Source organism: Xiphias gladius, chromosome 23, assembly GCF_016859285.1.
Source record: "Xiphias gladius isolate SHS-SW01 ecotype Sanya breed wild chromosome 23, ASM1685928v1, whole genome shotgun sequence".
NCBI classification, from domain to species: Eukaryota; Metazoa; Chordata; class Actinopteri; order Istiophoriformes; family Xiphiidae; genus Xiphias; species Xiphias gladius.
The window spans coordinates 2282964-2355052 of record NC_053422.1 but is presented as its reverse complement, the minus strand read 5'-3'; the positions used below and the strand labels follow the sequence as shown (position 1 = coordinate 2355052).

The 72089-nt window shown below is 42.4% G+C and overlaps 1 long non-coding RNA gene across 1 annotated transcript; it reads left to right on the top strand.

Annotated features, from left to right (window-relative positions):
* Positions 1-42466: 42466 nt before the first annotated feature.
* On the top strand, positions 42467-70332 carry LOC120785487. Its single transcript, XR_005706610.1, has 5 exons — positions 42467-42548; positions 42783-43139; positions 45148-45711; positions 55879-56021; positions 69169-70332. It is a non-coding gene; the product is annotated as an uncharacterized LOC120785487 (long non-coding RNA).
* The last annotated feature ends 1757 nt before the right edge of the window (positions 70333-72089 follow it).

Here is a 72089-nt window from a genome sequence, read left to right as displayed (position 1 = left end):
AGTTCTCACCGAACGTAACAGCATGAACCTGGAAGAGACTGAACATCGCAGCAGTGATTATTATTTTTTCTCCTCTTCTGGTGGAAAGGAATGGAAATTATAAATGAAAGTGCTGAACTTTTCCAGCACAAGTTCAGCCCATTAAAAGAGGGAGGAGAACGAGGTAAGAATACGTGTGTTGGATTGTTTGTTGTTCCCGGTTCCATATTAATTGTTCAAATTGACTGTTTCTTGAGTTTCTCTTATCTGGAAATGATTTTTTTAGCAACTGTTAACTACATTTGAGTAAAACAGCCTTCAGGCTGAAGAGAACAGCTGGATAAAGTGTTAGATCATAGTTAAAAACGCTGAGTTAAAAGTGTCACGGACTTCTTACGGAGAATCAAGCTCTGACGGGGCCTCTGTCCGCCTCCCTGTGTACCAGCAGTAAACTGGCGGCGGCTCTGTGACTCAGAAAGACAGTGAAACGCCGTCCCAGCCGTCGGTCGTCTCTCACAGTTCGCCCACTCTTTAATGACTTATTAATTAGCTCTGATCAATTCATCAAAGCTGAATTAGAGAAAATTACACATCAAACAATCATTTTTATTCAACAGCGCATTAACCAGATGACAGTTCAAAAAAAAAACAAAAAAAACAAAAATGTTGGTAAGTGGAAGTTAGTCTTAGGCCAGACAAGGCAGCCAAACCTATGTTATTATATTTGCGCTTAAGCTATTTTGCTGCCATAACATGTCTTCTTTCAGACTGGTGCATAGAAAACGTCCAACACACACATCCAGGTATTTCTTTTACCAAACCGTGCGTATTTGTTTTCAGTAAATTTCTCCTACAGTCACCAAGAGCTAGCGTTCTACCGCAGCATGGAGCACCGCGACCGTCGTCTGCGCCATGTTGTCAACACAGGTGGCGTTGTAGAGCTCTCTCTCTCTCTCTCTCCCTCTCTCTCTCTCTCTCCCTCTCTCTCTCTCTCTCTCTCTCTCCCTCTCTCTCTCTCTCTCTCTCTCTCTCTCATAGTGTTATCGGATCCAAACGTGGTCATTTCCTTTCTATCAGCAACTAATCCTGAAAGTCCAAAGGGGGGGATTTTACACCTTGGAACGAAACCTCATTGGCTTGTGTCAGTTTTCAACAACGCGATTCGCTCAGATGCGTCACGAGACGTGCTCTGACGCTTCCTGGTTACGCTTTCGGTGAGGCCTCAATAATTTGAAGATGTCGAAAGAAGTGCGTCTAAAAACTGTCACTTGCCAGAAGACGCAGGGGAAAACAAACTAATGAATCAAACCAACGAATTAGGTTGGCAGTTCTACTGGTGGCCGTGTGTGTGTGTGTGTGTGTGACTGTGTTACAGTGGTCCTGCTGTGTTATTCAGATATCGGTCTCGATGTGTTTTAGATGGTCTATATTGTTGTTGCTATGGATCTTGAACGTTCCTTGTCTGAAAGGGACTTGAGTCTCCCACTCTGAGCCAGAAAGCTCCGCTTCAGTGGCATTAACAAACACCAAACTTTTCCAGTTTAATTACTGTCTGTATCCTGAAGGCTTTTACAGAGGGGTGTGTTCATATATCATTCATAGCCTGGTTTATGTAACATTTAATTCCTAAAAACAAGGTGAAGATGGATTTTCTTTATGGCTGTTGACAGTATTCTCTGATTTATGGAGCGATGAAAAGAGATATCCAGAATTCCCTCTGTAAAACCCTAATGTGTCAACAAAATGAAACTGTCAGCGCCTCGGCCGTGACTCTGGGTTTTCCTGCTGTTTCCTGTGTTTCCCCGTTCCCTTGGATGTTCTGTGTGTGTGTGTCTCTCTCTCTCCCACTCTCTCTCAGCCACCTGCCACCGACCAGCCAACACACCTGCCTCCCATCTTCTCATCGAGACTGCAGCATATATATTCCCTGGTTCTGCAGCCGCTCTTTGCCAGAGCGCTGATCCCACCGGACCGGCAGACGTCTCAGGCCTTAGTCTTATCCGTCTAAGTTTCTTCCCGGCGCTCGTGTGATTAATGTGTTTCTTCCTGTGCTCAGGCTTACAGCTCGCCTCCCAGTACCGCTGCCAGTTTATCCGTTCCCAACTCTCCCTGGGTCACCTCCCGGTGTCTGCCTAACCGTCTCCGCCCACCACCTCCACTCTCTTCCCGGCCGTCTCGACCTCCGCCTTTGCCTGCTCCTCTCTCCGCACACCACCTGCCCACTGCCACCTTCCCTCAACTCCTCGGCCTAAAAGTCCCGCTCCACATTCAGTTGTCTGAATGAAGTCCCTGTTTTTTGTGGTGACTCTTAGCTTTCGGTGTTTTGCATTTGGGTTCCTCTGTTTCTCTTGACAGAAGCAAGAATTTTGAGCCTGGCTTCGTCCAATGTTCAGATTTCTGTTCTGGAAATGTTTGCAAATTATCACATCTTTTAATTAGAAATTGCATCATTTGCATAAAATAATTGTCTTAATGTAAGTAAGTCAGTGACTCACCATTAATATTATCTCGGATGTCCATCATGAGCAAATGTCCACAAATCTGCCTACACAACACGGAGGGAAAAAAGTTTTTTTTTCTTTTATAACTCCAGAACTTGCCTGAGAATCTTCACGTTTTTAAGTTTTCTTCAGTATCAGAGTTATCCAGTCATAGTTGTTGGGTACTTAGCCTAACGCACTGACTCCATGCCCGAATGATACTCCCTGTTTACCGCCCCCAAATTACTGGAACTGTAGGTAAGAGAGTAAAGAGATGAGTTACAAAACCCATTCATATTATACGTAAAAACACTGTAAGCACGGTGCCTTTCTTCATAATACACATCACACAGAGTCTTGCGTCCTGAACTGATTAATCTCGATAGTGCTGTTGATGTTGGAAAGCATTTTTTTTCTTTAACATGTCATATTCTCACTCGATATGTGTAAGTTGTGGACTGGTTTCACCTTGAAATGCACCTTTCAATTTTGAATTGAGCTGAAAACTTTGTGAAATCATATACATAAAACTTTATAAATTCCCCCTGTCATTGATTTGCAGCTCCGAGTGTCTGCAGAAGAGCTCCATATTTAAGATTTTGATAAATACTGTATAAACACAAGACATCCAGACGAGACGTATCGAGCTGACCATTGTTGGCGTTTTTCCCCTTTTGTTTTCCTCCTTTCTGAATTCTCACATTCGGCTGCAGCTGTTCGCCGGACGGGGGCTAAAACTGACGACTAGAGAAGAAAACAACTGATAAAATCTGAGCATCAGGGCATTTTATTGCACCAGCTTCCTCTAATATTCCTCCCAGCCGCAGAGTTCACATTCAAACACAACATTACCTCCGAGCATCCAGCAGTGTGATGTGTTGACCTTTGACCCCCCTCACTGTTTTTACTCCTACAGCATCTCTCTCTCCGTCCTCCCACTCATCACTCTTCCCTCTATCATCCAACCCACCAAGCAGCCCGTTATCATCTGGATGCCGTTTAATTTCACAGAGCGCTTCGATCAGCGGCCGGTGTCGTTCTGGATTCTGCGAGAGATCAGAGAAGGAAGAAACGCTTCCGGCCAATAGAAACCCTCTGCTAGAGTTAATACTGTTATTGTCGAGGGGTAACGAGGTAACAACAGAAAGTTTCAAATGTTAGATCACGGAATAACTTTCAGAGAGCAGACGGACACGATGTCTGAGCACGGAAGTTCATCCTCGACCCTGGGATCAGTATTTGTCATAAAGCCTCAATCCGAGGTCAGCTCAGCCTCTTCGTTGCTTATTAAGATGTGAGATGAGGTGGAAAGCTCCGAAGAAGCTACTAAGTGGACCTTTCGTTGATAAAAGACCCAATCACCGATTTTACAAGTCATGTTGCGGACGGCTCCTGGTGCTGAAGTACCATCGAATAAGCCAAAACAAACTCAGCAGATAAATAACGAAAAATAGACTGGCCTCTTGCAAACACCAGTTAGGTGGTTAGGAATAGTTGTTTTGCTGAAAAGACACAGCGGGCTGGCAGTGACGAATAATGGTAAGGTGCACACATCCAGTCATTACTCTGTCTATTCCGAGAAGTCCCATTTTCATTACTCATTCTTCTTTTTCACAACTGTGAGAGGCGTAAGCAGGACAGGAGAAGAAGACTTAAAGTTCTGCCGGATGTGATCAGACGTTACCTGTATGATCCACAGAACAATCCAACTTTCACCAAATTGACATTAAAGTCCGAGTTCACGTCGGGGTGTTCGGTAGGTCCGGATCTGCATCAGCAGTGCATCAGGTGCTACTGCTGCCCTAAACTACTGGTCCCTGATTAGCCAGCTAACCTCAACTGAGGCTCCTGTCAGTAGCTGCATCATGCCTTTATTAGGGTTTTTGTGTTTTCAGCTTAGGGGAAGGTCAGTTTGAAAACATGCTGAAATCGAGCAAATTCTCAGGCTGTTTTGTTGCACAAAGCTTTGGTTATTTTCCAATGCGGTTACGCAGCATATTATTCTTCCCCTTTCTGACTTGTCTAACTTTTTATGCGGCAATGTGTGCACTCTTCAGTGGACTGAAGTGGAAAGAGTCTAGCCAGTGCTTTGGATTAGGCTGCAAACGATCAGCAACAGATGCGTTTTTTTTAGTACAACAGAAAAAAAGAGAGCCTTGGACGTGGGTCCCGAGTTCGGCAGTGTCAGCCTGTAGCTGGAAAGCGTCTTGCGGACGCTGGCACGGGGCCGTCTGTCAAACTCCGGTGCAGAGGGACTTGGTCGGCTTTTGTTTATATAAAGTCAGTGTCGACACAAACTGGACCAGAACTAAAAAGCCAACAACTTTGTCCCGGTTTCCGTCCTTGTAGTCGGCCCCTCCTAGTATGAAAAGGCACAAAGGCGTTTACATTCAGGCTTTTCATTCTCTCCTTAAACCCCCTGCATACAGAGCCGATCAGGAGAGTCGACTGGCTCGTGTCGTGCAGGCCATGCAACGTTACTGTAAAGGTGTTGGCTAACTGCGGCTGGGAATTTAAAAATGTGAAAATTATTCACTCACACTCAGCCTGCAGACTTAGCAGTAAATGAATTATTGATAAAGGGTATCAATAATGCATCATCAATAGAAACCAGGAATCCTTCCTGAGGCCTCTCAAGCGAACACACACACACACATTTGAATACTTTATGTTCACACAATATTTCATAAACATAAATAATATGCACAGCAGTAATCACACTATTCAACACTGCATATTATCATGCAACTATGAGTAAATGTTACATACGACTACTGTGTCAGTCGCATGTTTACAGCGTGAACTTCGTCCTGACAGTCAGCTGTTGATGACACATGTCACCGACTGTCAGATGAAAGACCCCCACGGTCTCTAATCCATCACAGAGCAAACAAACACACGGATGAACAGAGACATAACGCATCTCCGTCGTCGTCATGTTGACTGATCTGACTGACGGGAGATAGATGCTAACGGTCAACGCGGGGCCGCTGCAGCGAGATCCTCCATGAGATCCTCACCTACACCAGATCCACCTGACCGTCCACGCCACAGTGTGAACTCGGTGCTAATCCCATGAACGGCGGATTTGTAAAGTGCTTTTCATTTTTTTTTTTTTTTACATAGAAAAAACAGACTCATAAAGACTTTCATCCATCAGGTCAAATTCAGAGCAAAACATTAACAAGTTCCTCTTCTCTACTTTAGTCCCTTTTTTGTCCTTTTCTCTTAATAAATATATATAATTTCTTTCTGCGAAACACACAATTTATTCATCAGACAAAATCTGTGAATTTTTTAAAAGCCATTGAATTTTTGTGTTTTGTGTCATTGGGTTTCCGTAGCTACGACTATTTGAATATTTGCCGAGTCCATTAATTTATTTAACGTAGCGTGATACATTACGCTTTATAAAAAATGTACCGTGGTTCAGTTTACCATAGCACATTAAACTGTATCATCTTTCAATAGAATTTCTGTTTGTTTTCTTTTCCTCCTTTTGTTTTCTTGTTGTTGCACCATTATCTTCTGTTTCAAAAAACTTCAGTTTTTCCCGGCTACAAGTCTAGCATTTAAAATATTTGTTTTTGTTTTTTCAAGCTTTCAGTGTTTTTTGCATTTCCAAGATTATTTTGGAAACATTTTCTGGAGAAACTGCAGTGAAAAATGACGTTAAAATAAAAATAAATAATAATCTCACAACGAGAGAGCCAGTTCTTCAGAGCTTTAAACGACGAAAAAAAAATAATTTAATCAGTCTTTATTTGTATAGCACCTTTCCTGCAGGTCAGTGCTTTAGAGATGACTGACAGACTGATTAATAAGGCAGTTCAAATGTAAATAATAAAACAATCTGAAAGTAATGCCCACGAGAAATAAAAATGGTAAAAAAGGTCCTGTTAAAAATATTTGTAGCAGTAGCAGTAGTACTAGTAGTAGTAGCAGTAGCAATAGTAGCAATAGCAGCATTAGCAGTAGTAGCAATAGCAGTAGCAATAGCAGTACCGGTGTTAGCAGTAGCAATAGCAGTAGTAGTAGTTAGCAGTAGCAGTAGTAGCGGTAGCAGCAGTAGTAGCAATAGCAGTAGTAGTAGTAGTAATAGCAGTAGCAGTAGCAGTAGTAGCGGTAGCAGCAGTAGTAGCAATAGCAGTAGTAGCAGCAGTAGCAGTAATAGTAACAGTAGTAATTGTATAAATAAAGTAAATGAAAGATAATGATAAAAATGGTAGGAAGGAATAGAACATACTTAAACATGAATACGATAAAATAAATGATTGTGTTTTAAAAATAGAAGCACTTTCAACGTTAAAGTATCCACACTAATGTTATGTTATGTTTTGATCTTAATGGAAGACACAACGGGTGGTCACAGGTTTTTGTAAAGGGGGGGGTTGCTGTGAATTAGGAGAACCAGGTTCATTTCAGAAGCCAGAAGCCTGTGAAGACTCTGATGATCCCCGAGGTTTTAAATAACGCAACGCAGACTGATGACTCCTGTCAGGAAGACCGCTGGGACTGAGCGACAACAAGGCACTGCTGGAAGGGAAGAAAACTCTTCTTTTAAAAACACGGCAGTCGCGACATCGTCCTTTCATCCAAAAAAATGAGATGTTTGGGCTAAACAGGAAGGAAATCAACACGAGGTTTTAAAAGGGAGGTTGAGAAGGACGTGTGGATAAAATGAAGCTGTGGTGGTTTGTTGTTCTGACGACATCGTGACAATAGAGACAACAGACGCTTTGTGACACCCGGTTATGAATTCACATGTAGCCACATAGGTGTCAAACATTCGCTTGCCTCTGAAAAATCCACAAAGGGAGGAGGAGTGTTTGTGTTAGCGAGAAGAGGGGGAAGAGAGAAGAGAGGAAGAAAGGTTGTTTTTGATCTTCTCCTTCAGGTTATTTCCCGTTTCATTTGCTTCTCCTTTGTTTCCTGTGTAACAGAAGTATGAAGCGCCATTGAAGTGAAAGAGCCGAGCGTAATTTTCAGGTAACTCTTTCTCTGGCTAACAAGGCTAATAAACGTTAGCTTCAGGAAACGCTGATGTCTTGGATGTTGGGCCTTACAAACTGTAGCTCAGCACTAAGACTGGAAGCAAGAGGAAACTGCTTGTGAGGCTCTCTTTAATAGGAAAAATATACCATCAAACAGCTCCATGTCTGTCTCATTTACATCTCCGCTCTTGTTTACTGAACAGGTGTAGAAATAGAAAGGTTTTTAGCTGCGGGTAGCGTTGGAGAGCCATTCCGCCGAATGGGCGCCATTTACGTGTTGTAACTCTTCCAAGTTAAACTTAATTTTCTTAAATCTTATTTTCAACACTGAATCTAATAACACACAAATTTAACTATTCCAAAATGTGTAGTGGCCTAATCTCTTTATTTCATTTTTTTTTTTAATGGTTTCTAAGCAGAAGATGGTTGATTTTTCTCAGTCATGTTACCAAAACTCACGTATCATTTGAAAAACATGTTTAAAAGCACTTCGATTATTTCCTTCGTTTCCCCAAGAAAGAGTTTATTTTAAAGAAATGGTCGGTTACATGTTCAAATAATTGATATCTGTGATTAAAAGAATCACTATTTATGCACGTAAGTTATATTTTTCTTTAAAATACAAAGCAATTTTTTTTTCCTTTTTGAAGGAGACCTAAACCTCATTTATCTTTTTTTTTTTTTTTTTATCATGTAATTTATCAAATGATGGACCAAACATATTTGAATTTTTTTAGATGGAAAAAAAAAAGCTACCAGATGCCTCCAGTCAGCTCATGAAACACTCCTCCTGCTCCCTCCATTTGGCTGACGCCCCAGCCGGCCCCCGGCGGCCAGGAGGTCAGTCACACCAAACGCCACGATGCCTTTGTGCTGCCGGTCTGCTCCGATTGGTGGAGAGAGAGGGCGGGGCCAGGTGACTGCTACACAGAGGTCACACGATTCTCTGTTATCTGACTACGATATAAACACGACTAACGAGGGTGTTTCCTCGGTGTGAAACCGTGTTCTCCTGGTGCTGAACTTTTGACTTCCAGGATGAACAACAGAGTCAGGAGGAAGTAAAAGTTTTTGTTTTTCACATTATACCGATTTAATTACTTCGTCAAGACAGTTTTCACTCGCACCTTAGGAACAACACTTGGACGGCAGCCAGTTTTTAAAAATTTAGTGCATTTAACCTTGTTGACGTTTGTTCCGGCAGGTTCACTCAATTCAGCTCTGCTGATCCAAAACAAGACAAATCAGAAAAAGAATGTGTGCAAAAAAAAAAAAAAAGGGCCTTTATCCTCTGCAGCAATTGCATAGAGGTGTGGGGCATCATGGGTAAATGGGTAGAGGGATTTCTTCAATTTTGTAATGACCTAAGACAGTGATGTCGATACCGTTGCCAAAAACTAATGGGAATTTTTTTTTTTTAAGTAGGTCACAAAAGAAAAGAATGTACAAAAGAGAAAAAGAAACAGAAAACTCATTAAAGAGAAAATTAAAAGAACAAAGTATTTTAATAATTAAGTCATTTTATTTTGCACTTTAAGACAAGTAAAAGAGACGTGACAGGATGAAGTCAAGAAGCTGCAGGCTTATACAGTCAACCTTCTCCTAAAGAATTAAAGCAAAACTAATACAAAAACCACACATTGGTACAGTAGAAATTCACAGAAGTGCAAACAAAATAAAGATAAATAAGGAAAAAGAAAAAGAACAAATTTAATTTTCCACATTTTAAACGATAGTACTTATGTAGGTTATCTGTATCTGTGAATTACAGAATCTCAGGGAATCCTGCTCATGTCTGGTTTAACAAGAAGGAAGGTGGAGATCAAGTCAACCTGTCAAGAATCACGAGAATGAATTTGAGAATTAAGTTTGAAGAAGTTTCTGAAAGATAAAGGGGGAGAAAATAGCAAGTAAATATTCATATATAAAAACTGACATCAGGTGAATATTTACATGTATTCATGCTGAAGGAATGGGAAGTTTTATTAACATTATATTACCACAAACTCCACCAATAAGAAAACCACAAAAGAACAAAAAAAGACAATCGCAGAGAAATGAAACCAAGAGAGAGAGAGAGAGAGAGAGCAACAGAGAGAAACAGGCAGAGAAAAAGAGAAACTGAGAGCTAATGAAGTTTAATCAAAGCCGGCAGGTTCTAACGAGATGTTTTCGTGTCCTCATTACGTCAAAGCGACTCGCTCCGATTGGACAAAAGCAGATCCGACCTCAGAAGAGCCCGACTTCCTGTTCACTGCTCTCTTTTCTACCAGAGCCCCGCCCACCGTCCCTTTGACTGACAGCGGGCTGGTCGAAGTTTCAGGGATCACCCTCAGGTTACGTCTATCCACGATCCTATCTCAGGCACATCTATCCTTCCCCAATTCACCCACGAAAACCACACACGTGCCCGTATGCACATACATGAGGTGCATGAAATGAAAGGAACATCTTAATACGAATGTGCAAAAAGGCCTTTTGTGGCTTGTCGCAGCATGAAGAGCAAAGAATCAATTTAATGATGACTGAATTCCATTTAACGGCCTCAGGTTCAGCGTCCTGGTGTTGTTCTTGCTGGCTCACGGTCATGCTGTCATGGCTAACTCAGACGCTTTAATACAACAGAGCCATTGGTAATTGTTATGAGTAACTTCTGTGTTTTTCCTACTGCTACTACTACTACTGTGAAAAGTCAACATGTCTGTTGGGGGGGGGGCTATGAACACATCAACACTGTTAAAGCCATGGACGTGTTATACAAGCTGGATACTGGACTCAAAGATGGTGCCCATTCACCTGAGAGAGAATTTCTGAGAGGCTTAGAGGCCAAAACAGTTTTCTAGCCCACTGGTTTGCCTCCGAGATTTGCAGCCCACACGGCACAAGTGCATTAGTGTTCCCCTCCCACGCTGTCCCACTCAGCCCATAGACTTAACGTTGGGATGACGCCACAAACATAAAAATCACTTCCCTTTCGGCTCTGGGAAAGTTTCAGAAATACAAAACCTTCATGCATTAAAAAATTATAATAGAGAGTGTGGTAACTGATCTTGTTTGCAGTTTGAGGAGTGTCCTGTCACAAGTTTACAGTAGAGTCAGTAGAGTATAATGGAGGTCTATGAGGTAAATGGTCTCTTGGCTGCAGGGTATTTTTTTTTCTTTTTAGCTGCTGAATTGCAAGTGACAACTGAGGCAAACCCAAATCAGAATCAACTTTATTGGCCAAGTTTGTGTGCACATACAAGGATCCAACTTTTGACGGCAAGCCTGACTGGCAGCGCCGAACCCAGCTTTCATAATACATCCGTGGTTACGCTTTAGCGCTCAAATCAATACAGTTCCTGGATAAGTTGGAGTGGTTGGTAGTTGGTTTTTGTCCCGACGGAAATATTTCAAGAACTGCTCAATGAATCACCATTGATACAGATATGAAGCCCACTGCCTGAGTCGAAGCTAAATGACTCAACATTTACCTAATGGATTGGCAGACATTTGTGGATGCCATGTTGACGATGAATGCTGATGACTTTTAGCACCAAAACAAGGCTGACATTTTTGGCTCAGAGGGAAATGTTTGGGTGACGATTGGAGCCATTTAATTTGGTGCAAAAATGAATGTTTGACATGAATGTCAAAGCAAAGCGTCAGTGATCCACAAATTGATGTAATACAGAAATAATAAAACATTATTCACAGTGTTAAGTGTCTGTCATTTTGATGCTTAATTAAGTTCCATACAGGTGCAGTTTTGAATGCAGCATTTCATTTTGCGAGATTTGTGGCGTTTTGAATTTAATGGTAGTGTTTTTGTCTTTTGCAGCAGTTTCAGAAACAAAAGTAAGCAATATTGAAAACCGCTAATAAGTGTCTCCCTCACAGACAAACAGAGGGGTCAGAAGCATGTTGTGCAGCAGTAAGTAATGCAGACTATTTTCTGTCTTAAATAGCAAGAGCCAGAGAAGCAGAAATAAAGAGTGAGAAAATACCAATTAAATATTTTGAAGGAGGTGTTGTGACCTCTCTGGTTCCCTTTTCCTGCAGCGTTTCATCACTCCAGCAGTTCTCTGAGTCTCAAACTGTTTTAATAAGACCACAACTCCCCCCTTATCGCTAATAAAGCCTCTCAGTCTGGAGCTGCCAGATCTGCTGAGAGGCTCTTTTTCTCACCACAGATATTAAAACGTCAACAGCGGCACGAAATTGACCGCTCGAGTCGTACCGACATCTGGACACCCTGCCGTTTGCTCAGAGTGCACAAATCCGGTTTAAAGAGAACCACGAAGACCCCAGCTTTCAGCTAAGCTGCAACATGCGCTGCAACCCCGAACTTGTATCGACATCCCCCAGAGGAGCTGTTCGTTAGAACGCAGACATTAAACAGACTTTACGCTGCCAGCTCCTCAGTACAACGTCTGTGTAATGTCTAACTGAGCAGATGTGTGAAAAGAGCAGGCCATTGTCCGGAGAATTCATAGCGAGCGAGGGCGAGCGTTGATGACGTTTCTATCCTGCCTCCTGCACGCTCCGCCCGGGCTGCACCCCTTGCCTAAACCAAACAGAGTATTTTCTAGTAGGTGAGAGCACGTTTGACACGGACAATCTCCTGTTGTGTGCTACTTGTGTGAAAGGGCATCTCCGGTCCTGATTCTCCGGACATTGTCCGGAATTCGTAAAATCTGAGGAGAGGAGAATCCATGTGGATTTTACTTGTACTTCCAGCACTGTTGGGGGCAGCAGCCTGCCAGAGTGCTCTCTGCATTTTAGCATCTTCAGAGCGCTTTTACTACTTTCTTTGCTAGTTTATGCTGTACAGTCCTTCAGATTAGAGTGTTGATTGGTTTCTGGTAGTTTATTCACTGAGACTCTCTGCTCTACTAACTTCGGGACTTGTTTTCTGCCATGTTTCCCCAGATTGGCCCAGACAACTGGAGGCTCCATTGTTCACACCGCGGAACAGCTGCGGAGAGTACGAACGCCTGGACGTGTCGGCGTATGGCATGGTATCCTGGGAGGAGATCATGAGGAAGCACCTGGGCTGCAGGGCCGGGAGGGGAAGATCGCTGAGGAGAAGGTTTTGACCGGCTCTTCCTTCATTATTAAGGGGGAACGTGAGGTCTGTGGTCATTAAGATGGATGACCTGACGTCGCTAACAAGGAGGGAGAAAGTTTTGCATAAAAGTAGTGTAATGTACATTCCGGACGCCATGGTAGATTTAGTCAGTTTTTCGCTGCATACGGGTGGACAGGATCTCCAGCGAGAGCAAGAAGAAATGGGGACGAGGACTCACTTTTTACGTCAACAAGCAATGGTGCAGCCCCAGCCACATTAAGTTGAGAAGGACTGAGTGTCCTAAACGCATTGGACTGTTGCCTGTTAGTCTTCATCTATGTCACTCGCCCAGAGAGTTTTCTACGGCTGTTCCCATCATTGTCCACATTTTACCTGATGCTAGAGTGTCACAGGCATATGACGTAATCAGCCTTGAGATAGTGGTCTATACGGACCCCCTATACAAACCTGCTGTCCGTAGGCTGCCTGTGGCTTTTCAAACTGTACGGAGATGGTCACAGGAGGCTGGGGAGACTCTGCAGGGATATTTTGAGGCAACAGACCGGGATGTGCTCTGCAGCCCCCATGGAAAAAATATGGACAACTTGCCAGACTGCACTAAGTCATGCATCAACTTCTGTGTGGATACTGAGATCCTTAACACTCTATAGTAAGATCGGTTCGCCAACAACAAACCATGTGTGACCAAGGGTATTGCCACACTAAACCGCAGAGGAGGGCTTTCAGGAGCGGTTGTCGGGAGGAGCTGAGATTTCTACAGAGGGAGCTTAAAATCGAGCTGGCAGAGGGAAAGGACTGCTACAGGAATAGGCTAGAGAGGAAACTGGAAAAGAACAACACCAGGGCGGTGAGGAACGGGATGAGGGCCATCACAGGCCACAAACAAAAGAGACACTCAATGACAGAGGGGGATGTGAACAGGGCCGACAGCCTGAACCGGTTTTCTTTTTTATAGGTTTGACACCTCTGCTCTTCCCCCCCCCTGTCTGCGACTAGACCCCGGCTCACCTGCGCCCTGCCTACCTTCCTTCTGGCCTCCACAGTGACCACGCGTGGCTCTACCTCCACCCAGCACTCCACTCTTAATCCAGACTTAACGAGCTCATTGAGAAGCTTGGTTGTGTTCTGGGAGAGTCGACCTAGAGACTCCGCTGGATGTGGCTGAGAGGAGGATGCTGCAGAAAACTTGTCAGCCCTCTGGACGATCCCTCTCACCCCCGCCGAACGCCTCCCTAGAAGGACATCAGAGGACACATAACAGGACACAAATAGCCCCTCGTTGCAGGACTGAACAGTACAGGAGATCCTTCCTGGTGGAGGCCAACAGATTCTATAACTCCTCTCTTTGCAGGGTGATCACCTAAAAAGGATAATAACATGTAACATTTCGTCATGTAACGTTCTTTGGGCTTGAATCGAACACGGGCAATAAGTAATTTACTATCAACATTGAGTGTAATACCTGTTGTATCTTCACTCCTTCCGTTTTGCCTCTGCCATCAGGAGTGTGGCCATCATTTCATCGTCATCATTTCAATATGAATATAAATTGTCACTTTCAACCAATCACTGACAACTACATTGTTCTATTGGTGCTGTCATATATATGTCTATAGCTGCACTGTGTAAATATTTTAGTTATTTTATTTTATTTTATTTATTGTACGTAGTAGTATTTAGATTTGACTAAGAAATGTCTTTGTCTACCCCGGTGTTTCTGTTTCATTGAGCATGTTGAGGGCACGAGAATTTACATCAGGATTAATGGAGTTCTTCCTATGTTATCTTATCTTCGGCGAGAGGTTTGGAAAGTAGTAAAACAGCCTCCCTTTATTTATTTTGTGCACGAAATACTGAAGTTAAGGTTCCGTTTTCAGTTTTCTTCAAAAAGTCAAAATGTCATGAAAACTGTCCATTAATACATTTGAATTGTACCAAAACACTGTATACTCTATGTAGCTGCCAGTTTTTAGATATGTAGATAAGAATGATGTGTATTACACAGCAGTACCTGTGTCCCTACAGTCTGCAGGACTGGATCATCGATCATTGCGTTATTTATTATAATAGTAGTTGATGGTGTGTGTGTGTGTCTGTGCAGTAGAAAACTCCGAAACCTTATTTCCTGAATATAATCAGTTTGTCAGCATCCTTCTCTTTCTTTCGTAGCAGACAGACTCCCACTTAGCCATTTTTTTTCTTTCTTTTCACCAGCGCCAAGGTGACGATGAAGAGCTGCCAGCGTTTCTCCTCCTCACCGTCTCTCACACACACACACACACACACACACACACACACCCGCAACACATACTTGTCTTACCTTAGTTGTGAAAGCGCTCATTGACAAAATGCTTTCCCTAGCCCCTTACCCTAACATTAACCGTCACAAACCCTGACCAAAACCTGATTCTAACCTGAATCCTAAAACCAAGTCTTTACCGTCAACCAGCCATTCGAAGATTCTGAATTTGTCAACGCAGCCATAGACAGACAAGTACACACACACAAACACACACATTCACACGCAAGCGCGCGCACGCACAGAAGAGAAAGGAAATAAGCGCTAGGCAGGGAAGTTTTTTCGCCCGCCACACCGGTCTCTGCGACTGCAGACAAATCAGATGTCAGCGCCAAACACTTTTAACCTTCATCCTTGCATATCAATGAGCACACTCAGATGGAGATTGAGACTGTGTGTGTGTGTGTGTGTGTGTGTGTGTGTGTGTGTGTGTGTGTTGTTTCCAACTTAGACTCCTTAAGATGATTTTTCTGGAAAGTTTTTTCTCTTTCTCCAGTGGCAGCTGATGAGTTGTTTGTCGGCCTGGTCACGAAGCCACGTTCAACTCTCTGTCTGACTTCAATCAGCAGTGTGTGATGGGGGTTGTAGTGCCCTGACCCCCCTGGACCCCGTGACCTCTGATCCTTGGCTTTATTGTTTTCCCGTGTTATGTTGATAAAGACTGCGGCTGCCTGTTGTTTGTCCTTTTCTTCTAATTGTGATGTTTAGGTTTTGTGGGCAGAGGCCTGCTGTCACACGCCGCAGGAAGCAGATCTGGAATATTCAGTGTGGCTGTGGTTAGTTTCTGCAGGACTGAAAAAGTGTGGTGGTGAGATCTTCACTATTTATTTTAAGACAAAATTTGTTTGTTACGCTGGATTTTTTTCCAGGAAGCACGAAGCTGAAAATTCTTTTTAACCTCTTCATCTCAGCTGAATCCACCAGAGGCTCCATCATCGCAGTGGTATGTTGTTTGGGAAAGAATTGTTCAAAACAAAATGACTTCATTTTAATTCTGGTAGAGACCACAAAGCCTCTAAAGACAGCAAATCTGTCAGGCTGATTTTTGGAGGAAATTTGTATAAAATTATGCACGAGACATGTAAAATATGTTCATTTTAAGGCTTTGGGGTTTGAATATTCAACCCAGTGTAGATATATTTGTACCACAGATTATTTGTCCCCTAGTGATCTCAATGGCCACTACTTGAAAAACAGTTACTTTTTTTTATTCGGTATTTCTAACAAGTCCTCCATACTAAACAAAATGCATCGTCACTGCCTTCTAAAACAAATCATAAAGTGCGTTTCCATACATCTGTTTTCTGCACATTTACAATCTGCACATAAAGAAACCTGAGTGGGGAAATTCTGCAAATAATAAAGTCAAAATAATGCAATAAAGGTTTTACGCTTGGCTGAAGTGGAAGAGTTGTGTATCAAAAAACAACGACAAACAAACAAAAAAATGTGACAACCAGTGCAACAAATAAAGACTCAGCGAATGAATCACTAAGTCCATGAAGCATATTTCAGGAAGCCCAGACCACCTCCCTCACTCTCAGCCAGCCGGCGGACACTGCGGGAGCAGAGTCTGCCCCCCACCACTGTGTATACTGTTTTACTTAAATTTACCTAATAAACCTCAATGTTGCTATCGTTTATCCAATGTTGACTACAGAAGCGTTTTTCTAATCTAACCTGACCCTAACCTTGATGGCTCACTTAAACTTGTCATGATGCACGATCTCTACCTTCTGAAAATAATGCAGTATATCAGACAGCTACTATGACTAATGCAGTGGGGTCCAGAACTCTGGGACCAAACACCACTGTACACTGTCAAATTAATTAATTAAGATGATTAAATTTAACTATGGAGTACCTTTTGTCGTTATGGGAATTTATCTTCCTTTTTGACTGAAGAGCATACCCTCACAGAACAGTCTCAGCCCCACCCTGCCTTTGAGTCCTCACTGTGGAGGCTGAGACGAAGGCTGTGAATGAGCAATCACGCCGCAGATGTTGTGGGATGGCCGATAAAACGCACCTCCTACCCTCGCTGCTGCGTGGAAACGTAAGTACAGTAGGTTTCAGATGGGATGCGGAGGGTTCGTTCTACGGCCCTCTCCCCTTCTACGGAGAGACGGCCTCTGGCCAACCAGCAGCTCCCCAGCCCCATTATCTGTTAGACAAAGGTGCTGCTGTTGCTGAAATCGATACCTGCAAAGGCAGCAATTTACAGCTGCTTGTCTGAGAGAAAAATTGTGAATAAAACACCCCATATGTATGTAAGGTTTTAAAGTATTCAGGTGGCTGTTTTTTTTTTCAGGAATTTCATCTATTTTGCATCAGAAAAGTGAATAAGTGGCTTTGAAAACAAGCAGTTTGACAGAAGGTCAAAGGCAGCACGAAGAGGATCCACCTGTGAAACCAGATTAGGATTAGGATTAGATTTGCTTTAAAGTCATTTCACACATAAAAGAGATTATGAAACTGATTGTGTCTGACCTCTGTTGTTACATCATGAAAAACACATCAGGATCACAGGTACAGACTAAATTCACAGGTTCTGCTTTTGTGATTTTAGGTTAAAGGATGATTCAATAAATCCTTTAAAAGTGGTTTTAAAGTAGGAAGTTTGAATGCGCTTGAAGTGAATTTTCCTTTACTTCGGATCAGACACGCTCTATGGTTTAGAAATCACAGGGAACTTTTTCTGTATTAAACCACACAACAATCTTTCTCAAAACTTAACCAAGTGCTGTGAGTGCGTAAACATTACCATTAAAAAGTTTAATAATGCTGTAGTGCACCCTGCACATTGAAAAACAACGCTAGAGGGTGTGTTAAAAAGTGAAACCAAAGCATTCTGACCAAGAGTACGTATGTGAAGAGTTGGGAGTGAGAACATGTAGAGGCAAACCTACACAGGTGTTTCTATGTGGCTCTTTTCTATGAGAAACTTTGCTATGACACTTGAAATTTAGCTCAGGTCCCCCCCATTTCTCTTGATCATCTTTGAGATGTTTCTACACGTTGACTGGAGTCCACCTGGGGTACATTCAATTGAATAAACATGGTTTGGAAAGGCACACACCCGTCTATATAAGGCCTCACAGCTGACAACGCAAAGCAGAGCAAAAACCAAGCCATGAGGTCTGAGGACCTGCCTGCAGAGCTCAGGGACAGGATTGTGTTGAGGAACAGATCTGGGGAAGGCTACAAAAATGTTCTAATGCATTGAAGGTTCCCAAGAGCACAGTGGCCTCCAAAATTCTTCAATGGAATAAGTTTGGAAAAACCAGGACTCTTCCTAGAGCTGGTCGCCTGGCCAAACTGAACAATCAGGGGAAAAGGGCCTTGGTAAGAGAGGTGACCAAGGACCTGAAGGCCTTTCTGGCTGAGCTCCAGAGATCCTGTGTGGAGATGGGAGAAACTTCCAGAAGGACAACCATCACTGCAGCACTCTGAGCTTGATGGCAGTGTGGCTAGACAGAAGGCTCATGAAAGTGCTTGTGAAAGACACATGAAAGTCCGCTTGGAGTTTGCAAAACAGCACCTAGTGGACTGTCAGACCGTGAGAAACAAGATTCTCTGGTCTGATGAAACCAATATTAATCTGCTTGGCCTCAATTCTAAGCATCATGTCTGGAGGAAACCGTGCACCACTCATCACCTGCCCAATACCATCCCAACTGTGAAGTATGGTGGTGGCAGCATCATGCTGCGGAGGTGTTATTCAGTGGCAGGGACAGGGAGACTGGTCAGGGTTAAGGGAAAGCTGTGGGGGGAAAGTACAGAGATGTCGTCAATGAAAACCTGGTCCAGAGCGCCCAGGACCTCAGACTGGGCGTGAAGGCTCACCTTCCAATAGGTCAATGACCCTAAGCAGACAGTGAAGACAACCTAGGAGTGGCTTAGGGATAACTCGGTGAATGTCCTTGAGTGGCCAGATCCCTGACTTGAACCCAATCCAACATTTTTTTAGAGACCTGAAAATGACTGTCCGCCGATTGTCCCCAGCCAAACCGACAGAGCCTGAGAGGATATGCAGAGAAGAATGGCAGAAAATCCCCAAATCCAGCTGTGTAAAGCTTGTCGAGTCATACTCAAGAAGACTCGAGGCTGTAATCGCTGCCAAAGGTGCTTCAAGTAAGCACTGAGTAAAGGGTCCGAATACTTATGCCAATGTGATATTTCAGTGTTTCCTTTTAAATACATTTTCAAAATTTTCAAAAATGCGTTGTTTTTTTTGTCATTATAGGGTATTGAGTGTATATTGATGAAGGAAAAAAATTAATTTAAACGATTTTAGCGTAAGGCTTCAACATAACAAAATATAAAGAAAGTGAAGGGCTCTGAATACTTTCTGAATGCACTGTATACATATATATCAGCCACAAAATTTAAAATGGTGTATATAAAGAATATATACAGTATATGTTGTATACACTGAATGTGGGATAAAACATAAGTTTTGTTGTAATAGGACTTAGTTTTGACCAAAGAGCATTATGCTCCTGGAACAGCCTGTGGAACTGGACTGGACACCTGCTGAAAAGAGAAACCTGGCTTCAGTCTGTAAAAGTTCCAGATCTATACAACCAACACTTTTGTCCAAAGCAATGTACAAATTAGGTACAATCCACGCCACAGTAGATCTACAGTTAATTAAGTGAGTTTAAACAGCGCACATCCGCGTGTGTTTTTTTATTGATCAAGTCTGTTTAGTTTGATTTTGTTAGTTTGATACGTAAAACTTCCCCTTTGAGTCAACACTTTGACTTTCAAAGTGAATTAAAATCTTCCCTGCGGACTTCCAAACTTTCCCCCCAGACATCTCATGAACTTCTTGGAACATCAGAAGGCTTCTGACGACTTTTTGAGGACATCTCTGGACATCTTTTGAGACGTCTCGTGACAGTTTGGGCCGGAGCGGATGTGCTGGTATGAAGATAAAGGAGTGCGTCCTGAGGGATCAGGCTGCTCTGTCTAGACTTCAGTGGGGGTTCATGGCAGCAGAACACAGACTGAGCTTGTCATTAATATGGATGTCCACCAGGCGCCTTGTCCTCTGCCTCCCTGCCTCTCTTTGTGTGCTGCCACAGTTCGCCGTGTGCCAGTGAATAGCATTAACAACATGGCAGCCAGCTCTGGCCATGCCAAGGTCATTAATAAACATCCTCAGATGGCTCATAATGATTCCCTACAGTCAGACGTAGGTATGGAGAGTGTCAAGATGAGTTTTACTGCGGACAGCTCTGTTTGCCTCACAGTTTGAAGTGCATACACTCACCAACTCCACTGACAGTAACAGTGGATAAAACCGACTTCTACCCCTGCCCCAACAGCCACTTAATGAAGTTTCAGGGTTCTCACTAACTTAACCTTCATTTTGAGGAGAAGAACCAGGTTCTCGCTTTGGTTTCTGGGCCTTAAAAAGTTTCTTCTCCTGAAGATGAACAATCATCCAGAGAGCTGCAGGAGTCAGGTTCCATATCCAGATCTCTGAATCAACGACAACATCTTATTATCATGTCTTCACTTATCAACATAGGTCTGGCGTTGTTATCAATGATCGCTGTTGAAAAACCAATCAACCAATCGAAGCTCTAAAGACGGGACTAATAAAGGCTCATCATCTTCCTACATAACTAGCTGGCTGAAAAATAATGAAAGAAAAGTTGCCACAAAAATGGCAACACGTGTGGAAGGACACAGCTGTACAGGTTGTTTAAGGTCAACTTACGAAAGCTTGGCGGGACGGAAATGTCACTTGCACTGACTGGTAAAGGCAAATCAAAACAAAATAGCAACACTCGAACATTAACACAGTGTCAGGCTGAGTAGTGACATGAGACAATATTCAGCGTGATTATCAGGCTAGTTTGCAGAGAATCGTACCCTTCACACACTAATTAAAACAACATAACTTTAAAGAGCATAGTAAACTGCTTGTTAAATTAAACCTATTAAACATGTTTAACAGCTATCAAATATACTACGTTAATTAATGAGTAAAATCCAAAGGAAATCCAGGTATATCCATCGCCGAGACGAAACGAAACACTTTTTTAAACTAGATTATGCTGTTTAGTGGCCTGACAGCTCTCATGTTCTAGATTGCCTTCATCAAGCCACGCAGTGGTATACGTGCTCCGGACAAACAGCCAGCGCTGGAGGAAGAATTGCGATCTTTTGCTCAAGTAGAGGTAACAACATCAAAATCCAAAGATACGGACATACGAGTAAAATGACTGAAATCAGATTGTACATGAAAGCATGAAAATGTTATCAGCAAAATGCACTTTTCCAAAGGTTTAAAAGTACTCATCATGCTAGCAGAATGGACCCTGTTAACATAATTATACTCTACATCATGTTGTTGGGTTTTTTATTTCTGATGCATTAATATAGAAGCAGCATTTTAATGTCGCTAGTAGAAGTGGAGCTAATTTCAAGTACTATATTTAATGTATAATTTACATCAATGCATAATAATTTAAAATGTCATTACAACTGATATACCTAGTATAACATTAGCTGTAAATAAGCGAAAGTAGAGTAAAAGGTATGACAAAAGTGTTGACTGTGATTTATTATCAGTCTTGAGTTTGAAGTCTATAGCCCCCTGCAGACAAACAGCCCCTTTACGTTAATCTGATGGCAGTTTAACATGTTGGTCTCATGTATGAATTAGCAATGTGTTCGCTTTTACCATCTCTTTCCCTAGATTTTTAATGTTTATTAATGCAAACTGCGTAGATGAATAATTTAATATCCAGCAAAAAGCTTGAGGTACAGCATGTGAGCCACCAGGAATCAAAAGAGAGTCCCAGCCTAACATCCTGTCACCATGTGCTCGCGCTATGTCAGGTTTCGTAACACAGGCAGCAGAACTGACAATCTAATAAAGCTGAATGACCAACGTGATGCAAACGTATCAGTTGATTCCCTGTGAGAGGAGGGGGCGAGCATCCAGCGCGCTCACGACGGCCATTAATTAAGGCTTGAACGGAAAAAAGTTTCGAAATCCATCAGTGTGCCGTCACGTCTGAATGAAAGTCACCTACGTCTGGATGAGGAACAAGCCATCACTCTAACACACCGCCGAAGCCGGGTGCGTTACGGGTTCCATGTGGAAAAGGGCTTATGGAAGATGATTCCGACAACGGCGGCTGCAAGTACTAACTGACTGCATATATGATTTATAGTAAACTGAAACAGATATGTAGCCTTATAGCACCATGAAGTGGATTCTGAAAGTCTGAAGATGGTTTCTGCATTTTAAAGTCAGATATTTTACTGTATTTTTTTTTCTCTGTTTGTTTTTTTGTTTTTTTCATATGGGGAAACCCTTTATAATCTCTCAATGGAAACAATCAGTCCTCCTCCTCCCTCCTGTGTGCATCCTCCATTCAAAGTGTTACTGAACAATGACTGTGATCAGACAGCAGACAAAAGACAATGTCCACCTCCACTCTCTACACTGTCTGTCTGTGTTTACCTCAGATAGGAGAATATTAACCCCCTCAGCATCAGATGTCATAACACCTGTGTCCGAGGGGAGAAAATCTATGCCATCGATCAGGAGGATGAGGGGCCACTGCTGCTGTCAGTCATGTTGAGTGATGGAGCTGTCGGCCGGTGGCGAAACAGGTTAGGGTGGGCGGGACCAGAGGAAGTGGGACTCCCCGGGTTGCTGATCGATCGGCTGTCTGCGGACGTCGGCGGCTCTCTCCATCCTCTGTCACTACAGAGGACAGTTTCTGTAAATTTCGATTGGTGGAAATGGAAGCAAAGGTCAGTACAGGAGGGAATCAAACCCTCAACCCTCTGTTACAGTGCTTTGCTTTATCCTGACAGTTATTTTATTATCATATCCAGTACAGATCCAATGAAAATGACAGTATTTTGTATTATATTTCATGAGGAAGTGACCACAACATAAGTTTAAATTTTCAGCAAGTAGCAACATGTTACCACATTTGTTTAGCGGGTTTATCCTTTATCAGTGTTTCAATAATTCAGTAATATTTTTGTTGAAATCCTTCCCATGTATGTGTCTATATATATCTATATAGATATGTACATAGATATATCCGATGCACTTTCTCACTTCATGGTGTCCTGGTATTGCTGAGTCTGCAACCTTCAAAAGCTGTTGTCAACGGTAGGTCGGAGACCACCATTGGATAGACCTACAGCCAATCAGAGCGACGAAACGTGCGACGCATTTGTTTTTTCAGAGCGACAGAACAATGTAAACAGATTACAGCTGTTTGTTGTGCTTTTAGAGAAAATATAGCATCCAGTTTGTTTAACACTGTCGTCAAAGCGGATTCAAAAAGCTTCTCCAAATCAGCGGCAGCCATCTTGGTTGTTAATGAAAATGCCCCATTTAAGATCAGTAGTTGTGATTGACCCAACCTGTCTCAGGACGGATGGAAATCTGTCCTTGAGCCAGTTTCTGGTTATTTCATGTTTTGTGTTTTTTTTTTTCCATAACTGATAAATTTTGATTTTAGATGTTACTGTTTTTATTTTAGTTTGTCTTTTTTTGCTGAGATCTCCTTCTCAGCCCTTTTTTAATCTCACCACCACAATCCTTTTTTTTTTTTTTTTATTCCTGTGAAGTACTACGTCTCTTTTATGACTTGTGCAAATGAAGTTTTGAAAAAAGGAAAGTAACTAAATGAAACTAAATTGAGCTGCTCTCTGACAGTATCTGAGATAATAAAGATTGATTGATCCAGTAACATAAGGAAAAGAAAAACACGCCTGTTAGTTCCCATCATCTTAGCTGATGGCCAGTGCTTGTTAAAATGTAATTAGATATTAGCTAATACTTAGTTCCTTGCTGTAAACAGATCTATATTTAAGTCATTTAATCATTGTGCCTAAATCAATCATACTTATGGTTGATTATACTTTTTTTTTTCTTCCCAATGCACGGACTAATTTTGCCTTGTAATTGTATTATAGTTTGGTTCTGTTGTTTGACGCTTTGTGGTTTAAAAACAGCCTCTGCCTCTTCACCATGTTAACACTGCTACATTGCTAAGTGGACATGTTCTTAGATAACCTAACTAGCGCTAAGTACGGCCTCTGTTGATACAGTAATCCAGAGATAAGACCCGAGGCCGGGTGCTCAACATTTTATCTGTGTTTTATTCATGTAAAAACTGACAAAAAGAGCTGGTTATTAAAGGAACAAAAAGTGAACCAGTTAAGTAGTGGTAAGCTGACATTTATCACACTGCACCGAGAAAAGAAAAAGCTTGTTTGACTAAAATTAGCAACATCAAAGGCTGTTTTCTTCTCCAACATACTACGGTACGTTTCAGCTTTGTTACCAAGAGAGAAATACTAGTCACTGTACCTGATAGCTTTGGCTCAGTATATTCTAATAAACAAAGCACACAAAAAAAATAAAGATTCCACCCACGTAATTCTATATTTTGACTGTAAAAGTCTTCAGATATGCACTGAGATGAACATTAATTAAGTGGCTTTGAGTTCTTCCTTCCTTAGATATGTTATATGTTTCCACTGCCGGTGACTAATGTCGATATGGGGTTCATTTCTCAGTCCTCCCCAGAAGCTGATAGCTGGAGCTCCAGATGGCTCGATGCGGCTTCCCTCTCTCTCTCTGAATGTGAAGGCTGCAATTACAGAACAAACCAAATGTGATTCATCTGCATTTAGTGCTTTCTATTTCCAGCTGCAGCTTGTACACTCACACCTTCAGCACAGTCCCATTTCTAGCCCCCCCCCCGAAGCTCCTCCGCTGACCAACAGTCAGACTTCAGGGCTCCTGAAACCGCCTGGAAAACCACAACATCCCTTTAGCGGAAAACTCCTGGAACATGACAAATTACACCAAAATGAGCTGGAAAAAAAGCCTTTTGTTTAATAAAGGAATGGGGCCCCCTGAGATTTGTCCCTCCTGTGCTGCATGTAGTGTAATAACAGCACTGTTAGCTAATAATAACTGATGGTTCACGGCTGATGAACGATGCTAATGGAGAGGAGGCTAATTGTAGTCGCCTGGTCACGGCTGTGAGGAATGTCTCTGGAAGGAAAATGAACTTTATTCTTAAATTACAGGCCCCTCTGTGGCGGACGCGCCTGTCCTATTATGTGCTAATTAGCAGACGCTTGGGACGCTTTAGCTAACGAGCCTGGGATAATTTTAACCCGCCACATGGCTGCGAAGAGACGTGCTGCTCGATGCACAGCTACGTACAGTTGGAATATGAACATATGGCTCAGCTTACATAAAACAGATGCACAGACACACACATTCTCATACATTTGCAGGCTCCCAACATGCACCAGCTTAGCTGCTGCTTTGCTAATTGGCTTGATGTGGTTCTGAAAATAGTACAATCTGTACTATCCCCTGTTGGCCTTCAGAAAAGATCATGCCCTTTCAATTCAGAGTCCCAGCAGGCTCTCAATAGGAAATGGCTATGAATAAAAGGGGGCAGTTTAAAGGTGTACTTCACCTCGCCTTTACATTCAGTGTCCCTTCACTCACCACAACAAGGTTTTAATTAGTTTTTCCTCAGCTGAGAGGATTTGATTTTCAGGCTTTAATACTAAAACACTCAGAGGAGACAACAGAGACCTTCTCTGTCATAACCATCACCATCATAATTACCCTCCGCAGGTCACCGCAATATTCATATTCCATATTATTGCACACGGAAAATGGAGAAGTGGGAGAAACTGCCGAGTCCATTAGTGTTTATTTCGGTGTAATTTAACATGTGCAAGTTTTCTTTTTAAAAATAACCTTAGTGCCCCTCAGCACAGAAATGTGTCAGCGTGGTCAGTCAACCGAAGATCAGCATAGTGTCGAGGCTGGGAGAGCAAAATATGTCTCAGACATTGTTTTTACAGATTCTCATAGACCTGCTTTAATTCAATACAAGAAATAAATCACTGAAATGGACGTAGTGTCACTTGGCATGCTGATGTCGCTGACTGAAATATTGTTCTTTAAAGTGGCCATGTCGAGGATTTTCACTCAAATAAGTGTCTGTTAAGTCACTATCTCAAATGAGGTAACACAATGGTGATTGAGCCTGTGGCCACTGATGAAAGTACTATAATATTCCCATGTTTGCAGTATTATGAACTGGGCGTCTGTGGCGACATTCCCGGGAAAAAATGCCGCTGATGCAAACTGAACATTTCCTACTTCTGCAGCTTCACATTAAAGGCCTTTAACTGGTGAAACACGAGTTGACTTTTATTATGAAGTCGTCACAAAACGCGTCTACAAAACAAGACAATGGTCACTGCGGACGAGTTTGAAATATTGCAGAGAGTAACGGAAGAAAAGGCGAAGCCGCGGTGAGCTGTTAGATGAGGGGCCGCCGACAACAGGCCGCACACCTCCTCCCTCTCAGCCAGGTAACCAGCTCCTGTCACTGCGCTCTGCTGTTTGCAGACTTATGCCGTGTGCAGCATAAGATCGGTTCAAGGCTGCTCACAGAATGGTGGAAAAAGGCCAATTATTTGTCTGACTGCTTTATTTAAACGACAGTAGTTTGTTTTGCTGCCCCCAGAATTCTGTGACCTGTTGTATCTGCTGTTACCACCAGTAATTACGGGTGTCACCAAATCAACCAGGACTGAAAACTTCCAGACCCATACTTTAAAATTGATTTATAACAAATTATTATTTGTATTATTTGTATATCATTATATAATGTGTAGCACTTTGAACTACCCGTGTTTGAAAGATGCTTTGTTATAGAGCATAAATCTCAGTCATTTATATATATATATATATATATATATATATATATATATATATATATATATACATACAGTACATGCATACATATATACTGCACATAAAAAGCATTCAGCCACATCATTAAAACTGGTATCTGGTTTCAATGATGTGGCCGATCGGTGTAAATATCAACGGCGACCCTCACTTAAATCTGGAGTCTGTAGGGGAAAAAAATCTGGGGTCATTAATGTCATTAGGATTCATCCTCTGGGGAAGATGAGTTCTCACGTTAGATTTCATAGAAAGGTGCTCAGTTGTTTCAAGATGTGTGTTGGGCGGGTGTCGCCCACCCCAGTGTCCCACCTCTAGCCAGGTAATGTCTAAGCTAATACACTTTTGTTTTGTCAGTCTTATGCTGTACTCTAGTCCTGAAGAAATGTTATTTCATTTTCAACAACAAATACTATCAAAGTAGGAACTTTTAAAAAAAAAAATGTTCAACATAGAAACACAAGAGTCTCCTGGAAAATGTAATGATACAGTGGGTTTATATTACGGCCATCACTTTTAGTTCAACTTTGTTTATGAGACATAATTTTCTGTCAGTTTGGAGAACGGCTCTTAATACTACATTACCCATGAGTCCGAAGTGTGAAAAGGAGCTGTAGTGAATTGGAAATGGATCATTGCTACGACTGGGAACAAAACATGGTGCCACGGTTCCTAAATTCACCTCGAGCTGACCCAGAATCTGAAAGTGGACTGATTTAAAGTGCCGAGAATCTGAAAGGTTCCGATCCGCTGTTTCAGACTGAAATATGGGAGTCGTAGTTCACTTCCCTCCTTCAGATTTTATGGACACAGGCTTGTACCTTTGACCTTTTATGAAAGATCCAGACATTTTCTGACATAGTTTTTCATCTTCTGTAGTAATGATTCAGCCAGAAGAGATTCATGTTCATCTTCAAGTATCGAAGAGCTCAAACGTCGATGAGAAAATGAATGGGACTTTCATTTCAGGCTTCTGCACCCACCCTTCTGCTGCTTATCCCTGCGAAGCTCTGCACTTTTGTGGGTCGCGATCGCTCCCCGTAGGACTCGTGTATTCGCCCGCCATGTTTTCTCCTCATCAGCTCACACGCCGTTTTAATGGCAGCCGTAACCTGACAGCAGGTACCGACGCTGTGAGTCATCCAGGCGCGGCGACTCAGGTTAACAGTGTGTCAGTAATCATTCGCCGCCACGAGGTGCTTCACTGATAAAGTGTCTGCTTTTTAATGGAACAAAATTGCCCCGAATGTCAGTGCGATGTCGCTCACGGAGATCGGAAGGTCACAGTGTTTGATCAAAGCAAAGGCCAAGACGTTGATCGCGATGCTGGACCGACAACCTGCTGCTGGTGTTCTCCCTCTGACCTTTTACCCCGGCTTTGCTGCTGCTGCTGCTGCTGCTGCTGCTGCTGCTTCTGGGTAAATCCACTGTGCCAAGAGTTAAAAACTGCACGTTACCCACGTAAATATTTTCTAGTTCATAGACCAAATGCAGTACTTTAGCGTGTTTTAGTCTGTAGTTGTACGTGATTTACAATTTTTAAAAAGCAAAAAAACCCTTGTAAATACTCATTTTTGCTGTTGACTATTTTTCAAAGCATATCAAAGTTTCAAATTTATAAAACAGAAGAAAAAGCAAACCAAAGGCTCAGAGTTAATGTTGGTGTTGGTTTATTTTTCCAACTTGTTCACTGAGCTAAAATACTTTGTAAAGCTGCAGCAATACCTGTCGCTGGTCTTAACCACGTTGACAGGCCACTGTGTGTTCGCCAACACTACGAGCCACCATGATTTTAAAATGTTGGTTCAAATAAATTAGTTTGAAATTGCTTGTCAGAACTGTTTCTTTGTTGTTGTTTGCTGCTTTTACATTCTGTTTGTACTTTTTGTACGGTCTGACTGTTGTTTTTGTACATGTATGTATATATATGTTGTATAAACAAATATATGCATTATTTTGTCCCTTGGATGGTTTAAACCTCTTCATTACATTAACAGCGTTCATTTAATGTCACAGCTCGGGTTGGTATACTTTTGATTTGCCTACGGGTGGATTCATGGAGTCACGTGATAAATAAAGGTCTTTATTACGTTTGCGCTCGGCTTACAGGATTATCAATATTATCATTATGTAGGATTTGTCAGTTGCTGTTTGTAAATACACCATTCAAAGTTAGCCTCTCCTCCCAGAGTCAACGAGCGAGAGAGAGAGAGAGAGAGAGAGAGCTGTGGCGGTCGAGCGAGCTAGGTAGTGAATGAAGAGAGAGAGTAGCTTAAGCAGTGAATCACAGAGGTAAAACGTCATTTTCTGATTGTCTCGTGGCGGCTACGTTCTAAACCAGTGCACCTTCCCACTCAACCCTGCATGAAGGTTCCACGCTGCCGGATTTGTTGTGAATGCGGCGGAAGCGCACGCTTCTTCCTGTCCCCTGTGGCCTGTGTGCTCTGCGGGTGTGTGTGTGTGTGCGTTTGTGTGTGTTTGAAGCTCAGCCCCACCCTTGGTCAAATGGACACACGGACCTGCGGCTCTTCATACATCCGGGACACCTCACACCCTGGGCGCTGTTATTGGCTGGGGGCTGCACACCCACCGCCCAGAGGTTGGCGCACAGAAACACCCCGAACACGGGAAAAGAGGAAGAGAGGGAGAAGAAACGGACAGAGGGCAGGATCCCTGCAGATTAATACACCGCCACACACTTCTAGTGGCTCATAAGCGACGATTGAGAGAGATTCCTTTTGTGTCACTCTATTGATTGTTTCTTAAGAGAATCATATGACCCACTATATTTATACCAAATCCTTTGAATGACCATTGACGGATCACCTTGATTTCTGTTCAGTCTGACAGAGGTACTCAAATACAGCCTTTTTTTCTCCTTTAATGACAAAGATCCTCCAAATAAACGTATGAACAGAGAAAGAAGAACTTATGAGCTTAAAGTATAAGGCCGGCTCTATTTTTTCTTCTTGTCGAGAAACGAAAAGACCAAAACCAGCCAGTGTTAGTTTGTCTTTCAGTACTTTCTGACCTCCCGATCCATAAATCTTTAAAAACTGCTCATAAATATATAGTAAGTAATTAGTAATACTAATGTCCAAAAACAGCTGGTCACTGAAAATAGAGGAAATAGTGCATTTGTTGGGGACTATTTTCAGCGGCGGATTAATCCACATTTGGAGCTATAGTGAGTATTTGGGCCAGCAGGACGGTGTGTGTGTGTGACTGAGTCTCAATAAACTACAGTGTGTGTGTTCATGGTGATAAAGGAACGTGTCACCCAGTGCAACAGTGAGACTCACTGACGTGTTTTAATAGTTTTTGGACAACAACGGTGCTGCGTGGCTCAGAGCAACAAGACAGATCAGGCTCTGGATACACACACAACGGAAGTTAGAAGGAGACATTCATTGTTGCTTTTTGTCTTTTTAATGGGACAGTTAAAAAATACAGACTTAAACCAATCTTGTCCTTACAGATGGTTTTAGTCAAGAAAAAAACCGAAAACCCTTCAAATTAAACACAGAAGCACAAATTACAATTTGGTTGAACACATGTCCACTTAAGGCCATAACCAGTGCTGATGAGACACAATTGGACATCCCTTCCTTTTTAAGGGTTCACAAGCCGAAAAACCTGGGAAACAGAGACAAGCGGACAAAAACGAATGGATTTTTTTTGATTAGAAAATTGTAAAATCTAGGGGATTCTGTGTTAGTTACATTTGTTTAAATGACAACAGAGATTCACTTTCATCATTAAAAGTTGTCAATGGCAGCCTGTGTCCTTAAAGCTGGTCTGTAATTAACAGAAATATAAGATGGTTGTAAGCAGTGTGTGTGTGTTTGTTGGTGGGTTTTCTTTTTGTTCTCCCGCCTGGTCGCCTCCTGTTGGATTTCCAGTCCGCCGAGCTGCTTTTCTGATCTGCAGCGAGCGGCTTGACAACCTTTTGCTCATCCGAAGAGAATTCCATTACAGGCTGTTAGGACATGAGTAATGGCAGCTCTCTGGTTAACCGGCTCGCATGGAAGCAGACTAATGCGCAGCCATCAGTTCGCCTTTCTCAAAGACAGATATTTGGCTTGTGTTTGCAGCTCTTGTGCTCTGCTTCCTCTTTGCGTCATGCCTGAAGGGGAAGCGAGGAGCGGCCGCTTCATCAGATCCAGCCGTCTTCGAGAGAAACAGTCATCTATTCAGACTGCCCATGTTCTCTTGTTGACGCTCCACATTTAAAGGTCATTGTGTGGAGTTTCCTTCACTCTTTATGGCCTTACGTTGACACTTAAAAACAGTGGCTGTGGCACAAAATAAACTGTAAGGTTGGCTTGGTTTTGTTGCCTCTTTTCAGTGGCTTTTTATGAAATTGCATTGCTGAAAATAGCCTATCGACACCCTCTGGGTTTATTTTTGAGGGTCAGAACAATATTGACGGGAATTTAACATCATTTAAAACATTTTCCTTTTCACGTATGTTTCAAAGATTTGTACATTGTTGAAGTGACTGCCAGTGAAGTAAACGCACTCAGTTGGCGGTTTATTAGGTACACCCAGCTAAAACTATCACAGTCTAATCCAACAGTCCCCTGATAAAGGTTAGTTTGTTGAACCTATTTCAGAGAGGTGTCGATTCGACTTTACGATCATTTTGGAGGCTGCAGTTTGTGGTACTGTTGGACTGTTCTGAGTTGTACCGACAGGTGTTTCCACCCCGTATACTTTATATCAACGACCGATTGCAATGTCCTTTTAAAAGTTTTGTTGAGGAAGGTTTATATGTGTTGTCACCAAGGTCATGAAGGTCAAAATCATCAGGGATTTTAAGAGGATCCCATTCCTGCAAGTTTTTGCCTTATTCCATCCATTACTAACCGCTAGCTCACCCGGTTAATGCAACGGCCAGGCTCTGCTGTCTGTCGTAAATCTATTTGCAGCCCATGAGAGTGCTGGCCAAGAATGAATGAATTGGTACAATACATTCAATGTGTATCGGGTCTAGACTGGTACATACTGCCTCCAGGAAATAGAGGGTAAGAGCTTTTGTCATGTCGGACTTTGGTGAGCAGCATATGGCTATGACGTTAACTTACTTAACTGCAGCGACAAAGTTCAGCCTTAAGCAGCATGGAAGGGGACTAACCTGTATACTCCACTTGCCAAGACTTGAGTGAACCGATGCTGACACCAGCTCACATACACGCTGCTCTCCACACTTCCCGATGCCAAAACTGCGGCCCTTTTGCCAAAGAGACCGCTTGGGAGCGCCGCACCTCGCCAGACTCATTAGTAGACACGGCGTTTGTTAGCGTGCTCCTCTGCGGATACTAATCCTGATTCAGTTCGGTTAATTACACACATAGTGCTTATAATTGTTTTTTCATTTGGGTTTAAAGACCTTTTTAATGTCTCCAGGTCATTTCTTATTTCTGCTGCTATGATGCAACATATATACAAGTTGGTAGAGTTGTGTTTATTTACTGTAAAAATACACACGAGCGTCAACACAGTTGTCAGGGTAAGTTAAGTAAAAACATCTCTTGATTTCATAATTTATCAGCTTTGTGTAGCCTACAGCTTAATATTAATAAAGTATATTGTTTAACTTCCACTCCATACCAGCATATCATGTCAGTGTGCCTTGCACTCCTGTTGGCTGAAAGGTGCACAACACCCAATACTTGAATAGTCGAAATGCTCAATACATTTGGAGACCTGCACCCGGTATATACCGAAAGAAAAAACATGCAAAGACAGAGAATAATAATAATAAGTTATATTTTAAAATAGTCCGACCCGGGCTCGAAGCTTTACGCCTAAAAAATGTCCCACTCTACTGTCTTAGGCAGCTCAGTTTAGGGCGGTCACAGTCTTCATTTGATCCTGTTCCCCATGCAAGACCAGAGCATCTTGGCTCAGTACAACTGCAGTACCTCTTGTTGTGGGGCCACAGAGGGAACTGCCTACAATAACAGCTGAATCCAAATATCTGGACTTCCCGGTTTGCACAGACCTCTCAGTCCATTAAACGTATTTCATAAAAGCAGCCTTGAACACTGGACGCGACGAAAGGTGAGCACCTCAGACATGGCACAGTAGGTACAAGCGGTGTTCCGCAGGACCGGAGGATGGACATTAGGATTCAGCCCACATCATTACATCACGTCAACGTACCGTGACAGTGGAAAAAACACAAAACTGAGCGTGATGTGAGCTTTTTTATCTAATTACATTATTGCTGTTTGTGTTAAAAGGGTTGACAGGCCCCGAGGTCAACAGAAAGAGTCAGAAAAACATTAAAAAATCCCCATAAATGGAAGGAAGACGCTGTCAGTGTGTTGGAGTTGCTGCGGTGCTAGAGGAAGTTCACAGGCTGCAAATCAAGCCCTCTCTCTCCCTCTTCTCTCTGTTTCTGTTTGTAGTTTGATTCCTCTGAAACAATTTGATTAAAGTGGCTGGTTGACTTAATTCAGAACGAAAGCTCGGCTACATTTGCTTATCATTCCCTTTGAAGTCCTTTTCCCACCCAGCACTGCTCATTCCTGGAGTCACGGCTGTTTTCATCATCTTTTCGTTATTTGAAAGGAGAGAGAAAGTGAGAAAAAACTGCCACTATCTCATTACCTTCACAATTATTTTAGTGGCTGTCAGAAAATAAGGCCTAATCACAATCAAAAAAGAGAAAAATGTTATTGTTTGATCGGATTTTGATCTGGCAGCGCCTCGTCAGCGTTCAAACGCCGACTGAAAGACTTGATTTCTCTTACTGCTGCTTTCAAAGGAGTCTTTCATCTGAGGGATTTTTTGTCATAATTCACAAGTCAATCTGACTGGTTGCACGGTGCAATGTCAAGGAAGGTAAAGCACATTAGAGGCAGAGAAAAGTCGACATTTACTACAAAAAGTATCCATCATGAGGGAGTTGTTTAATCCTGCACTGACTCATAAAAGCTTCTTTATCCTCAGAAAACAAGTGAAAAGCCGCCAACGGAAAAGAAACCGCACTTGTTCTGATGCTTCAAACGCTTATTAATTAACGTGATTCAAGGATTTTATTTAACTGACATAAGAAGGAACGTAGATCTGTGAATCTGCTAAAGAAAATATCTGGACAAACTGACACAGAGATGGAAACGTAGACTCCCAGAAAACCGAGCGTAAGACTACATTTCTTGTGAAAAGAGAATACTTTTGACAAGTGGCTTTTTTTTGTTTATATATATATAGTTTATATTTTTATTGATGATGAAATTTTTATTTTTGGTGGTCTTCCAATATTTGTATTTCCTGTCTTTTTCCTCCATGTATCTCCTCTTCTCTTTCTCATTTCCCCTCCTTCCTCTTTTCATCTTCTCTTCCCCTCTTCCCTCCTAATTAAAGGCCCCTATACACTGTGCAATGTTTAAGTAGCCCCCGATGACAGCTGACAGCTGCGGAAGAAGCAACGGCGAAATCTTCACTGTTTTGCTCGTCAATGCAAAACAGTGGTCCGGCATTGTACTGCGAGTGAGTTTCGGAGACAAAAGACAGCCTCGGTCGAACTTCTGACGGAGGAAATTTAGGGTCAAATTCTCATGATGCGACTGCTGCTGTGAGGCTTTGCTACAGACGGAATACAGGTCATTTATCATCGAGCACACCGAGAATAAATAGCATGAGAATGAGTAAAAAAAACAGAGAAACCAAACAACTACAATGAAAAAGCTGTTGAAACTACTCCAGTAGTGTTGAATTATTTACAACTACGGCGATTGCAAATTGAAATCAAGTCCCCCAGTTGTGTCAGTCGAGTTTCTGACTACGAGAGGAAACGATGGCGGTCAGACATTTTGAAAATGTCTCGGAACTACGTTCCCCACTTTTGGGCGAAGTCCCTCTGATGTCAGATAAATCCTCCTTCATCGGTATTGTTCAGTTTTTATTGAAATTGTTTTAGAGAAGTGTTGGTTCCACTGCATCGGTGTTAGGGAGACATCGTTGGGTTTAAAGTTACCCAGGCCTTTGTTGAGGTTAGGGGCGCCTCGTCATCATTGCTACGACGATAACCACTTGGTGAAGGTTATAGAACAACAACAACAACAAAAAAACCCCAAAAAAACCTTGATGCGCCCTGACTTCCTACTTTGCCCCCGTCATAGTTACTCTGACCGCCAGAAGGCTTTGTCACTCAGTCGTAAACAGGTTGTTCTGGGCGCTCACTGAAACCACCGATGCCGTTGTTCTTTTCACATCACTTATTGAGAAGTGAAGGCGCTTTGACTCTTCCCACCTCCTCTTTATCATCTTCTTATCTGCTCGTTCTCCCATTCCTCTCCTCTTCTCCCCGTCCTTCCTCCTCTCCTGGCGTCTTCACGCCCCTCTGTCCTTCTCACTCCTTAGCAGCTTGGCATCCTCTGCTATTGTCGTGATGATTGCCGTTGTTCGAGTGCAGCGGACTTCAGACACGCACAGCGCCAACGGGATGCTAATTAAAGCGGCGGGTGAAAGATCGATGGCCGTCATCTTGTCAGCTAACAGTAGAGATGGAGGGAGGGGTTTCTACTGTTGTCTCCGTAATGACCACGTCTACAGACCGACCCCCTTGTCTCGTGTTTTCCATGGGTGCTGACACTCGGTGGGTGCTCCGGCTGGTTTATGTCCATACCAGACGTAGATTTTATTAATCAGGGACATTTAGTCCCCCCATACGAAGCAGAATGTAATTGGATAATTGAACGTACACAAATAAATCATCATATTTAATATGTGCTGTCAGACTCTTGGCAGTCGGGGACTAAGGTCAACTGAAATTTGTGGACACTTGGTGTTCTCTCTGCCAGACCTGGACTGCAGCCATCTTCCTTTCCTGCATGTATCGGGGGATTTTTGCCTTCAGTGTGGCCTTCAGCAGCAAAACACACGATTGGATGATGATTTGGCCTGTCAAAAACATTCCATTGTTTGGTACTAAAAACCTTGGCACCACGGTACGTCGAGCTTTCCCGCATCCAACAGTGAGGGAAAATTAGGATCGCCTAAACATATCCATTTTTTCCCCAGCAGAATTCTGTTTCTCTGTTCAGGAAATTTGAGCTTCTCCGTAAGAGAAAATGTTTTGCATATGTGAACCTTTAAATGTAAGATTTGATTATCCCTCTGTGTTGGAACAGAGGACTCCTGTGAGGGTGGTAAGTGCGTTTCTTTGCACCTCTGGGACATTTAGTCCCCTAATGCAAATGCATTTTCAATTTGCACACAAAAAAAGATTAGAAATGCCAGAATCCAAATATTGCAAAAAGAAGTTTTTACACTTGGCGGAGGTGGAAAAGTTGGTGTATCGATAAAAACAATATGTGACAAAGTGCAATGGACACAGGCTTGGTGAACAAACAATGACACACATGGACCATGTGACTTCAAACATCACTGTAAAATTTAATGGCGCCGCACTAACTGTTTATCTCCATGAACCAACTCCTAATGTTCACATAACAGTAGTGGATGGAAAAGCACATTCGTTTGCATTTCGTTTGACCAATTTTCTGGACATTCGGTTGGAATTTGCACTAAATTTTGATGGAAACTTGGCTTGTGAGGGATCAGGCTTATTCCCCCTTTGACTAAAGCAAGGTGTTGACACTTTGTAGGGATCCGTCTTCACTCTGACATTAAAGGGTCTTTTTCCGTTGAACCGTGTATGTCTACAACACGCTTTAACGAACCATGTGCAGCATATTACCAAGTATGGTAATATATAGGGTGTTGGTCCTAGTTTTTTAAATTTTTTAGCTTTATTTCAGTTTCTAGTTAAGATTTTAGTTATTCATGTTTATGTTTTTTTAATGTACATGCTCTATCTGAAAACCATAAACCATAAAACCAAAAAATATTTTTCGACACTAATGAACCAGACCTTTTGAGCTCTAAAGACACATGCATGTTGAAAATGACACTGAGGAGGGCTGAATTATTTACATACAGTACGCGGATGTATTATTCATGTGCTGTGTGTAGGAAAAGAAGTGCAGCAGTGTAATAAATCCCATTAAGTGTGAGTGTTGGTGAACTCGGGAGGTTCTCTGGCCTCGTCACCTCGTTACAGATCACCGCAAAGTGCTGCTTAATTATTCCTTGCCACAGGGCCAAATGTTCATTACGCCACAACTAATTACTGCTACACTGCTGTAATCCTTTACAGCCAGACGGACACAACTGCGCGTGGATATGCGTGAGTGTGTGTGTGTGTGTGTGTGTGTGTGTGTGTGTGTGTGTGTGTGTGTGTGTGTGTGTGTGTCTAGCTCAAAGTTGTACAGTGAATGGGATGGAAATACTTTTAATTTCAATGAGAAAATATGAGTTTGGATCACAACAGGTGGAGATGAAGCTAATTTGCCTCAAATGAAGACTGAGGGGTGAAGCTTAATATATGTGTGTATATATGTATATGTCTATACACAGATTAGAAGGAGCAAGTGATTTACAAATTAGTCAGCAAGCAGAAACATCAAATACTTTAAAGAAGCTGCACTATTCAATAATTTTAGATTAGATGGATCAAATGACCGTGTAACATGAAAGAAAGGTGTCGTCCGAAGTAATGAACCCACAGAGAATTATTACCAAACTTTGCAGCTCCCCTCAGCTCTACAGAGCTTATTGGCCTCTTTAACTCATAATTTTGGTTTTCGAGCAGCGGCAGGCAGCTGTTTTTTCCTTCTTTTTTTTCCCATAAGCTACGCATGATCACTATTAGCAAATCTGTGATATGCTGCAAACACACATGTACAATATTATACTGCACGTACACACTCAGTGTCCATGCAGTTTCCCCATCCCTTTATTAATTATGCTCATGTGACCGCTGACAAGAGAATTTCACTTTCGCTTTTCGGCGACCAACAACCCCTGGGGGCGGTAGCCTTTCCCCCTGCTTCCAGTCTTTGTGCTAAGCTAGGCTAAACACATACTGGACATATCTTTGCGCTGGACGCACTGACATCAAATTGATTTCCATCTTCTCATCTGCCCCTGGCAGAATTTTTTTTTCCTCATCTTTCTCACAATGTTCAGCCGTTATTTTAAAATTACATGCTGAAGCGTGAACAGTCTGTACTTTATATTTTCCTCCAGATCAAGCATGTTTAAGTGTTTTTGTTCTGTGTGATTTTCTTTTTTTGAACATCCTGTGGAGAGAGTGAAGGTGTGTTGGAGTGTGTCATTAGCTGTTGAAGTGAGGTGAGGAAAATAGCAGAGCTTTTGTCTGTAAGTGGCTTACCTTTTCTCATTACTGCAGGATTTCTGTGCAGCTAACAGACAGTTCGGTTGCCTCACTCCTTCAGGTAATTACACATTGTTCATTCTTCATCTCTGCGGAGAAAAACGAAAAGTGAGCTGGAAGAGTGATGAGACTGCAATGCTTACACAAAGAGTTAATAATGATCCCTGCTCCCGTGAAAAAAAAAAAACTGGAGATGAGAGTCTGAATAAATATCGCACACACAGCTTTGCAATTGCACACCTGGGAAACGGCTTCGGTTAATTTAGAAATGGTAAAGGTAGAAAGTCCAAGGACACATATAATAAGTTTTGCATCAAAGAAAAAAGCAGCAGAAAGTGCCAATTTTATTTGGTATTGTCAACTTTACAAGCTAGCTGCTTGTTTTTAATCACCATCAAGACAAGTCTGCTGTCACGCAGGCGACTGTGAGGCCCCGGGGTGCTGCGAGCTAAATGCTAATGTCCGCATGCTAACATGCTTATGTTATTATTTATATACTATTTGCTAATTGGCACCACACAGGCAGCGTTCGGCTGAGGCCGGTGGGAATGTCATGACTGTGCAGGTGTTTGGTCTCGGGCTCAAATGTTGACCTGATCGCGGTGCTGCATCGAAAGTCAGAGGATCACCAAAGTTACCGGAACACGTCGTCCAAGAACCAGGAATATCCGTACGGACAGTCTGTCAAATCCACCCGGAAGATGCAGACTTTTTTCACATCGAGAAGTGAAAAGTCATCTGGGGACCACAGATGTCTATAAAAATTCATGGTAATCAGAGTGAAACGTTGACAGTTACAAGGTGAAATTTTGAAAATGTATTTTGTACTTGTTACTGGCATTAATTTATGAAATGCATCTGAAAAATCTCAATAACATATTAAAATATAAAAAGGTATTTGGAAAGAAAACAAAGAAAAAAATGTAAAAGAAAAAACCAAGCGATTTCCATGAAATGTGTCTTCTTTCATTTGTGCAAATAAACACTTTTCAAAATGACCTAGCAGCCAGGCTATATATATTTTTGAGTTCAGTTTCTTCAGATTTAAATGCAGATATATAAAAACACAACCCTGGGGGAAATGGTGCAAATTAAGCAGTGAAAACATAAACTGTTGTTCCAGTCGGCTCTTATTAAGCCTCTCTACTCATTTTAAGATGGAATGGCATTAATTAAAAAGAGATTAAAGTAATTTGGGTTTACATTAAGGCATAAGTAGTCAGCAGGTTTAAATACATGACAACCCCGAATCCACTTAGTCAAAGTTTGAAAGCCACATGTAAGACCTGTTTCACTTGTAAGCTGCTTCTAGTTCTGGTATCACACACATGTGTATTTTGTAAAACAACCCCGTTCGTGAACGTGACCACTTCAACATACCCAGCATCTTATGGAAAAGATGGCTCGTGACACGCAGATAGCTTGCTGATCAGATCCGCTTACCTTGGCCGGCCGTGTAGCGCTCTGCGTCTCCGTCTCGGGAGAGTCTTTCTGTCAGCAGAGCTCTTAAACAGTCTAGTTACCCATAATGCACTCCACTTAAATAGCCCTCTTAATTCAGTCACTCAGTGTGTTCAGATCACCTGGGAATGAGACTGTTCATAAGTCGATAAGCAATTCAGTGTTTCTGCATGTTTACATACTTTAATGTAATATGACTGCTGTCAAGGGAAACACTTTTTATCTCCAAAATGTCAACTTGGCATTTCCCTTCATGTTCCTGTGTTGCTGCTAATGTCCGTCTGCGTCTGACACATGGAGAATGATCAGGATGTATTGATCCGCTGATGTATTGATCTTCTGCTAGAGGTTGCAGACTGACCTGAGCGAGAGAAGGAGGGATAATGTTCAAATTAGGTCCCTCCGCCGTGAAACATTTACACTTTCACGGAGAGGTCAGCCAACGGTGGGTTTCAGATTGAGCCGCAGTGCAAAAATCATCCAGCGGTGGTTTGGCCCAACAGACAGAGGCCTTTGATTGCCAGATTTAGCCATACAACTGTCTCCTGTGCTCCCCGGCAGGTTGATGGCATCAAAAAAAACATCAAAAGAAAGCACACAGAAGCGCATGGGCAGCTGAACGTACGAGGCACTGAAGAGCATTCACCGCGTCTGCAGATATATCACAGTCAGCTGATGTTGCCGTTATTGTTGCCGTTTTGTTTTTCACTATCGTCGAAAGGCGAGATCCACTAACACAAGGATTAACGTGATGATAGTGTAACGTTCGCCAGAAAATAAATGTTCACTGACCCACGGACGCAAATTACACCCAGTCTGAAGTCATGTACGGCGGCCAAGAGCGCTCAACACGCTGCAACTTAAAAAACACAAATAGATGCTCATCATCCATCATCTGGAACACTCTGACAACCCTTACTGTACATCGCACTCAGAGGGAAAAAGAGAGTTAAATACCAGCACATTGAGAAGCACATTCACCTTCATGCGATAACACACACAAAAAGAATTGTGCTGCAAATACAGAAAACAAAGCCAATAAGGAGTTGCTTTTACACAGCAAGTGATACAAATGAAGCTACAGGTGGGAGCCAGCTAGTGAAATAATCAATAAATAATTCTTTGCTACAGATCACATTTAATCAGAAATTATTAATAAGATTGATAATGAAGATTGAACACATTTATCTTATTGATTCATTGTTTAATTGCTATGGTAAACTAAAGCCCCGAAACAGAGAACAGCACGGTTACCCTCAATGGTGGAACATGCCTTTATTTCTAATGAATCCAAGGGAAAGGCATAAAACAAAGAGTAATAACAACATAAAAGACCGAACCTCGTTCCCCCCATAAAGTCTTTCAGGTAATCAAAGCCAACTAACGGTAGATTAATCTGTAATGAATAGAGTTAGTCGCATGATAAACAGTTTGTTTCTCTCCTGTAGAACACGTCGGGAAATGGATTTCTCATCAGCAGCCGTGATAATAAAATAACCGAACGGAGAGGAGAGGCAGAGCGAGCCTTGCCCCACATAGCCCCGGGGCCGCTCGGCCACGACGGTCCTCCATGCAGCCCCGGCTCCTCCTCCTCCTGCCCTCCGGCTGATTTGTCAGACCGGCTTTGTAGCGGCCAGCCTAAGGCCTCCGGGGTTTACCCACAATCCCGGGGGGCCCGCTGGTGTCTCTCCAGTCTGGTCCGAGGTCAGCTACCCGCCGGCCATGGCCACCCCCAAAATTTTTACGGGGGCAGAGATTTAACACAAACATGTCCAGGCCGTTCTCTGTGGAGAGCGTGAATGATAAAACCGAATCTGAGGCCCGAAGCTCCTGGAGTGAAAGTGCAAGTTTCATTTCATTCTCCAACAACATAAATCCTATAAAAGTGCTAGTTCTTTAAATTAATCAGGATGTATCGGGAACTTGTTCTCTGACAAGAGTGGATGACATATTAACAGTGTGTTAACATTTATATAAAATATGTGATCATATAAACAGTGTTTTTCAGTTTTTTTTAAACTTCAGAAGCAATGAAGGACATAAGAACAAGGAGTGTTTTTGCTGTTTAGACCCTGTTCACGCCTGCATTTAAAACGGCATCATTTTGCTGTAAAATCAAGTCCTTTCCATGGAATCAGCAGCGAAATTCATCAGCGGGGGCGAATTAATTCGGCGCGAATCTTCCGCAGACCGCACCTCTAAACTTTGGTGAACCCTGACACTTGAATCGATGCCACTTACCAGCAGCAAACCGTCTGGACGATGCTGACCTTTGAGGGAGCAGAGAGCGGGAAACAGAAAGCTGTCACCTTGCTTATTAGCTATGGTACACGAGTCCCTTTTCTGTAACATTGCTATGCTGGAGTACACAGTAAACTGCTCCACAAAAGAGGCCGGTCTGAAGACAGGAAGGGTGTCGGGGGGCACAGTGGTACGAATACTGTGTGAACTTATGTGCATGTTCCTCGCTGGCTAACGAATTAGCATAGCTCTGTTGCCCAATCAGTTTGTAACGTGACAAGGCCTCAATAATGTCCTGTCAGCGATGCGCCAAACATGCCTTTTTTCTGAAAGCATCTCGGGGGGACAAGCTCTTACACCTGGCCAGCAGGTCTGTAAAGCACAAAGGTTGGCAGCAGCTACAGCGATGCCAGCTGATCGTCTCCAGACAAACGATGACGATTTGACGAACAGCTATCCTTAGCGTCAGATCGATCCGTTCACAAAATGGACTCACATGACACTGCGTGTAATTTTTAAACCTTCATGTCGAAGAAAGAATAAATGTATCTGAGCGAAAACGCTGCCAAAGATCCATTCGGTATAATGACAGGAGATTTAAGCAAAACGCTACAACAGATAAACCCCTAACAAACAATTCAGTGTTTTGTAACCAGTGAACAGTCAAACGTAAAAGGTATTAGTGGATAAAAGAGGGAAAGAAAACAACACAGACACAGAAGCCACAAACATGATGCTACTTCAAATGCAAGATGTAAAAGAAAAAGTCTTTAATTTCTTCCTAAAGTATAATCCAGACCTCGTCTTCACGGATCAGTGGTGATGCGGCTGTCATGTTGATGAGAGCACCTGAGTCCGCTGTCACACCTGTGTGTTAATTAGCTCGTCATCTATCAACAGGAATACAGCTCATTAACCACAGACAGTGGGTAGAGGAAGAAGAAGAAGGCTTGAAGATTTTAATACACGGATAACATCAAATGAAAGGTGGGGAAATAATGACAGGATTTATCAGTTTGAGAGAAACGTTAAAGATGAAAACTTTCAGGCTAATGACCGAAAATCAATCAGTCAATCAATCCGTGACTTCTTGCCTATTTATGGACGACTACTTGGGGGTAGCGATGTCTTTGGAAAGTGTACAGGGAGAGTGACTATTGATGCAAATTGCCGCGATCGTTTTAAAGTGCCTTAATTGCCTCCGTGTTCTGTGTGTCACAGCCGCTGCTGCAGCTTCGACTGCTGACCAGGTTGATAAGCAGGCAGAATCGGCAGCCGCACAGCAACAACTAATCCCATTTTAAAAAAGGCGGGTTACGTTTTTATGGAGAGGTAAGTGCTGTGGCCAGGTGCAGTGACCTTAGCTCCATAGTCACGGACATGAACATGCCTCTCCCAAAATGCTGAACTGAGCTACCGCAGCTCCGGCCTCATCGGAAAATGAGGTCAGCCGGATGGTTCTGTCAGTGCTCAACGGACACTGCAAAACAATGGCGGACAACAAGCCCCAGGGGTTAGCTCTGGGCGCTGAAGATCATCGTGGGACTTGCATGGCCCACAGAGCCCAGTCAGAAGAAGGTGGGTACATTTCTATGAACGTCATAAACCCTTTCACACTTTGATCCGTTGGGTCCAGTGACATTTGGAAAGTCTAGAGGAGAAATACGATTAAGTCATTTTATCCTACTCGTGTGCAGGGAGTCAACGGGAAGTCTGAAGCCACTCTGCTCTTCCAGCTGAGATTGAGGATTGTTTTGTGGAAAAACTTTTCCACGGTAATTTCACTGCTGAACAGCAGCTTTATTTAGTGGAGCAATATCATCCTCTTCGGGACGTCCTCTTTAATTTACTGACGTCCTATGTCTTTGTTTTGCACTGGCATAGTGAGGAGTGGTGGGTGTGTCCGTCCTCGTCCTCCAGATTTAATCGGAGAAAAAACTACTTTCATCAGAGATGATACTTCAACAAATTCCCCGCATAAACAGCTCTGACATGTTTAATATGTAAAAGCTGCTTCAGATTTGATTTCATCCTACTTTTATTTAATGGCGTATGTCACAGGGAGATTAGGGAAGGAGATCTGCCACCGATCACATATTAAATTGTTAACTGCTCTCTGACACTCCGTTAAACGCAAAACAGCGGAAAAAATGTTGGATGAGGAGAGTTTTTTTAAAACTTTTTTTTTTTTCTCACTGTAATGACATTTTCCTCCCTCAGATGTAAAAAAGTGAAGAGGGAATTCACTGCACTTGCTGTGGATGAGAGTGTCAGCTAATGGAAATGGAAATGTGAAGTTTAAACGTGTTTCTTTGTGCAGTTCAGCAGGCAGAGTGCATTTAGCCTCGAGTACAGATTTTGTATCTCCATATCACCCCACTCTATCCATCTGTCTGTCTATCTCAGGCGCTACAGACAGCGCTGCAGGGTTCAACTGCAGCGCTGTCTGTAGCGCTGCAGTTGATCATCAATAGTTTGGATCTGTAAATACATTTTTTATCTTGTAGAACAATTTGCTGGAGCCAGTCAACGGTAGCTGCAATTATGGAAATCAGTATAACGTTTCCCAGACCAACTAAAAATACAGTAATTGTAGTTATTGAATTATTAATTATTAATTGGAAACACTTCAGAATACTGGTACAAAACACATGCTCAGGTGTTGTGACGATGAATTAACACGCGCCTCAGTTCGCCCCGTACACCAATGAACATGCAGCACATGCAGCACTGCCAGCACATTGATGACACGGCTATCCCGGGTCTCTCAATAGACACAAATGCACCCAGGTCTGAGATCCAGAAACGAGTGCAGCGGTGTGACGAGCTCTAGCGTGGCCTTGACGGAAGGAAAACAGAGGAGAGCCCTCGGCGCCCGCTCACCAGTGGTGATCCATAACTGCAGCACAGCCCAGGTGGATTCTTACAAATACCTGGGCATTACACGTGGACAACACACTAACGCGGAGTTCACGGGTCAGTGCTGTCTGCTCCAGGGTTCACCAGAGACTGTACTTTCTTCCGCAGACTGAGGGCCTGGGGTGTTAACCAGAGATCTGCTTCTCTTCTGCCGTGCTGAAGTTGAGAGTACGTCTGCTACGGCGCAACTTTGGTGTACGGCTGAAATCCCCAATTACTGGCCTCACCCTGAGAGCTAAGAGAATCATGGGAGTCAGGCAGCGCTCCGCCCCAAAGGACATCTTCAATGAAATAATCACTAGACGGGCCCAGGAGATCGTTTCAGACCCCATCCATGTCCTCCACCCAGAGTGGCAGCTTCTCCCCTCAGGCAGACGCTGCAGAGTCCCCAAGTGCAGGCTGAACGGTTTTAAGAGCTCCTTTGTCCCCTTGTCCATCGAAGCTTTAAATGACAAGATAGCCAAAGTCATGTAAACCGTTGTTAGTTAATTATTTATTCATCTTAACCTCACACTGTCCTTATTTGTGCTGGATGAAGATACATTGTGTGAAAATGTGCGGTAGTTTGTCAGTGTGCAATCCGAGCGCGTGGATTTGCTGCGTGTGTGCATATGGATGACAAATGTGCATTCACAATGTATTATGTGGTTTTGTTTTTTTTCAACAGCAGATGCAGTACATGTCCCAGACAAATTTTCCTTGGGACGATACAGTTTAAGCCTAATGTCAGTCTTAAACACACTGTGGTATTGTACCCAAATTTCGAGGACAGGCACAGATCAACTCTGACTAATCCTGTAAAGTTTGGAGGCATACGGATGGAGCTACAGCAGCAGGATCAATTTAAATTTAAATGTCAGGATCTGCTCCACTCACCGACTCTTCGCCTGGACTCTTCCTGCTTTATTTTGTAATCACTTACCTGTTGTGGTTCTGGTTGTTTAACTTCCTGTCTTTGGTTTTTTTTTTCCCGCCTTTTGTGATCGCTTGCCCCGCCCTAATTAGTTTCACCTGTGTCCTATTGTCTTCCCCTCACTAGTCTATTTAAGTCTCTGTGTTCCCTCTGCTCTGGTTCGTCTGTGTTCGCTCCCTCATGTTTCTCTGTTGTTGTTGTTTTTTTAATCCCACGTTGGTTTATCTGCTTTGTTCCTGGTTTAACTCCTCAGTTTTCCTCGTGTTTATTTTCCTGCCACCTGGATCCCTGTCTGCCATCTTGTTTACCTGAATGACTGTAAGTTTATCTCACTCATTAAAGAGCCACTTCACTCATCCAGCCTGCCTCTGTTTGTGTCTGCATTTAGGTCCAGAAATCATTGAACGTTACGCCCATAACTCGGAGGTCGTGAGTTTGGCTTTCTTCAAAGACCCTGATATTTCTGGACAGGATTGAGGTATTATCCAAACTGGCATCATCAGCCCGTCAGTATCACAATATTTATTTTGATACAAATTTTTATGAATTTTTTAAAAAAGGAAACACACATTTTCTATGATTGAGAGAGAGGCTGACATGGGTCCAAATTTTTCTTACTTAAAACAAATACCATGACAAGATTAAAAAAGACGTTGGCAGGATTGTGCATGTGTGACTGACTGAAACAATAACTAGTGCTGGCATGGTGATTAGAAATCTTAACTATAGTATGAAAATGGGGGGGTTGGTGAACTCTATCTTTAATCTGTTTGAATTCAAAATGAACAATTAATGCAACAGACTGTTCCTTGCACTGCAGCTGAGGGCATTTCTGAAATGCAGCACCCCTCTGACCAATTGTGTGGGGCGGTACCTGAAGATTTGGTTTCGAACCGATACCACGGCCGAGCTGATGTATCACCACGTACGGGAGAGAAAAATAGGGCGGCTGTGGCTCAGGAGGTAGAGCGTGTCGTCCACTAACTGGAAGGTCTGCGGTTCGATCCCTGGCTCCTCCAGTCCGCATGCTGGAGTGTCCTTGGGCAAAATACCGAACCCCAAATTGCCCTCTGATGTGTCATTAGTTTGTGTAGAAAGCACTGTATGAATGTGGGTGAATGTGGATTGATGTTTTTAATAGTTTTTTGGACAACACAAGTTAGGACGCTCAATTCATTGTCAGTCTGAAACTTGTATCACCACATTTACGCCCTCAAAGTGATAGATATATCAGAGGTTTGTGCAGTTTGGAGGCAAGTACTTGCTATTGTTCAAGGTTTGTGGATGTTGAACGACCCCTTGACTCTAACTAAATTGTTAATCCCCGCGTACTTGAGAAACCAAACCTACGCCCTTGAACGACCCTGCTGAAGTGTTTAAGATGGCAGTCACGTCCCGGTTCAGGTCCACTTCCTCCGAGCAAACTAACAGTCCAACTCAGGAGGACCACCTCCTCTCCCTTTTCGACCGGAAACAATCAGGCCTGGCAACTCACTGACATTGATTTATTTATTGTCTCCGAACTAATCAACATTTGGAAATGAGTGAGGCAATGAGAGGTAACCAGGCAACAAACTCTGGTAATATAAATCCAATCTGTGAAAGGGGAAATGAGATATTCCCATTTATTTTTAATTGAAGTCTCAGTTTGTTTGTTCCATCCATCATCTATCCTCCGCTCCCGGTAAGGTTGAATTCCTTTCCTTTCTTTTCACCTCTCTCTCGTCACAGTTAATATTACTTTGAGGTGAATAACTTCACCTGGTGTTCGGCTCCTCTGCCCCTGAGCCTTTTTTGTCAGCAATGAAAGTGTGTCTGATTCACAGGCCCTGTCCATTTGCAAGGCTGATAAGAGAGAGAGGCACTAGGTCCCTGCTCTGTAATTTCATTCACTCGTCCACAAAGAAATCATTTACACAGATCCTCAAATGGCTTCAAATGCACCGCACACTTTTTTTTTTAGTCTGGGTGCTGAGGTCTGCGATAATGTAGGTCTTAACTAGAATCCCTTTTCATCATCGCCCCTTAATCTTTTCACGTCTGAATGAGCGACTCCAAAAGGATTTTAAAGCCCTAATTTAATCCCCTGCCTAATTTCAAAGTGGCTGTCACATTAACGCTCACTGAGAGCAGCAGAGGAGTCTGGGAATTGATGAGGGAGCAACTGGGAGACTAACTGGTTGCCAGTTTCTGTCCGAGGTTCATCCAATTTACGGATTTACCTGTTCAACAGCCTCTAATGAAGGAGAGCAACATTTATTTGAGGTTTGACCCCTAGTACCTGCTGGTTTAGGACAGTCAGAGGAAATCTGACACTGCAGCTATGATGCGATTGATGCGGTTTGAGTGTCTAAAAGTTCTGGTTATTCTCCCCATCTTATTTTCGGTAAGATTGAAATGAGCTCTTGTCCTTGACGAGTTGGCCCAGTTGTCATGGATTTTGCAGCTGCTCTTGAATTTCCATGTTCTTTTCGTCGATGCTGGTCTAAATGTTAAGATTGAAAATGACTTGATTGCAGCTGGTCTTAACATTCAGTAGCTTTTCTGAAACTTTCAGTCATATTATATTATGAACACACAGTATGCAATTCCACGACCTTTCGGTGAGATTGTTTTGTCAGCTTATTTTTGTTGTTGGACCATGGGATAGTGTTGACAGGCGTGGACTAAGTTCTTTAAATAAAAGCAGCAATACAACAAAGGAAACGTAATCCCTGCAGCTGGACAGCAGGGCAAAGCGGTCACTAAGCAGTGACTCAGGCTAAAGAACAACCACCACGAAAGCAAAGTTATGGTCACCAGATGTGGTAATGCCACCACACCGCACAAGTATACATGACGGCACAGTAAGTAGGGAATCCCCGGGCTGGGAAAACCTGCAATCAAGCACAGCTGGAGTTGTTGGAAGGGTATTTCTTGAACGTCTGATAAAGTTAGGCCCGCAGTGTTCCCTGTTTCCACGTGATCATTTTTCCAAAATGTCAGCTGTTAAACAATGTAGATCCGGGATTTTCACAGTCTGACACTGTGCCCCCCCCCCAACAACCCCTGTGATCATCTCCTGCTGGTGGCCTGGGGCTTCGAGGTGCTTACGATTGACCGTGACATCCGTGGTTCGACCTTTGTTGTTGTTGTCCACGTCATACCTCACCTCCCCTCATTCCTTCTTCACTATCAACCATTATCAACTCTCTGACAAAGACATAAAATGTTGCCCAAAACATACCGTAGCGACGGTGTTCTGGCACAACTTTACCTACTTTGAAGGTGTACGGAGAAGGGAGGCAGTCTTCAAGTATCAAAGCTACAGCAACCCTTTCAGTAATGTGACCAGCTTTATTATGACATTGACACTGTGGCCTTTATCAGGTTTTCAAGACAACACTTAGTGAAGAGAGGGGGGGTCTCCAGGTTCAGAAGGTTATCGTTAACTGCAGGGTGCTGGGTTTGATCCCCAGCTCTCCTTGTCTACGCGTTGATGTGTCCTTGGGCAATACAATGAACCACTGATTGCTCCCGATGGTCAAGCCAGTGACTTGCATGGTAGCTGGCTGCCAGCAGTGAGAGAGAGTGGTTGAATGTGAGGCACAGTGGAAAGTGCTCTGGATAAAACCATAAAAAAAAACCTTTTCTTTTGCCATTTCATCCACTTTAAAATAAATAGACCAAAACAAAAAATATTACAAAATGACCACATATATTCTATTATTAACACATCTAATTGAATGGATATAGCGAATTGGTCTGGAATATGCGATGTTGCTTTAGACTAATGTACAGTCATAAATACTTCTGTCAGGCAGCTCAGAAACCGTAATTAAACAGTGAAAGTCTAGAAACGTCTGCATGTTCAACTTCTTTTTAGGGCTGCATGTAACTAATATTTTTTTTATCATCACTGAATCACCTATCTTTTTAAATTAAACCAACTGGGGGAAAATGCCAAAGCGACAAAAGCACAAATTGAGAGGGAACATTTTACGTTTTTATTTGATATAGTGTACGACTTAAATAATAAATCATCAAAACTGCTGGTGATCATCATGTTATTGTTTCAGCACTGAGTTTTTTATTTTATTTTTTCCTCCTCCATACAAGTAACCTTTGTTTTTATGGTGCTGTAAAAATATATAATAAAACTGACATCTCTTGGTCCGAGATTTTTTTTTTTTTTTTTTGGCTGGATTTAAAGCTCAACATGGTATAAAAAAACAAAACACTTCAGTACAGAAAAAGAGAAACAACATTCAAATATCAAACTAAACTTTCTGGACTGGAAGAGGAAAAACAAATGCTCTTATGTGGACTGTTGTGTACAGGGAGTGATGGCAGTTTGCAGCAGTAAATGAAGGATTAACACAGGCAGGTTTATCAGGGATTAAAGTGACATGACGGCTCCTATCTGTCTTCACACTAATATTGACAGACGTTGTTGTAGTTTTAATTGTGTGAGCTGTATTGTTGTGGCGGGATTACGCCTTGTACTCTAACCCCCCTCCCGCCTCACCTCACCCCTCATCTCCGGCTGTAAACACTGTCATGTTACATTATAAAATCTAAATGTCTGTTTTTCCTGCCGCCGAGGTCTTAAATCGCTGTTGTTCATGGTGACGGTGGCGGCGCTCTGACAGCGAGAAGTGGCTTAACTCTCTCACTTAATCCCACGTAGGCTATTACAACAGAATGGCCACATCGCAGCCCAAAAAAAACGAGTGCGCCGGTATCTAACGTGATGGATTAGAGCGGATTAACACCTCATCTGCCTGCCGCTGGGCTGATTAATCCAGCAGTTTGTTTTGTTGGAGGTCAGAGGTAGTCAGGGGTAGTCAGGGGTGGGGGTCCAGGATGACAGACAGGTCAGACAGATATTGGCTAAGCTTTTCCTCCTCAACAGCAGGGGATCTGGTTCTATTTACATTTTCATGCACAATGTCTGTACATAAAGAAAATAAGGAAATAACAGAATCACACTAATTTCCAACCTGTAAATTTCGGTTCTTGTTATTTTTGAATATTTCAGTCTTTCCTGTTAAACCTAACGTCCTCAAGACGTTAGAGGACGTGCATCTGTTCAGCTTTGTACTTTGTCAACTAATGCCTTTTTACTTACTACTGGCTTTTTAATTAAGTGTGACTACTAGATGCATTCATCATGAAATAAGTCAGTTCTCATCTACCTTTTTTTAATTTGGAATGGAATCATAAGAAATTCAACAACAAGCCTAAATATCACAATGTTTCCTCTTGGCTGAGGTGGAAAACTTTCCATATTGATAAAGAGAAAATGTGATAAAGGCTGAGAGAAACAGATTTTTTTACGCTATAGTTGAACCTGCTTCTCCTATTTTGGTTTATTTCCAGCAGTTTTCAGTATGTAGTAGGAAGTTTGGCAAATTCTGTTTTTGGTCGTCTTTATGTGTTTTTTTTTTTTTTGTTTTTTTGGGAGGACATTTTAAAAATTTGTGGACACTGAAATCTGTTGGAAAGGTTGGCCACGGGCTAAAGAAAATGAGTTCTGTTTTTTTGTCGCTGATCAAGGAATTTTTAAAACTGCAAAATATCAAATCTGAGTCTATTACAATATGACGTTTATGACAATTTCTTAACTGTATTTGGGTCTTTCCTCATATACAGAGGGTTTGGTCTGGGGTTCTTACACAGTTAGAAAGAAAATATTCAAATAAACTCCTCATCCAGGGGCTCAGACCTGGTTACTGCGTATTCATGATGAGCACCACACAACAGTATAATCAAGGCAAAAATAAACCGCATATCCTCTTGCATTGTGTCTGAAAATGCAAATTGAGGCTCTGGATTACAGATTATTATTGCACTTATTCTGTTGGCAGCAAATTCTAACAAGTGTTCAACAGGAGACTGTCTTTAGCTCTAAATGGCCTTACTTATTCAAATCCGGGACCCATACTTAGAGGACATAGGCGCCGAGTGGGCCAAAAGAGCAGAGCCTGGAAAAAAGATCTGTAACCAACTGGTGTTTGTTACTGAAAGAAACCGTGGAACCTGCGAACTGAACATGTAAAGAATTAACAGAGGAGTTCAAGTCATTCAACTATATCTATGATTCAATTGGTGACAATAAGCTTCTACATTTCCTTCAGTTTTATGAATTCAATTTCGTTAATGTTAGCCTCAGTTCCCTCAGATGTGGAAAATAAACCTTTCCAGCAACTACAAATCTGTCTGTCCTTCCGTCCGTTCATTCATTTGTTGTGAGGACAAATTTTAGTTTGAAACCATCACTGTGAGGACATTTTGTCCGGTCCTCACGGCTTCAAATGGCTGTTTTGAGGGTTAAGACTTTGTTTTAGGGTTTCAGGTTAGAATCAGGTTTAGGGTTGGGTTAGGCCGTCCTCAATGAATGAATGAATGTCAACGCAATGTCCTAACAAGGATAGCTGTGCGAACGTGTGTGTGTGTCTGATCCTTTGAGCTACCAGACTAAGAGCTGACCCACATTACATCTGCAAATAAGAGAAAAACAATCTGTCTTAACCCCCTCACCACTCCATCTATAACCCTTCCACCATCCCTTCATCCATCTATCATCCATCCATAATACCCTCCCTCTCAGTGTATGGTCTTTTTTTAGTCCCTTTCTCTCTGTTCCATCCATCTCTCTGTCCAGTGAATCACCCAAATCAGATTAGTGCTGACATATGCCGCCACCATTTAGACCACCTACTGGGTCCGCACGCACACACACACACACACACACACACACACACACACACACCCAGGGACAGTTTGAAGGAAGATGCAACAAGATGGAGATTCCATCTCAGCCACATACAGACAGATTATATGTGTGTGTGTGTTTGGAGGTGTTGAACAGAGGATCTGCCCCTCAGTGTCTTCACGAGCTGGTTAGGTTTTTGGATTATTTATTCATTTATTTATTTAATATTTAGATGCAACAGTTAACTAATTTATCAAAATTGTTCCTGAATAATTTTCTGTGGGTCGACTAACCTATAAATTGACTGTTTCAGCTCCAGGAAGATTAAGTGTAAAATCTTTGGAAAGGTTACAAATGTGTAAGTACGAAGCCGTTTAGTATTGTTGTTTCTTGTATACTGAAAAACAATATAATATGAAAAATTGTATATAGTTCACAGTGGGTACTGTTTTGGAGAATTTGCGACGAATTTTTACTGTACATTTTAAACCAAAAACTTGTAGTGAAGTGGACCCAATAATGGAGCTTCCATCTGCTCCACATGTGAACGAACAGCGGCTGCAAAAACAAAATCAAATTAAATCAAATGCAGGTTCTTATGCCATGAAATGATTTCATGTGAACACTGGAAGGTGAAGCTAAGACAGTGAGGTTCAGGTTTGGCTTCCGCTGGGATTCTCAGGGCTGCAGAACAACCTTGTTGAGACCTGATTGATCAGATAGTTTCAGGTTTGTGAGTCCATCAGAGACTCGAGCTGGTTCAGGTCAGTTTTCTTGCCATAAGCAGTTACTCTGTTCTCTCTCTGGATCCACCGGTGTCACCATCACTCTCACATTCAGTCTCTATCCAGACACTCTGAAGTGTGTTTTCAGTTTCAAGGCAACACCCTAAAGTTTCCAACAGATGCCAAACAAAAATCCACACTTTTCCATTTGGTTATATTGGAGCAACCTGGGTTCGAAAGGTTCAGTCGCAAGCACGACTGTGTATCTGTGTTTTTTCTGTGTGTGGCCTTGGCTCCCACTGATGAGATTTTAAAGAAAACTCTAGCTATATATATATATATATATATATATAATATAATTTATAATATAATGGGGGGGATAACATTTTCCAAACACCTCTAATTTTAGTGCAATACAATTCCACAGCACCAGTTGTATCAGACTGCATTAGTTTTAGCTTCCTGTATATCTAAATTATGTCCGACTTTCCCTGCCTCGTTATTATTCTTGTTGTAACATCACCACATCAATATTTAAAGAAGTTATGGGTAATCTTCCTGTCGAATCTGTACCTGGAATGGACTGCAGATGCCCTATAAGGACTTTGACTGCATTTTGACAGCCCTGTATATTTTAGATATGTAAAGTTCTGAGTTCTGTAAATATTGAAATCTCCCCATATTTGGATTCAGCCCGAAACTTGTTGCAGACCCAAGTTTTGAATGACGTTAACATTCTCAGGCAAAACAGACCTATGGTCTTTATGCTCAGTTTCTGCACAGCTCAGCAGGCGTCGTTTAGAAAGAAAAAAATTAAAAATTTGTGCTCTGAAACCACTTACCTCATGCTCTTGAATTGCTTACACTCTGCACACAAATTAACACAACCTAATATTAATCTAACATGTCTCAAGTGGCCATGAATGATATGAATGAACTGACAATGTGAAAAAATGTGACCATGTGTCTGTGGCAGTGATGATCCTACAGAGAAATATCAGCTGAATCTGCAGGTCCTCTCGGCTTTACTGAGCTTTAGAGTGAGTTTCAGTTCATTGTTTCTCTGTCTGGACCACAGCTTTACTATTCTGGTTCTCTCTCACCGCTCTCAGAGCATCGTTTTCGGCCGCAGCCTGCAGATATTTTCAAAAAAAGCCACTGTCCACTACCTGCTGAGCAGCAAACAGCCGGCAGACACAGTCAGAGACCAGCTGGTGAACATAGTGGAGCATTTAGCAGCTAAAGAGCCAGATGTTTCCCTCAGGAGCTGGTTGAGACCAAAACCAGAGCTAAAAGGGGGTTAACGTTGGACATAGATTCACCAGTTGGACACAAACACCAGATCCAGATGAAGCATCAAGCTGCTCTGTAACTGCTGGATGCGGAAATAAGCAACTGTTCCCTAACAAGTTCAATAAAGCCATGTAAAAGATGATGATATGTCAATGTCGTGTTCACAATTTGTTTCTGCAGCTCAAAAAAAACATAGCACTGTTTAACAAACAGGAAAAATCCGACGAATATCCCCACACCTTTTAAAACAAAACAGTCAACAGGATTTGACTCCCGACTGGGAGAAACTTGTGATACTTACAGTTCTGGCTGAGGTGGGGGTAGATGAATGTGTGTCCCTTCGTACTTGTATTTGTGTGTGTGTGTGTGTGTGTGTGTGTGTGAGCTGCACTATGTTTCTGTTACTGACTCAATCAATCACACACCACCATAACAGCAGTACTGTGTGTGAGTTCTGTGTCTTTTCTCTCGTCTGTTCAAGCCTGTTCAAGTGGTGATTGACTTTAATTACTACCAGTGATGTGAGGAGCACAATAATATTCCCTCAGTCCCTCCGCTACTCTTTCTTCTTCTTCTCTCATCATCCATTTAATACAAGGGTACACACCATACTGTGTGTGTGTGTGTGTGTGTGTGTGTGTGTGTGTGTGTGTGTGTGTGTTTTTTGTTTGGGGGGGGGGGCAGTGATGTAACAAAAAACACAAGTAGAATAAGAAAAGATATCCAGTTTTGGAGCTTTGGATATACCGTATGACCAGAATCAGAAGCTCTCTGATTGAATGGAGGAAGAGTTAACAGCTGAGGAATCCATTAGTCACCCTGCATCAATCGTCTGTATTGATCGTTTGGTGTGTGTGTGTGTGTGTGTGAGGTGTGTTGTAATCACGAAGATTTTGGTTAATGTCAGGCAGCTTCCAGTCTGTGTGTGTGTGTGTGTGTGAGAGAGAGGGATAATGAACATATAACTATATTCAGTGGTTTAATATAATTACTGTTTTATGGACTTTTATCAGACTTTACATAATTGCCTTAGATTCTATGTAATGTTATAATTGTCTCTTTTTTATGTGTCTCTATTTTGGAGTTGAGCTGCCTCTTTACCAGCTGACTGCAATATCTGCTGTAACCTTCAGATTCACATTTTTATCAACCCTTGAGCACAAGCATCATACTTATAATTGACTAATGACCACATCTTCTAGACATCCACTCAGATTTTCAGCAACGCTCCGGAAAAACCAGCCAATCTGGGCTTGTCCTCGGCTAAAATGGCAGCCTTGGCCAGACACCGGGGCAGTGGAATGGTGTCCTCTGATTGGTGCATATTAACCAGTTGGATGTTATCTGGCGCCCGCTGGTTTCCATGAACAGACTTATTTCCCTTTCCTTTTCTATAGATATGAGCTAAAATCAGGGCTTAGTTCAAAGTTAATTCTCGACTTTTCAATTTCAGATTTAGATTTTACATCGTGTTCCAGTTTTATAGAAAAACAAGTCATTTTCACATTCAGTTTCATTATCATTATGGTAGTTTAATGTTTTGGATTTCGCTGAAAGTTCTTTGTTAATGGAGTTTTCCTTTTGGCAGTAGTTATGTATTTTCAAATATGAAAATTAAAATAGCATGGACAAAGTAATTAGTTAGTCCTCTTACTTGCTTTTACAAGCAACTGTATGTCATGGTCTTCATCAGCAGATGGAGTTTGCTCGGTTGTCGATACGTTGACACGTTAGTATACGACAATAACAGGTGGTTGTGTATGTTCAAAGGTGGCCTCTGGCGTCGGATGTGACTCCCCTATTTGATTTTTCTCCTGCCATCCACTGACTCCTCCTCGATGACCTGTGACCTCTGGATCCTGCGTTATGCTGTCTGTTTCTGGTGGCTCTTGTCCAGGGGCCTGCACCACAAAGTAAGTTCAACTTAGTCTGACTCTCCTGGGGTTATCTGGCTTCACCGAGCGCAACATCGGCCGCGCTTCGTGATCACCTGAATCAAGAAGCTGGTTGTCGAATGACTCCGTTAACTCTGGGTTTACCTTCCAGGCTACGAGCGCGTTCGAGTGAAACGAACTTATCTTACTTAATAAGACATGAGATGAAACGGTGACACCAATATATACCAGTATATAGCAACCTGGGTTCAAGAGGTTCGGTCGCAAGCACGACTGTGTATCTGTGTTTTTTCTGTGTGTGGCCTTGGCTCCCACTGATCAGATTTTAAAGAAAACTCTGGGTGTATGTATATAATATAACTAAATATAATATAATCATCTCTAACTATAGTGCAATACAATTCAGCAGCACCAGCTGTTGTATCAGACTGCATTAGTTTTAGCTTCCTGTATATCTAAATTATGTCCGACTTTCCCTGCCTCGTTATTATTCTTGTTGTAACATCACCACATCAATATTTAAAGGAGTTATGGGTAATCTTCCTATCGAAGTGAAGCATGTGAAACACGAGAGGCGACATCATCAGAACCATGAATGAAGTGCTTAATAAGATATGAGATGAAACGGAGTCACCAATTACAGCAACAGCAGAAAGTGATATTCAACAAGGTGAAATATAAACAACGCACATAACTCGAATATAATAAGAAGATGTAGAAACCCTAGAAATAACTTCCAAATATAAGAGTAAGGCTAAGGATATACTGTAAATAACTGCAGGGATTATTATTGAGGTTCATTAGCATAGAGTGTTTTTTTGTCAAACTATTATGAATATTTGATTCACACAAAGTAACATGTAGGGTCAGACTGTTTCTGCCGCCTACGTATAGGAGGGGAGAGGAGGGCAAAAGTAATTAGTGTCTGATGCGGTGAGGTCAATCTGATCGGCACGAGGCATTGATAATCATGGCGAGGATTCTCCAGTGAGTGGATTATTTTTTCTAATAAAACAGAGGGTTTAGTTTTTATTTTCAAGTGTTATCACAAAGTCACCTCCTGTTGTTCTGAGCTGCAGCGATGGTACGGGAGTGTAAAAGCATCAACACTCAGGAGTCCTGACGGGCATCGAAGAATCTTTGCACAATAAAAACGCAGATACATTTTCATTATGTAGTTATGTATTGTGGTAACCCCCCCATTTGTTGAGTGACACATGGAGAACGATTCAACTGATGTATAAACATATCTGTTGCTCTTTATTATTTGTCGCTTTATTGTAAACTCTCTTGTCCCTGTCAGGATCCTGTAGCAATGATGACTCAGTTTTTCTGATCGGTCAGTTGACCTGCTCCGAGGCAGGTTTACCTAGTAGCATAGGTTGCCATGGTGATCTACCCTGGTTAAAAGGGAGCCAGATTCACGATGCCAGAAAAACCTGAGTTAAGCCCAAAGAGAGCTGGATTACCCACTAATCTGGCTGTGTGGTACAGGCCCCAGGTCCTCGCTGTTTCACTGATACACTGTTCCCCACAACAGTGACAATCACACATCACTCTTTTCTTTAGGGTGCACCAACAGATTTCTTACCCCCAACCCCCCAACCCCCAAACACCCCACCCCACCCCACCCCACCCCGCCCCTCCATGACTCCAGGGCACACGTAGCAACGACAGGAATGAAAACCCGGTTATGACTGCCGCTGACTCAAACGCCCGAAAGTCGTCCAGCAGCACAACGCGGGGAAGGTTCAACTATATGCAAATGTCATCCGTTGTGTGGGCGCGACCACCTGGAGACGACCAATCGCAATCCCTTCGATTCTCTCTGGAAAATGGGAAGCGTGCTTCTTTTCTTCTGCAAGTCAGCCATCATCGCTCAGAAAACAGAACCACTTTGTCGCACGGTGGTTCGCTTAGCACCAAACACCTGCAAGCCTCGGGCTCACAACAAAGCCAGAATTCATATGTGTGAACAGGGGGCAAGGAATTAAATGGCTTGTTGGGCCATTTGTCAGAACAGTGACACATAGTGCTCGTAATCAGAGTGTTTACGTGACGGACGGGTTCATCGGCCCTTTCCAAATAACATTTCTCCCAGAATGAGCGCGTTTATTGTGATGGAGATGTTTATATTTTAATCCTGAATGAGCTCTGACTCTGATTATCATTTCTTAAACATAGCTACCGAGAGTGTTAATATTTGGAGGCTGATATCAACTAATGAATCAGACAGTCAACTTGAAAACAGATTCACAGCACTCAAGGAGGCAACTGGTCCAGTGGACTGTGTGTGTGTGTGTGTGTGTGTGTGTGTGTGTGTGTGTGTGTGTGTGTGAGCAGCTGTGAGCTTGCGTGTTGTCACATGTTGGGAGGCTCAGTAATCGGTTTCTGTTAGCGATGTTTCTCATTAAATATGCATGCAGCCGCGGCGTTGCAGCATCCTTAATTAAACGAGAGTAATCTACTGTTATTCCTGCATTAATTCTTTATGACGGTTCCGCTGCCAATTTAACACCACGCATCACACACGAAGACCCCGACAAGTCTCAGGCTAATGTGTGATTTTTATTTTTCGTCCTGGAAATCTCTCATCATGTTGGAAGGGTTGGTGCTGGTGTGAGAGGAGGCGGGAGCTGAAGTTTTAGTCTGACGGCAGAAAACATCTCAGTGCCTCTGCTTCTGTACACCTTTTGGCTTTTACACCTGTACACTAGTGATAAGCGGTATCATAGCTTTTAGTTTTGCTGCAAAGTCAAGAAACGCCAAGTGACTACGCAGAAGAAGAAAACTAAATATAATTTGAAGTAAACACACCTGAAATCCAGGTGAAAAGTCCAGATATACGCATGTAAAAACATTCTGGTTAACCAGTTTTTGTTTGAAAGTATCAAAAACGTGGGAATCTTGTTCTTATTTTTGCTCAGGAGACATTAATGAGACAACAATTTTGTCTTTTCTTGCCTTGACATACATAGCACCTTTGTAAACCTCACTTTGTGTAGACTTGAGTTAAAGAATAAAGCAAACAAACACAATAGTCTTTCCATGGTGGAGGAACCTCTTCTCCCTTCTCGCTGTAAAGGTGTCGTCTTTGCTCCCACATCAGGAAACTCCTTCCTTTCCGATCTCACGCACTAGGAAGCAGCCTTCATCCTTGCTGCCTAGGTAGGAAGCTTTCTTGCCCCGTGCCTCAAAACTAGGAAGCCTCCTTTTTGCCTTGCTCCCCAACTATAATAATAATGTGATGGATGGTTAGAGATAAGAAAGATTCTCATGTTTATGCCTCGCAAGGATTCACATCATCAGATGAGTCAAGTGAAGGTTAAAAATACAGTGCACTGACAGCATAGCACTACATCGATTAAATTAGCATGTAATTACCTTGAAGGACAGACTTTAGATGATTTGAGGCGTCCATCTTTGTTCTGTTTTCAAGGCCAAGTCGGATAAAAAGAACAATCTGAATGTCCCAGTCCTAATCATGACTTGGATGTTGATGTGAACACAATTGACAAGTTGGAACCTGGGAATTATAAAGAAAACAACACCTCCGTCATTGCTTCCTAAGTAGGAAGCTTCATTCTCCTTTATCCTTTAACTGTGAAGCATCTTTGCTCCTTCCCTGCTGACTAGGAAGCTGATTTATTGCTCATTAGGAAGATTACTAATTGCTTGCTTCCAAACTAGGAATGCTTCCTTTTATTCCTTCATTCCAACCTACAAAGCTTCCCTGCTCACGGGTGCTAATGTCGCATTCGCGCCACATGGGACAGTTAACAGTTTCTGACTTGTAAATACCATTAACACGCACATGCAAGACGTATCTACAACTGGGAGACACTGTGGACAAGATTTACTAAGAAAATGGCCTTTAATTGAGTTTGGGCCAACGATCTTTGCGTATTAAGCATCTGAGTTACTGAGGTAGCTCATTACGTCGTCAGGTCCTGGACTGATCCTGGTACTGAACCTCCACGACGCACTGTGTGAGAGAGGGAGAGCTTCATAGGCCACTTCAGAGGTGGGATTTCTGTATCATCACTAAGCTCAGAAAAGGAATCGTAACGTAGTGGTTGCGATTACTAAAGATTTAGTTTGGCCACCTGAGAAAAAACTATTACTCAAAATATTACTTGGAAAATTATTGCATTGTAATCTTTAGAATATAATTCAAAAAAGATATGATGGATAAGACAAACCAAAGAGTGACAAAATGTACTCGAGGGAGACGGTCGGAGCAGGTCCAGCGGAGCAGGCGGAGGTGGAGGTGGTGTTGATATGGAAGTTAATACTGGGGTTAATGCAGCCAAACTCTCACCTAAATGTGTCATCAAAACAGAGAAAAGTAGTGACAGTCTGTGGTGTTTGTACATCACTGATGGTTTGGTTCAAATTCAAGTTTGCTGAACACAAACCACAATTCCCCGTCACGTACCGTGTTCAGCAAATCTCCGAATGGCTTCCGTTTTTGTTTCTAATAATCAGGTTTTAGTCATATGTAAGCCTTTACTTAGTGCAGATTTCTTTCCACCACTACAACCTTTAGTAGTGGCTGGTGTAAATCCCATCTGCTCCGTGTTTACGCCTCGTTTTCAAAGGCAGAGAATTCTTCCTGCAAAATTGACAGTCACAGGCAGCGTTACCTCCAGTAAATTCAGCGGAATGCATAATCACCCTCTGTTAACACCAGATCTCTGTAACTAATGACAGCAAATGGAGAATTCACGGCTCCTCCAAGCAGGGTTAAAGTTGCTTAATTTGAATAATGTTCTGCATATTTCATCCTGTAGTATTTACTAATTAGCGACTAATTCTCCTTCTTCTTGTGCGCCTGCTACCGGCTCCATGAGCCAGAGAAGAAGCCGGTTGGAGTTTTATGCCACTGAGGCATCAACTCTAACTTCAGAGCTTCAGAACCGAAATTGGATTTTTTTATTGGACTTACCTACAGCTATTAATTAGAGCTCCTTTCTTTCATTTCTGTAATTATTTCCCAACCGCAGCTCTTGTGTCAACCCCAGCTGTCTGTGCAGGAGAAGATCTCGGTGAATAGACTTTTCTGCTTTTTTTTTTCCTTTTTTTTTTTGCATGTCGAATATTTTGACTTCAAAATATCCGATGTGAGAAAAGAGCAGGTGTCACCATAAACATTAATGATTGCTCTGTTCCTTTTAGCGACAGAAAAGATCACAGACATCAGATTCTTTGTACATTTCCTTTAAAAACTGAAAGATTAAAGCTCTCATATCATCTTTATTCCCTCTGTCTTCCTGTTTATCCACTTCCGCCAGGCCTGCTGAATCAATGTTAATGTGTTTTATGAAATGTTAACTCGCTGCCAGTGCTGCTCTTCCTGATTTAATATAGATGAAAGAGGATCATGTTTTGGTGGCTCTCTGAATATATTGATCTCACCTGAGCCTCGTACCTGCACCGGATCACATCGACCCTCAGTAAACACAATAATCTTTTCATGGAGGAGGAACCCGCCTTCTGTCTCACTATAAGTTTGTTCTTTTTTTGCTCTCACACAAGGACATTTTCTTGCTCCTTGCTTTCAATCCAGGATGCTTCATTTTCCCTTATTCCTTAAGCCTGCAATAACTGATTTTTTTTTTTTTTTTTTTTTTTTCGGCCACACATGGTGAACCTGTTAGTTCATCTTATTTACACATCCATCGGTTATAGAGCAACATAATCCTTCATCTGGATCTGGTGCCTGAGTCCACCTGATGAATCTAGGTCCAGTACTCCCTCGCTTTTAGCTCTGGTTTTGGTCTCCACCAGCTCCTGAGGGAAGCGTCTGGCTCTTTAGCTGCTAAATGCTCCACCGTGTCCCCCAGCTGGTCTCGGACTGTGTCTGTCAGCTGTTTGCTGCTGAGCAGGTAGCGGACGGTGGGTTGCTCACTGACTTTGAAGCTTCCCCTTTTTTTTTCTTTTTTTTTCCTGAATTAGAAAGCTTACTTTATCCTTTGTTTCTAACCAGGGATCTGTCTTCTGCGTGCTTCCTGTGCAAAGGTTTCCTTCTATTTCCACTGGGACGAATGTCTCCCTAGTAAGCGTCCTTTATCCCCGTTTCCCAAGTGGGAAGCCGGACTGTCTCTGGACATATTGGTGTCCTAGGCGAGATGCCCGCTGGCCCTCTGAGGGGTCTGAAAATTGAAATTGTTCTAATAATTTTATAATACCTTATTATTTCAAATTTAACTTTATTCAACTTTTGTTCTGTGTCATGCCATCAACATCATCTGTCAGTTAATATATTCACATTTAAATTAGTCCCTGTTATGCATTATCCCGGTTTTAACCATATTCTGGATATGATATGGAACGTAACCTGATTATTCTTATCTCCGTATGATCCTAACATTATCAGGTTGCTGTTCATCTGTGCCTTTGGTGCCTCCACATTACAGAGAGTCTCCATCATTTTGTTTTACTGAGGAGCAGGTTTTACTCATATGACGCTTTCACTTATGGCCATCCTGACAATGCTTTATAATACACTATTTAATTTTTGTTTTTTGCCTTAATTATAAAAACTTTCAGTGCACACTTGAGGCCTACACCAAGAGAGAGGAGATGAGTGTGAATTTTGTCTAGCAGGAAGGTCTGGACAGGATTTAGAGAGACACTCATTAACCTCAGCAGTAACAAAATGCCAAATTAACAGCAGCACTGTAGAGGTGTGTTCACCCGCTGAATACCACCCAAACAACTGCAAAACAGCTGCCTGCTTTCTTCGTTCGCTGCTGCTGTTATATAATTAAAGCTGAAACTATTTTTATATACTGTATTTCGTGGCTCAGCGAGCCACTGGCTCTCAAAGCCTTCGGTGTTTTAATGAAGCACAGCAGGGTGACTTTTCATTCAAGGTGCAAACACCCCGGTTTACAGCTGATGGGCTACTTACATCAAGATGCCCGGATTTGCTGCCTCAGCGACGTTACGTTAATTTTTTCTTTCGTTAAACCTGCCGACTCCCAAACAACATGACTTGAGTTGAGGACACACTTGTGCTCGTAGAGCATCATCCCCGTCCCGTGTATGATTTCTTCCAGTGTAGAGCATGTCTGAATGTCTGCACGGAGCAGGACTAACCTGGTGGCATTTGGCCTGTGGCCTGTAGTCTCCTCTCAGCATCCAGAGTTTGCCCCGCCTCTCAGTTGGGGCAAACTGGACTTGAGTGGCAGACTTTTAAAAGTAGAGCAGGAGCAGTTACAACCTAGGTGGGGCCCCGGCGGCCTATACCTCAAACCGGCCTCACTAGGAAGCTCCCTCCTCCTTGTGGAAGCTACTGAAACTAGCAGAATCAACCCCTGCAGACTTTCAGCAGTGTTAGTTTTTTGCGCATCTGGATAAGCGGAGCAAACGTCGACGGTTGGATTCCCGCTGTGAGCTGCTCCTCTGCCTCCTCCTCTGTCTGTGGTCACTCTGTGCATCGGCGGGCGAGTGAGGTTACTGTGAAGTGCGGAGAGGAAGAGCTGGTGGAGGTGAAAGTGCTGAACGTCTGTTTAACACCACATCCACGGTAGAGTCAGTTCTGTGACAGCGGGAGAAACCGACGACCGAGCAGATCACGGAAGGAACCATTTGGATGTTTTGGTGAAGCAGCAACTTCCACCCACATCCGTCTGAAACGCTCCAAATTCTTCTTCAGCTGTAGTTGTGTGTGCCCACTTGCCTTTCAAACTGCTGCGTTTCTGTGAATCCCAGCTTGTCCATTTCCAACGAGGTCAGTTGTGAGGGAGGAGGATGAGAGGAGGGAGCAGCAGCGCTGTGATTTTGCAGCCTCCCTGAATGCATCTCAGACTGCAGTCCTGGGTTTTTTTCTCCCGCTGAGCGAGGTGAGGAGCGGCAGCTTTAACCCCGCGTGGGAGGACGAGGAGAGGGAGCGCAGCTAATTATTTATCCATTCGGTGGTGAGATGGAGGAACATGCACCGGCAGGGGCAGGTATTCTCCAGGCCCCCCCTCCTCAGTCACGGCCTCGAGGTCGCAGCAGTAATGAAACCCCAACCAAGCGTTTCATCTCGGAAAAACCCTTCCTTCATCTGACGATGCGCGGCCCTGCAGCTCAGCACACTCAGAGGTCAGAGATCAACCACTGTATATGCGAGCGAGGTGTCCCAAAAAAACCAATTACCAAGACTAATGTATGTTTATTTCTGCCGACCGGCAGAAACAGAGCGGCTCACCTCGACAGTAGCTGCTCTCATTAGAACAACAGCAACAGACAACAATCACAGCCAGCAGCTCAGAGCAGCCCGGGCTAAAGGTTAACTCACACTGCAAACCTTCAGTCCAGGGTCCCGCCCCCTCACCGCCTCCTCCCCCTATATGAGGATGGACTTAAATGGATATTGTTATTTTCCAATTCTCCCAATTTTAGAACGGTTGGAAGAGGAAACTTTAAAACGGAACTTTACTTTTTCTTTTAACCGACCATGGCGCAAATCAAACGTTTATGCCTGATCTGAACGGCCACAGTGGAAGCTGGAGTGAAAATCTGGCCGTCAGGGAGTGTGTGTGTGTGTGTGTGTGTGTGTGGGGGGGGGTTATCGTAACGTTTAAAAACGGGGATAAGAGCGCACGTTTTCAATCAGTCTCTCCACTAAAACATCTATAGTGTTGCACACGGTCGTTCACATGATAGGTGCCCGAAACGGTTGTGTAACAAATGAGAAGAGAGACCTAGAGAGGGAAGTTGAATCCTCGGCTCCTCTCTCACTTCACCACCTTAACTCCCACAAACACTACGACGAGGGACCTGGTCGGTTCATTGCACGTCACACTGGCGAGATGGATCCAATAGAATCTCGTGCCACATTTCAACCAAGTTTCAGGAACTAAGGAACCGCAGGAGCCAAACAAGGAAATACGATCCTGTTTGTGTTTTCACCGGGAAGATCGGGCAAATTACAGCGCAGGCTTCACATCTCCTGCATTCGTAGGATAAAGAGCCTGCAAACTCGTCCTTCATATACATAAAGTCTTTTATTTTGGACTTCCCGTTGTCCCCCATGTCGTTCTTCAACCCTAGAACATCGTGGGTTGAGGACAAAACCCAAGGCAGAGTGTTCAGTGTGGGTGGTGCAGGACTTCAGACCGTGAGCACGAAGGGCTGCGGAAGTGTGACAGAGCCCCGCAGCGGTTTGTGATTCCACGGTGGGACGGTCCCGAACCCTCTTACACTGATCTGTCAGTGTGCGTTGGTGGACACTGGGACCAGGCCTGCGTGATACTAACTCGCGGTACACACACACACGACAAAAAGATGTTTGAAATTTGTGAAAACGTGCCAACTTTCAAAGGAATACTCATGAGTAGTGTGTTTGTAACCACAAGAGAGTGAAAATATTTTTTAGAGGATCATAAGCTAAACCAGGATTTTATGTTACCTGCAAATGCGTTACAACTTTCTTCTAATACATCTTATACTTGCACAGTCATCCTGCAGTGTATATCCGGGCGCTTCTTATCTGCTTTTATGCACTATGTCAAACTCCAGAGGCGGAAAGTGTCCTTTCCTCAAAGAGCGACACGACACCTCTCTATCTCAGCCCTTGTCCGAGCCAGACACTTTGAGCTGGGTTTTTCAGTCGTCCGTCGCAGATTTTAATCAATACTGTCATCACCAATGGCGCAATTAACTACAGCCCCGCCACGGTCGATCACACGCTGACGGTATGTCGATGCAATGAAAATGTGGCCACAGTTTTATGAAATCTGGGTGACTCCCAGCAGCTGGATTTTCAGCGTCTGTGGTGGTCAGGAGGTGTGAAACATAACTGTCCGTTCTACGTGTCTTAAGGGACATCGCCCAGATCAGCGTCGACATGATGTTGTCTTGTACTTCAGGGGAATGGAGTACAAGGCGACATCACAGATTTTTTTGTTTTTTGGTTTTTTTTGGGGGGGATTTATCTGTTAATGTATTTATTATTAAAAAAGCGGAATTATAATTGTTCAATTTTTAATTTTCTCTGTAAAAAAAATAAATAAAAGAAGAAACTTCCATTGCAATGAACACTACGGTAAATGTAAGTGTAATTTATTATTTGAAAAAGTGGCTTTAAAACAGTGTAGAAATAAATAAAAGTCCTGCACTCCAGATGTGATTTAAGTAAAAGTACGTGCAGTGGTTCCTGCAACAACGTTATCTTATCAAATACATTGTAAAATGAGGCTTTTATATATAAGCAAACATTTTCTCGCTGCAGCTTGTCGATACGAGGCTTATTTACCTACATTATAGACTGGTGTGTAGCTTACTCAATAACAGTGCATCTTATTTTAAAAGCTGGTGATATTTTTCATCATACATTATAATTTCTACAAAGCACTTAGTAACTTCAGGTTTCAAAAAAGTCAAAAAGTGCAATATTTATTTACCCCGAAATGTTGTGGAGTAGAGGAATTAACGTAATAAATAAATTGTAATAGATTTTATTTCAATGCACTTTGCCAAACACAGTGACAGGACACTACAATTTCAAAAGCAGTATAAAACAATTCCGCTGTAATTAAATAAATCGGCCAAATAAATGCACGGTGAATGAAATACCCAACAATAAAGAGATATTACAAGGAACAAACTATATAAATCACCGGGGTGACATTAATAAAATACCTTTTTAAAAAGATGGATTCAAAAGATGTTAAAAGCAGCGTATAAAGAAAGTACCTGGACTCTACTTGAGTGAATGTTCTTAGTTACCGCTGATGTGATGTAAGTCTGTACTCGAGTACTTAAAATACCTTTTACTGTCAGTAAAGAAAGCGGCTGAAGTATCGGGGCTTTCTGAGCCACAGCAGCTCTCACACTGAGAATAGTTAGAGAATACGGGGATGCAGATGAGAACAGCTGGATCATAATGTTCAACAGGATAATGAAGTTAAAAGTATCCATATTATTGCGCCAATAATTTACAGTAACTTCGCCCACATGCTAAGAACTGGAGAATACTAATGTGACGTATTCATTTTGTCAGTTGGTGTAAAAGTGTTTCAGACATAAAAATTATCCACCTTTTCTTATTGTTTCACAACAGAGGTTTATCATAATCATTAGCTCTTCGATCGAGATGACAACATGATGACAGATTCATTGATTGGGACACTTTTAATGGAAATCATCTTCTTTTACGGGTTGAGTAAAAAAAAGAATAGAATGAGAGTAAATGAGGAGTTTTCTCAGATAAACTGAGGAAAATAAAATGTCAGAGGGTTCAGTGAGGATCCTGAAAACAGATTAAATACAGATCACAAAGTGACTTAAAGCAAAAGCATAATGTTGTTGAAGGGGGGTTGTGGTCAACATCTGTCTGCCGGAGGATTACTGAACCCCCGTCTGACACCAAATCCATAAATACTTGTGTTTGGATTATTTCTATTTATCATATTACCATACTAACACTAATACTGTTGTTAACCCACATATTCTACATTAACGCATTAGATTCTGTTATTGGTGGTTTTTCAACTCATTTTTGTGGAAAACTGATATTTTTTTTTTTTTGCTGTTTACACGTAAACTGTCACCGTCACAACTGTCACGTGTAGTTGCGTTGTTCTTATAGAAGCACTCGAGGTCACTGGTTTGTTTGTAATGAGAACAGTTTACACCAAGTCCCGTTCATAACCAGCTACTGTATCTACGTGAATGTGCATCCGTCCCTCGGGTGTGTTTTCAGCCTCACGCGTAGCGTGGCTCTGGGGACGGCGCTGTCGGTCGGTCACTAGGTCCACCACCTCGGTCCAGACTGAACTATCTCAACAACCGTTGAATGGACTGCTGTGACATTCTGCGGAGTAGTTCACGGTCTCCGGAGGGTGAATCTTAAGGACTCTGCCGATCCTCTGGCTTTTCTTCACATTGTGGTTTTGAGTGAAATGTCTCAACAACCACTGGACGGGTCGCCATCCAATTTGATACAGGTATCCGTGTCGCCCTCAGGCCAAACATCAGCATGTTAGCATTGTCATTGTTAGCATGGTAGCATGCTAATGTTTGCATTTAGCTCGAGGAATCGCTCGGCGCACAGTCTCCCAGATACGCCAGCATGGCAGCAGACTAAAGCGGGATTTGTACTGCTTCCCAGCTGCACCTTTGATAGCTTCGGATACTCCTTCCCCCCACCACCTTTCCGAGGTCAGATTAGGGGGTGTGTGTCCGACCATTTCTGTAGCTCTGTGAGACTGACAAACCTTCACCCCCACTCGATGCTGTGATTGGTCAGAGGAGAGAAAGGAGCCGAGGGTTGAACTTCTCTCTCCGTCTCTCTTTTTCTAACAACAGAATGTCTTCCTGGGGAGACGGTTATCCCCGTTTTTAAACGTTATCACGTCTCCCCCCTCTCTATGACAGCCAGCTTTTCACCCCTTCAAGTGGGGCCAATCAAAAAACAACTACAAAAACTATTGATTTCTGACGTGGTTGGACAGCCCGTCTTACAAACTAGTTCTGAGGGACCGTAAACTGGCCCTAAGTCTTGAGGCTCCGGCGCCTTAACTATGGGAGAGGCTTCCACATGCATTAGATCCAAAAGGTTTGTAGTGAGTTTAATATGAGTTTGGTAAGAATTCTCATACAATCAAATTGTTTTAGAAAATCCATTAAAAATGCTCAGAGGTGAAAAGTAACTAAGGGCAGTTCAGTCAACATGAACTAAATACAGCTACTGCCAGACATCCAAACTCCAAAACATCAAAACTACTATAGAACATGTTACTTTATGACATGACAAATTAAATCACATCACATCATTAGAATACTGATGAAAAAGAAATACCAAAAGGAAAGGATTTAGGAATATTCTAAAACAGTATAATGACATAGGAAATTGTGTATGTATATATGTATGTATGTGTGTGTAGGTCTCCTGACAGTGAGAAGCAGGCTAAAGATTTGCCTGTTATCCGGTCATAATGTATATTAGAAAATAAAACAACCACCTCTGTTTATTTTCATCTATATACATGTATTGATTTTTATTGAAATGTGGTTGTTAAATTTATCCAAATCTAACTTTACCTTAAATTTACCTTTGAGTATGTGAGTATGTGCTACTCAGCCGAAGGATGAGTCGGATCAGCATCCATCGGTCAACGGGTTTGATTTGTTAGATATGGTGACGTTTGAAATCTGTGGGCCCTGACAGCACGGGATACCAGAAGTACGAGAGTGACTGACGGGAATCTGTGAATGAAGACTGACAGCAAGCGGGGAGCAGAAACGGCAGGAAAATGGCAGTCTTTCTTCAGCTGTCACGTGACCACCTGCCTGCCGTGTGGGGCTCGGCTGACCATTTGCAGCCACTGTGCAATACTTAGAACGAGATCTTATTGTTTCATATTTTTCTCCGTTTCATCTCAAAGTGATTGAAAGATGAAGAAAAGAAGAAAGAAAGTCTGACAGCAGCTGGAAAAACCGCAAATTCACTCTGCACACTGTACACTGTTTGGTAATTGTGTTTATTCTGGCTCAACATCTCTGTGATGACTGTTTGAGTTAATAAGGGAAATCTATTACCGCGCTCGATCCACCCTGTTGACTTAATGTGTCGGCGCGATTCAAACAGAGTGGAGAGTTTAAATAGAAGCCCGTTCTCTCAGGTCGGTTTTCAAACAGTTTACTTTTAATTATCCACAAAATAAAGACCAAGTATGCCGACATCAAAGTTGTTACTGTTGTAATAATGATGTTCGCATATTAACAGACGAGACGCTGAGCAAACCTGATACGAAGACGAGGCGTCTTGCTGTAAATACACAGTGTCACGCTGAACCACTGATCGCTGGGTTTACACAGGAAATGTACAAGCAGGCACTGACACCTGACCAGCGGTACTTTTAGAGGAAAGACGTTTCCTTGCACGCGACTGTTCATGTTCTCGACCAAAACAAATCTCTCTGGGGCTTGTTTAGTTTTTATGCTTGATCACTGTTGAGCAATAAGTAATTGCCACATAAAAAGACACACACACGTTACGGCACGATCTAGGAACCCACGATATTTGACTAATATCAGAACATCTACCAAGACTTTCATTTCCAGTCTGATTTTCTATTTGTTCAATTTCCAAACTAATATTACAGAACAGATAGCATCTCAACCTCGAAATTCACATGGGTACAATTTAAAGCAGGAAACAAATAAAAAACAAAACGTAGATCAAATAAATAAACTGATAATAATGCCAATATTAATAATAATAAGTTACATGCCAGATATGAGAAATTAACATGGTTGTGTATATGACTATTTGTAACTTTTGAAGATTTTGCCTCATTTTCTTTGCCCTTGTGTTGTTTTTTGTTTTGCTTACACTCTTCTTTGACTCCTTCTTCTCTAATTGCCCTTCAATGGAATTACACCATAGAGAGAAGGAAATCTTAATAACGCCTGAGATATAATCCTGCCATGTTATTTTCTCCCTTGTTCTTTTAGAATTCGCGATAAACAACGTAGCTCCATGCGTCACTGACGGTAGAGTATAAGTTAATGTTACTGTTGAAGTTACTGGCGGTAATGTTACTGGTACAAAGGCTAAGCTGCTCCTCGGCTTAGGCTTGGATAAGAATTTGGCTTCAACAACTATTTAAATATTGACCGACTTATTGTCACACTTCCTACATTGCTACGAAAAACATACAGTGAGCCACCTGTATTTTCATAGCGATAAAGATGGCTTCCCCTTAATGACGCTAACTTAGCCTCGGGCAGCAGACGCTCTGGACTCCGCCATATTCAGCTAGCCCAGACGTTAGCGTCGTTGCGGTGGCAATGCGCGTCCATGAAGTTGGGGGTGCGGAGCTTCTGAAGGGGCACTGAGGGGAGGGGTGCATTTGTTTCGGCTGTTGGCTTCTAATGTCAACAATCTTGCTCCAGCATCGCTTACTCCTCCCCTATAGTAGTTATGGGGGGACGTAGTGAAAAGATTTCAACGAAAAGTCAGAAATGACATGTGGTTTGGAAGCGGCTTTGTTCCAGGACAGTGATGAGTATGGAATTTGTCATCAGTGATTAAGCGTAATTCACTCTGGTAGATAAACGTTAATTGAAAAGTATTTTTTATAGTTTAGCGAAGACAGAAAAATCTTTATTTCTCTACATATGTACAGATATGTCATTTTTGGGTTCATTTTTCTATATAGATACAGTATGTAGGTATTTGTATGATGTACCGTTTTATTATAAAAATGATTCTACTGTATGACTACAGACAAATATGGACTGTGAAGCTAGAGAGCTAGACTTTGTTTATAAAGTGTTGGAATTTGCAGTGTTCACTCTGTTTCTGAATCATCTTCATCAGAAGAAAACATTTAATTTTTCACACTTACAAGGACTAAAGTAAGTGCTGCATGTCTCTGTTTTACCTTTTCAGACTGAAATGCTTTTGCTTATAAGCTTCATGGAATGAAGTGAAATGAAAGCAGAGAGCAGGAAGGGTGAAGTGCAGGTGTCTGAACGAGCAGCCTTGACGATAATGCTGAAACTTTTTGTTTCCATCAATGACAGATCAGTCAGGAGAAAGTTAGAGCTTGTTTTTCATCAATATGTACATGGAGATGAACTAAAAAATCCATGTGTAGATATAGAAAGGAACTTTAATTATGTCTCACAAATGCTAAAACTATGACCTTTTATACACAGACTAGGTAAAGGGCTTTTAAAAAGTGATTCAAAAAACACTCTTGCTTAAAACGGGAGATTGTGATCTGATGTGGTGCTAGAGGAAGGGTCGAGGGGTCTCTAAAATCATGCAGATTCATCCTCATAAATTCACTGAGAATTTACTGGAAATATCAGTTGTAGTTGTCGAGGTACTTTGCTTTGTACTAATGTGTTGGACAGAAAAGGCCAAATTTTAGAGCAAAATCACATGAATCCAACTTATTTCCTATGATTAGAATTGTTACTGTAAAAAAATATGGATCTGAGATCTATGCAGGTCCTCTGGCTCCCAGTAACCTAGACCTCATCTGGGAGCTGAGACAAACAAAATCCAAATTATATGGCCCAGCTTCTTCCAATCCACCCACCCCATTGCCAGTGCATGGGTCAGTCCGACTGTAT